We start from the raw sequence: 72,089 nt of genomic DNA, 5'->3' as shown, positions 1-72,089 counted from the left end.
TTGTTTTAATTGTTTAGTTAGTTAAGTGCTTAAGTGCTGTGTTTAAGTTTCTAGTCTTGTAAAACTAGAGAGAAACCCTTTTACTTTTATTACTTGCTTAGTTAAAATTAGTTATTAGATTAATTTCCGTTCCCAGAGTTCGATACCCTACTTATCCAACTATACCACTAAAAGATAGGTTCACTACCTTTGTGTGCTTAATTTATTAACCAAAAGTAGGATTAAAACTAGCTTATTTGACACACATCAAAGAGATTAATTAAATAAAGGGGTATAAACTGTCAAATGTATGATAGTTGAGTTTTGGGTTAAGGAAACCTAATGAACTTAAGGGGGAACGAAATTATGATGGGGATCCTGATGGGTTTTGGTCACAAGAACATCCTATGTGCTCATACAAACCCTAATGCTTGGATCTAGGTTTCTCTATTGTACATGCAAGTTATCCAAGACTATAAACCCTAGATCTAGCATATGATAATCACTATAACATATAATTAGGGTTTAGATCATACCTTGATTGTTATGTAGCAATAACAATCTCAATTCCTCTTTGTATTGACTTTAGAAAGCTTAGAGTCACAAATGTCACTCCTTTAATGGTTCACAAACACCAAGAGCAAGAGGATGAAGAGGAGAGAGGATGGAGGCTGCCTTAAAACGTGTGAAACCCTAGAAGAAGTCTTAGCCACGTTTTTGGGTCATAAGGGATGTATATTTAGTTAGGCTATTAGGGTTATCTAACAAGGAAACCCTAATTTGGATGCTTAAGCCCTAAGCAACCCATAGATTCCTTTCCTTAAGGCCTTGGATGATTTCTTCTTCCTTGTATTGACTTTAGAAAGCTTAGAGTCACAAATGTCACTCCTCTAATGGTTCACAAACACCAAGAGCAAGAGGATGAAGAGGAGAGAGGATGGAGGCTGCCCTAAAACGTGTGAAACCCTAGAAGAAGTCTTAGCCACGTTTTTGGGTCATAAGGGATGTATATTTAGTTAGGCTATTAGGGTTATCTAACAAGGAAACCCTAATTTGGATGCTTAAGCCCTAAGCAACCCATAGATTCCTTTCCTTAAGGCCTTGGACGATTTCTTCTTGGGTTTTCCCATAGAGTTCGTCCACTCCTTAATATAAGGCAATCCATGGCCCAAATTGCAATTATCTTATAATTACAATTCTAGTCCCTTAAGTTTAATTAATCTCTTTTAGTCACAAAACTAATTACCAATTAATTATTGAATAATATTAATTAAACAATATGATTTTTCCTTTAATATATTATTCTCATAATATATTAATAAATCATATTTAATCCTTTCTCTCCATAATTCATCCTATCAAGTTGCTTTGGTGAAGGCAACCCAAAAGGACCATGCACCATCGGGTCAAGTACATATCAAAATAGTTATGGACTTAGACACTAATCCAACAGTCTCCCACTTGGATAAGTCTAATAACTATTATGCGTATGACTTCAGATCCTGATCTACAATCGTAGCTTTCCAAAGCCGCTGTCAACTCTGATCCTATCAGATACGCGTGTCCTTTAGATAAGGGATCATATATTCCTCCATTGTAGATATCGTATGAGACATGATTTCTAATCATTCTCTTTGTACTATTTCTCGAATTCCGATTGATGACGACTGACTAATTGAACAAATCAAATTAGCCCTAGCCCGGCCGAGCATTTACGTTTGTCATCACTAAATCATCGAGGGGCCTAAAGATATCGCTTTTATCCTTCTTTGGATAAAAGGAACGGATAAACTTTGATTCAATGCTTGCTTGCAATCACTCACCGAATTACACACAACAATATATTTTATAACACCAAGTTACTAGTGCGTTTACATATTATCAATGTGTAACCGATTTGCAAGATACAACTCACACATCTCGGTTTCAAGAATATAAGATGTTATCGTCTCACCAATCACTCGTGATGCAATTCATGGAGTGATCCAAGTGAGCGTGGGTTTAATCCAATGCTCAAATCATATTCTTAAGCACTCATGAACGTTGCGTAAAACATTTGCTTATGTCTAATACTCTTTTAGACATTCCACACATCAATTCATGACAGTCTTCATTCATACCTACTTCCAACATATGAACGACTGTGGCCCGTTTGAATTAATTGATTGTTCTTAACCAATTAAATTATTCAGGAAGTCAAAACATGCAAAGTGAAACACAAGAATAATACTAATCCCATATGGCCTCAACCCTTTGAGCATAAATAAAACACCTTTTATTTATCACCATATCGATTACTCATTATTTGTTGTTTCGGTTAATCAACTTCTTACTTGAATTACAACACTTGTCCCATGCTCCTAGCATGCACACATGTTTACCTGTGGTTCTTACTTTGTGAAATAGACCAAATCGAGCACATTTCCAATCATTCTCATTTCAGAACTCCAAATCCTTTTTCCATAAGTGAAAGAATATCAAATTCTTGCTACTTATAGAATATGCTAGATTCTAACATTTTATGCAATGATCCTTTCGTAATATCACTACACCAAAGTCACAAAGACTATTGCCAATGATATTACAAAGTCCTCTATCGGAGATTGTTACAAGCCAACTCCTTAGATATGATATCTCTCATTCAATGTACATTCCTTTGAACATCCTTTTGCATAAAAGTTTCTAATCTAGACATAGATTTTCAATATTCAATTCCCAATATGGACACATTTCCATATTTTGCATATGACAACTTATTTTTATTAGAATCTTATCTATTCGTAATAGTGTCGATATGGTCCATCCAATATGGAAACATTTCCATATTTTCCATATGACAACTCATTTTTAATAGAATCTTTTCTATTCATAACAATGTCGATATGGTCCACTCAATACCATGCTTCCAAACACTCACAAACAACCAATCCTCGTCGAACTTTGGATTGTCCTTTGATAGTTGTTTAATTATTTTAGTCAAAACCGATTCTAGTCCCTTTTCCCTCTAAATGTGCTAGACATTTGGAAAATTTTAGAATCGTCAAATATACAAACATTTGCAATCAATCCTATACCTGAAGCGTATGGGACACGATGCATAATGTCTTACATAAAGATTTGATACTTTATCAATCTTCTGCCATAATATTTTATTTTCTATGTTCTCAAAATTTGAAATGTGAAGAGGAATGCCGTAATCATAATCGAAGTTTTAAGAACACACTATGTACCTTTGACTAAATTTATTAACATTCCACAACCTAAGCCTTTAGATTTGAAATGAAGCATAATATTCTCTCCGTTAATTATAGCAAAACAACTTTACAACCCTTACGACTTTGCAAGGTATAACTCTTGTTTTGTATAATTAATATTGCCAACTTGCAATATGTGCCTTAATAATCATACAATCATAACATTTATGCTCCCACAATCATGATGATTATTAGAAACATAACACTTATGCTCCCACTAGCTTTGACATGTATTCAGAAACAGCTTAACTTTCAGAAAAACAACACCTATTGAATTTCTTAAGTCCATGTTTCTAATACTTAATGCTTTGATGATATTTTATCAAGGCTTCTTGAACTTATACACCCTTTTCTTAGATAGCTCATATGTGCGTCTAAACAATTAAGACTAATTGTCAAATCTTACAATTCAAATTATGGAGAGGGATACCGTAACCATAATTGAATTCGAGGATACAATTTCACAATTACTATCTTCTAAAAATCTTTCTTAGTGAAAGTATTTCCACACAATCATTTTCATGAAGGAGGAAATCTTACGACACTTAGATTTAAATGACGTATGTGTTCCTATCCATGTGAATTTGTCAAAACCAAAGTCTACGACAAATTCAAACTCACATGGACCGAACTTCCTTAATCTTGATTTCTTGCCTTATGGTAGTACAGCTGCCCACCATATCTTCCAAGTAGTTAAGCAACTCACCTTTTCCTATCAATGTACTTTTCATTGATCAAGGTCCTTTCCTTTTATACATTCAAATGAGAACTCATAGGACTCACATGCATAATTAACTCAACTGGAACAACATAGAAACAAAATAATGTCAACACGATAGGTTGTAAACCTCAACTCGTGTGCTAGTGATGATCAATAAGGTCTATTTTGATTTGTTCTTGAAACTTTTCAAGACCATTAAGACTCCTGCTGACTCCTTGACATATAAGATTCTCTTGTCAATAACCATTTCTTGACAAACAAATATTCAAGAGTTAGTGTAGCTTCTATCAAAACACTTCATAAATTGGTCCTAGTTGGTCTTTCTCTTATCCAAGACATCACAACCTACCAATTTCAAATGTGCAAGAATAAGAAAACCTTTTTCCATATTCTACATTTGATGAATGTTATAAACCTTCTTAATACTTGTCACTCATTGCCACAATCTTAACTTTAAGACTTGTTATTGGAACGAAGTATGATTGACTTCTTGATTTAACCATTTCTTCAATCCTCGATTCCTCTTCTTAGACATACAATTGTACTAAGACTCACTTAGAGGATCAATTGAGATATGGTTCTTAATCATTAAGACCTATCATAAAGCATAAAAGCTACTCTCCCTTCTTCTTAGAATGGAGAAACTTTTATCTTTCTGCCTACTTGATTCTTTTTATTTGTTTTTGCTATTGATTTAAACCTTTTTAACCGAATTACACTTAATCTTATAAGTATAATCATATTTACTAAACTTTTAGTAAATCATGACGAATATCTTGTTACTCTTATGGTGGATTTGATCAACACACAACTTTGTGTACTCGATTTCCTAGTCCTTCACTTGACACTTTGTCAATGAATTAGTCTAATTTCCAAATATGAAATTTCTCATTCATCGTGCAACCAAGTTGCATGATTCCAAGTTTCTGTCCAGTTGAACCTTGGGTGATGAGAAACTCTCCCTATTTGGTAAATTCTTGACTTTTCCATAAACACCATAAATAAGAATCATATCCATTTTGTTGTAGAAATATTCAAACATCATTTTTCATAACGATTTCATTGCAAGGAAGTAAACAAATAAATAAATAAGTCAAACCAAAATTTATTTTATTTATAAAAGCAGCGGAAAATCTTTGTCCTTACAATGCAAAATCCATTAAAAAACTATGTATTTAAAAAAGAAATTTTCTAACAACTCTATCATAACTGTCTAAGCTCAAAATCTAATCTTCAAGTCCATGCGATCAAGATCCATTTCTTGTGATTAGATTCATCTTGCTCTTTCACCAAGCTTCCTCTCTTTTCACCGATCCTGCAAAACATTCAAATGCAATCTTATCACATCATGTATTAAGAATCAATGAATAGGAACTTAACACAGTTAGATAGTGGATTTTACCTGAAGCACAAGCATACTCTTTGACTCTCCCATCTTCTGGACTCTTCAGGCTCTTTGGGCAGACTTGTATCCAATTCCCTTTCTCTTGGCAGCAAACGCAGGTCGGTTCTCTTAGAACGTCCTCGGAAGCATGGTCAATTGACTTTCCCAACAAATACGCTCCATTGCTTCGCCAAATCATTTCTGATTCAGCAGCAATGAGCATGTAAGTTAGGTCAATGAGGTTGTCGTCATGATCCATCATATAATACTTTCTTTTGAACTCATTATATGATTCAGGAAGTGACTGCAAAACCCAATTCACAGCCAACTCATCCGGGAATGACACACCCAACATTATCAACCTATCAATGTGTGATTTCATTCCTAGAACGTGGGCACACACGGATTTACAATCTTCATGTTTCATTTCCAATAGGGCTTTAGTGATATTGAACTTTTCAATTCTTCGATCTTGTGGGTTAGGGAGAACAATTGGAGGAGGTGGAGGAAGTGAATCATGATTTCTTGTTCCTCGATCAAATCGTGGAATACCATCTTCATGTGGAATGCTTGTTCCATGAGATTTGGGAAGACCATAGTTGTCGAACTTTGACATCTACAAAACGGGAGAAAACGAATTCAAGTTAGTTGATCGATTGAGTCCTTAGTAAATCACCCAAATGATATACTAAGGCTAGGACCCAACACAATATTCTACAACTCGGGAGAGGGATGCCGTAACCCAAATTGCAGAACATTTGAAGGTAAGTGAATGACGATTCACTAATTTCCACCATGAAAAACGAAAAAGAAATTTAAGTTTTAAATCTATGGAAACTCCTAGATCCTATGAGATTCATTGAACATTTCAATGGCATGTTTAAATCTCGATATGCCCGTCTAGTTTGTGACTAGGATGCCGAGGATCACAAAGCGGGTGTGAATAACCATGCAAACTACATGGTGCCCCCACATGTTACAGTCACCTATTCGATGTGCCAGTAAACCACACACGCTCCACCGAAATATGACAAACATTGAGTCACCCTTTGGTACCTTTGCTTAGAACCATTTAGTGTGCCGGTAAACCACACACGCTCCACTAACGTCTTCGCAAGGGCACAAAGTGTAATTTCATGGAATTGCATCAATTCACTTTAGCCTAAGTAACTAAGATTGGGAATTTGTAAAACATTTAGTTACTTTTGTAATTCATTATACTTATAATGGAAGGTTTCATCCTATCCTACCCGTTCGGCTAACGACCCTCCATTAGTCAAGAGTGCGGTGGGTAAGAGTGGATACCTATTCAATCGACATTTTATAGGCAATTTCCTTAAACACCCCTTATAGACCAGCTTCGTGAATGAAGTCTACTAACGGTAAGACTGACTTTTACTCATATATATATATATATATATATATATATATATATATATATATATATATATATATATATATAAAGTTATACTTTTAATGCTATATATAGTATAGGGTGTATTTTACACTTTCAAAATACTAGGTGGTCAAATTTAATAATTATACCTTTAATTCAATTAAATTTTAAACCAATTTTTTTTTGGATTTATTAAACCTCTTTTAATTATACACCTTAATTAATTAATAAAACCATAAGGGTGAGATTTGAACTTTTCAAAACAATACTAAGGTTTTAGAATTTAATATTCCTAAATTAAACTTTTAATCAACTTTTAAATTCCAAAACTTGAGGGTAAGTTTTGAAACATTTCAAAATATTAGGGTTTAGAATTTAAATATACATCAAAATTAAACTATTAATCAAAATTTAAATTCCAAAACTTGAGGGCAAGTTTTGAAACATTTCAAAACATTAGGGTTTCAACCATTTAAATTTCAAAACAACAAAACTTTTGAGGTCAAATTTAAACTATAAAACCTAAAGGGGAAAATGTGAAAATTTTCATATCACAAGGATCAAATAACAAATAATCTTAATTAACAATTAATCACATAATTATCCATATTTGATTTATTTAATGATTTCTTGCAAAACAATTTACCAATTTAATCAAAATAATTAATCAATTATCACATAAGGAAACAAATATTTTATTAATTGATAAATATCTTCAATTAGATCTAGAATATACTCATATATATATCTAAAAATCAGATTTATATTGATCTAATATGATAAGGCAAGTATCCTCAAGCAAAAACAGCAAGAAATCCCAATTTTCCCTCATTCTGACCAGCGGACTCGTCGAGTCAGGCATGGACTCGTCGAGTCAGCATGAACTTGACGAGTTCATCTGGAAACTCGGCGACTTTAGCAAGCAGAACCACAAAAAAACGAATGTTTTCAACATACAAGGCATCAATACAATAGAAACCAATCTAGGCTTTGATACCACTGATGGGTTTTGGACATAACAACATCTTATGTGCTCATACAAACCCTAATGCTTGGATCTAGGTTTCTCTATTGTACATGCAAGTTATCCAAGACTATAAACCCTAGATCTAGCATATGATAATCAATATAACATATAATTAGGGTTTAGATCATACCTTGATTGCTATGTAGCAATAACAATCTCAATTCCTCCTTGTATTGACTTTAGAAAGCTTAGAGTCACAAATGTCACTCCTCTAATGGTTCACAAACACCAAGAGCAAGAGGATGAAGAGGAGAGAGGATGGAGGCTGCCCTAAAACGTGTGAAACCCTAGAAGAAGTCTTAGCCACGTTTTTGGGTCATAAGGGATGTATATATAGTTAGGCTATTAGGGTTATCTAACAAGGAAACCCTAATTTGGATGCTTAAGCCCTAAGCAACCCATAGATTCCTTTCCTTAAGGCCTTGGACAATCTCTTCTTGGGTTTTCCCATAGAATTCGTCCACTCCTTAATATAAGGCAATCCATGGCCCAAATTGCAATTATCTTATAATTACAATTCTAGTCCCTTAAGTTTAATTAATCTCTTTTAGTCACTAAACTAATTACCAATTAATTATTGACTAATATTAATTAAACAATATGATTTCTCCTTTAATATATTATTCTCATAATATATTAATAAATCATATTTAATCCTTTCTCTCCATAATTCATCCTATCAAGTTGCTTTGGTGAAGGCAACCCAAAAGGACCATGCACCATCGGGTCAAGTACATATCAAAATAGTTATGGACTTAGACACTAATCCAACAGATCCATCATATTTTCGTCCAAGGCCTTATTCTAGTAGGTTCCTTGGGCTGCTTGGTGGCTAAACTGTCCATTAGGGTTTAGACTGAAACCCTAGTAGCCTGCAAGTATAAATAAGACCCCTAGGCTATGGAAATCGGCTACACTTGCTTCCAAGAGAACCTTAGGGCCGATTTCTAGCATCTCTGTCACACCCCCGAACCAGACGGCGGAAACGTCCGAGGGCTGTCGTGACTTAATTGAATACCATCACATTGAATATATATGAAACATAACATCATTCATCACCATGCATTGAGATAGTACAACTGGTAGAGTTTACACTGAGTACATTGTTTTAACATTACATTCCCAGAAATAAATTGTTCGATCATAGATAAACAAACTGCAGGCCATCACTGAATACATTTTCCCCTCGGTTTACTTGTTACCTGAGAATACAAGTATTTTGAAAAACGTCAACATATGAAATGTTGGTGAGTTCATAAGCGGTGTTTGAAAAGCAATGTTTTGTATTGTTTTGAAAACTACCAGAAAATCCGATATTTTCTGAAAAGAGTTTATGAAAAAGTTTGTGAAGATCCATAAGTATGCTTGTTTGTTTCTATAATTGTAAAAAGTGTTCATTAAACTTGGTGTACATTTCGAAACTGTATGCATTGAAATACCCTAGGAAAACCCGATGTTTTCCTATCACTTTGAATTCCGTGTAGTTGTTGTACCATCGCGGTATGTGAAGTCATTGATTCCAGGCAACGTTGGATTATTACGCATGGTTAATTGCTATAAACACGCGTTACACAAACGACCAGCTTATAACTATACTAACAATCCCGTAGGCGTCGTCCATACTATTCACGTAATCCAACCGCCCTGACTTCTTGTAGTCCCACTTCCGAAGAGAAAGAGGGCACGAAGACCTCAATAACTCTATTAGTCGGTTGGGGATAAAGTGAGTGCGAAGGGCCCTTGGCCCGACTCACATTTGAATTCCCGACTTTACTAGCAATACCAAAGGACCCTTGGGGACCAATAGTATAAAAGCCATTGAAAGTCCTTTTACGCTGTGTTGGATCATGTATGACCCAACAACTCGTAAGGTTGATGTCTTCGGGCCTAAAGATCAGGTCATTGGGCTAGCTAGGCCCAACAAACAAGATTTTACACTTTTGGGCCCAAAGATGGTGTATCGACGTCTGTGTACTCTCACGTGTGTATTGAATTCCCAAATTTTCCATGTATGAATCGGGTTGTCGTCGTGTTAGTAGTTTCGGATTTGTTATTGATTCGAGACCGAATCAATTCGTTTGATAACGATTTTTGGTGTTGTTGTGTATTGTAATTCGTCGGTAGTCGCAGTGTTAGTATTTGATCACAACGGATGTATTGAATTAACATTGAAAATTTTTCTGTCTACAACCCCTCTTTATTTTGTAAATTTACTTTTTCAACCCTTTGAATAAATTAATTTTCGGTTTAGTCCTTAAACCATTTTTCTTGGCATTTTAACATCAAAACTTACTGAAATTGATATTTTTCAGCACATTTTTAATTGAAAACAGTTTTAGTCCCTCAAAATACAATTTTCTTGGCTGTAACCTCTCTTTTTCGCAATTTTTACACTTTTGGCCCAAATTGGAAAATTTTTGCAACTTTGGTCCTTTTTAATTATGAAAAGCATTTTTAACCTTTGAAAAGGACTTAGAACACTAGTAGTCCACTGTTTTACAGAAAAACACAGTTTCAGCCCCTCAAATTGGAAAATTTCGCATATTGGGCCCTATTGGGCCGAAAATGTCATTTTTAGCCCATTAAGCTTGAAATTTATATTTTTAATCCTCCAAAAGAGTATATTTCCAGAAAATACATTATTGAAACTGTTTTGACTCATCTCACCCATCAGAATTTGTAATATGTCATTTTGGCCCCTTTAACTTTATATTTTAACATTTTGTGTCCAAAAAATGAGTTTTTTTTAGCCCAAAGAAGATGTTATTAAGCCACTTAGCTATTTTTCTTGGAATACTTTGTATGTAGTAATATAATTTATGCTAGTATCATTTAACATAAAGTATATCTCGATTTTTAGGGGTTTATGGTGTAACACCGAGATTTCCAAAAACAAAATTTTCATTTAAATACTCAATTTAATATTAAGAACACTTGTTTAAATCCTATTCACATTCGAATTACAAAACATGGTTTCATTTTCATTATAGTAGAAGACCAGGATCCTCCAAAATACAACTCTTTCTTCGGTGTGTACAATCGAACCGTTGCCATCCCGCGTTACTGTAAGAACCTGAAACCACATAACATAAACAACGTAAGCACGAAGCTTAGTGAGTTCCCCAATATACCTTACGCACATACGCCTTCCGGCCCGGACCTTTCGGTCCACATAACATCGCCTTCCGGCCCGGATCTTTCGATCCACAAAACATTGCCTTCCGGCCCGGATCTTTCGATCCACATAACATTGCCTTCCGGCCCGGATCTTTCGATCCACATAACATTGCCTTCCGGCCCGGATCTTTCGATCCACATAATATATATCGCCTTCCGGCCCATACACATGTATAACACATAATACAATTACTCTAACACATAAAGCACATATATCATATATCATACCTGACCTTTCTGTCACACAATACCTTGCCTTCCGGCCCATATATAAGCATGTATATCACGCGTAGCAGCTAACTTTCCATTTATAGCATATAAACATAACACATAACATACTCGACCTTCCGGTCACACAATCAAACCCTTCCGGGTGAAGTATAGTGAGAAGACTCACCTCGCGGACACTAGAAGATAGCAACTCCTAAAATCCCTTGCACTTGATCCTCCGAGCTACAAGCTCCCTGTAACATCATATATCCCTTATTTAATACTTCTATCTTCCAAGTTAACTGACCCTAAGAATCACACCAGTCAACTCTGGTCAACAGTCCAATGTCAGCTCGACTGGACTCGGCGAGTTCCCTGGCGACTCGGCGAGTCTGGTCGTCCTTCGATCCTCTGAGATTCCCCTTCTACTCGTCGAGTATCCTCTTTGACTCGACGAGTCACTCCTGGAAGAATCGCGGGGCCACCCCGACTCCACTCGCCGAGTCTGAAGAACAACTCGGCGAGTCCCAGTGAATCTTCAAGCTACTCGCCGAGTCTGATCATCCGACTCGGCGAGTCCACGCCATGCAGTCGATCCAACTGCTTCCTGAGATACGTTTTTCCCGAGATACACACTCATGGGACTTCTGGACCTCTAATCATCCTATTACTAGGGTAGAAACCTTTGTATAACAACATAATACTCCATCAAATCTCCAAATGGGTTTCATAAACCCTAAATTCGTGTACACATCAAAATAACAGGAATGATCCGAAACCTTACCTGAAAACATACTCTCTGTGTCCCCAAACCTCAGAACTCGACCCCCTTGCTCTTCCTTTGGCCAAAATCCTTCCTCTTCTTGCACCACAATTCCTTCAAAGTCAATAATGGCCTTCAAGTTTTGCTCCAAATGCCACAGTCGTCTAGGGTTCTCCACAATCGGCCAAAAGACGTGAAATGACGACATACAACCCTTAAATACGACCCAATACGAAACGGCTAGGGTTTCTGCTGAACAGCGTCGACTCGCCGAGTCCATACCTGGACTCGTCGAGTCCAGTCGCGAACCCGCGACCAAATCTGCGACCCTACTCGGCGAGTCTGGCTCCAACTCGCCGAGTCTCCCCTTTAAAACACCCCAAAATGCAATTTAACAATACTTGAGATTTTGGGCTGTTACAATTCTCCCCCACTAGAATTAGACTTCGCCCTCGAAGTCTCACTCTGAAAATAGTTCTGGATGCTGCTCCCGCATCACACGTTTCGGCTTCCCTAAACACTTCCGATATCTTCCGAGGTCGCTACTGAACCAATACCAGAGGTACCTCCTTGTTCCTCAGAACCTTGATCTTCCAATCTCCGACGGCCACTGGCCTCCCGACGTAACACAGGCTCGCATCCACCTAATCGTTCTCTAGTAGAACCACTGCTGACTCATCCGCTATACACCTATCCAACTGCGACACATACCAGTGTCATGGATCCGTCCCAGTTCCGTTGACAGCTCCAAACGATAGGCCACCCTTCCTACCTTCGCACCTTCACGAAAAGACCCAACACACCGGGGCCCCCCATTTACCCCTCTTCCTAAATCGAAGCACCCGACAGAAATACGAAGTCGCTGACCTGAATCACTTCCCTGTTAACTCTAAACGATCACTAACTCTCCTTAACCTGCTGAGTCTGCTCTGTCGACTGAAGCCCAAACTCTGTACTGTCCATCTCTCTCTGTAACCGAGAACCACCCAAGATGCAACTCTGCTCTTAAACCCCAACAATCACTCGACCAATAAGGGTTAGGAAGCCCTGAACCACCGGATCCCCGATCCAAAGCCCACTTTGTCCATCCCAGACCAACTGAGAGATCCATTCTCATTCCCAGAGTAACTCTCACAAATTCTCCTCTTGCCGTCATATACACATGCTGAACTAGCCCTAACACTCGTAGGTTGGAAGACCCGATACACTGATGATATCCTCGAACATCTCCCAAGATGAACCACTACATCCACCCTACACTCTGATCAGATTCACACTGAAAATTTAAAATTTTCTCTCTCCATGCATCCCTTCTGAGCCTCAACAGACATCCCAACCGGATGGGTTCCTACTCCACTGCCGCGAACACGATGCTCAAAACCATACTCGAAATACTCTAACCATAACTTTGCTCTGCAGCTTTCACTTTCGTGAACTTGCACCCCCTTCGGAGTTACATACCCTCCTCTTTTCCTTTTCCACGGAACTCTCTTGAACATAATGCCACTCCAACCGGTGCCACGGTGCTCGCCCCAAGCGACACCACCCTTTTTGCGTAACTGCTATTCACATACTCTGGTTCTCATTGCAGGGCTCTCAATCCCATGCACTCTCTCCACTCATCAAAATCACTGCCTCCGCTAAACAAGATCAACAACCCAGGGCCAGACCTTCCAATGCAATCACACTGCAACATACGTGATCCGCAAATCTCAAACTAATCCAGCAATACCAACAGAGTCTCCAGTATGACTGGACCGACTCTCATAACACATACTAGCCACTCGAGGCTATATCTCTGTGGGTCCGTACACCCAACTCTGCGAACCCTCAGGTTCTAACTCTGGGAACCTTCCGGTTCCAGCTCTAGAAACATGCACAACATAATCCCGTGGAATTAATGCAGTGCAACCATCACGTACCCCTAACGTACCAATACTCTGATCGCAAGCTTCCGTTTACTTACTCAAGCTCGATCCCGACCTCCTCTCTGGCCTCCACAATCAAATGCCCTAGGTCTGTATCTCGCCCCGCATACTCAACACTCGCTCTCGTCGGCCTATACTTTGCGCTGACAAACACTGCTGAATCCCAACAGCTAAGCACTCTTACATACTCATCGATCTCCCGGAGAATTTTACAATTCTCCCCCACTACAGCACTGACTAACTGCCACCGATCGTCATTAACGACCTTCCAGAACCATCCTGCACAAAGAGAACATTTACCCACTGACTGTTTCCCACAAGCGTAAGCAACCCTCAGCAAAACCCATCTCCTCCCTGATCAATCCGCTCAAAAGAGTCCGATCTTTCAATTTTCCACTCCACAACTGCAGATGCTACCCGTCATTCAACCCAGTGCCGTATCTCCACTATCAACCCTCACGAACGATGATCAACGGAATTCCCAAGCAATAACCCATAACCAAACCCACAACCTGCCAAAGGTCGAATATCGCATCGAAAACCGCACAAGGCTACCGGTACCAAAACACCAACTATAATCATGCCAAACCTGCGAAACAACGAATACCGCATTGAAATCCACACCAGACACCAGCACAAACAATACGCCACATTCAACACAAGCTACTCAAGACATCAAGAGAGCATCATACCCGCAGCTGCCTCCGGCACTGCTCCGTCTCCCTCTGCCGCAAGCCGATAAGCACGACCCTGAGCCCTTGGGCTCTGCTCCATCCTGTCTTCCTCCTGAACTCCTCACGGTGGCCGATGCTAGAGCCTGCACCGGTCCTGCAGGAAACTGTGGACGGTTGACCCTCAAATGTCCAACCTGCCGACACTGCTAACAAATCCTGAAATCCCGAGTTGGCACTGACTGCCGACAATCCCGTGCACCATGCCCCTCCTTTCCGCACTCGCGGCATGCACCATTGGGCCAACAAGCTCCGGTGCCATCTCTCTCACACTTCCCACAAGTGTGACCGCTCCGATCCCCCATTTCAACGTCTACGGTCCTGAACCGTCTCGGTGCCGACTGCGACTGCATCGGGGCCTGTCCCAGCTCACGCAACTGCAACTTAACCTCTAACTCACGCCACATGGCGGCCTTCTGCAACTCCAACAGGGTCTCGCACCTCCGCGCAGACACGAACTGTCTGATACCCCCTTGAGCTTACTCGAATATCGGGCATCTGAGCCTGCTCCGGAGCGAACTCAGGGCGAAACATCGCCCTCCCAGTAAACATCCTGGTGATCTCAGTCACCGACTCCAAATCCTGCTTCAGCTCAAGGAATTCCCGAGCCAATCTCTCCTTTTCATCTCGCGGAACATAGCGACTACTGAACATCCCTCTGAATTGATCCCATGAAACCGCAGCCCTCTGCGCATCGGAAAATGACCTCGTGGTCAACCTCCACCAATCCTTCGCCCCGAGCCTCAATAGGTTCAGAGCACACCCCACCCTCTGATCAGCAAAGCATAAACTCGTGGAGAAACACCCCTCCATGTCTGATAACCATCTCATAGCAACAATCGAGTCCTGAACTCCATCGAATGTGGGAGGCTTCGCATAATAGAAGTCCCGATACTGAAAACCCCGACTAGTCCCTTTCTTTGCCGTTGCTACAGCCGCTGTAACCGCCGCGGCAGCCGTCTCTGCGAAAGCCGCATATCGCTCATCAAACTACTTCAATCATAGTGGTCCCGATCGACCCAAACAATTCTGGCGACTCAACCCGCATCAATGCAGCAACCTCATCACGCCGGATCTCGCGAATCCTCGCATCCCGCTCGCTCGTGCTCGTCCGATCGATAACCGGATAACAAGATAGCCACAAGCATCATCCACTACGAACCATGGTACTCATCCCATGACATCCTTCCTCAACATGCTTCGGTGTATGGTACCTGAACCATAGCACCATTCCTCAACCTCCTCCAATGTATAGCACTCGAACCACAACATCTATCTCAATCTGTTCCGATGTATGGTGCCCTGACCATAACATCACTCTGTATCCGCTCCGATGTATGGTATCCGAACCATAACATCACCCCTCAATCTGTTCCTTAGGACCTTCAGAATGCCCCCTGTATCAAGTATGGGTCCTCTGCTTTCAGTAGTACGGGCCCATACTACCTGCCACATCTACCCATACTTTCCACACGGACCATTCCAGAGTTCCTAAGTAGCTGATAAACCTGCTCTTTCACCAATCTCATCGCGCGTGCTCGCTTTCCAGCGAAATCCTCTACTCTACCAGCGCACTCATCTGGCTAGGTTTACTCCCTAGTCCCTTCCGCTGTCCTCCCACTTCTTTGCTATCAGCTGCTGAAGAGTTCCCAATGATGCCAGCCCTCTACCTCCTGAGTATCGTCATACCCACTTGGTAGCTGACTCCCATCATCGATAACTCCACAAAGCACAAAGCAAGCAGCATTCGAGCATTGAAGCATACATAGGACTCCCCATCTGTGGTAGCTCCACCTTCTCGACTCACCCTCGGAAGTACCTCTGTACTCCGTAGCTTTACCCCTTGTGCGTTCTAACTAGATACTCTCACTCATCACATACACATAAAAGCATAACGCACATATAACAGCAAACCCTAGACTAAGGCATCACAAATCAGGCCACTCTAGTCCTATGATGTGAAGTACCTAGCCTGTCTCTAGCATGCAATAATGTCTCATAAAGTGCATAATAGATATTTCATAATACAAAAGTAAGGGTATTTTGGGAAATCACCGTTTGGCTCTGGCTGATTGTACACACTGCTCTTTCTTGCTTTCTCTTTGAACTCTTATTCACTTTTAGAAAACCATTTATTTGGAAAACTTTTTCTTACTTCCTCAGTTTGAGTCCAGATTTACCCGTAGGCGCGTCCGAATCCCTCAAACCAAGGCTCTGATACCAATTTGTAACACCGAGATTTCCAAAAACAAAATTTTCATTTAAATACTCAATTTAATATTAAGAACACTTGTTTAAATCCTATTCACATTCGAATTACAAAACATGGTTTCATTTTCATTATAGTAGAAGACCAGGATCCTCCAAAATACAACTCTTTCTTCGGTGTATACAATCGAACCGTTGCCATCCCGCGTTACTGTAAGAACCTGAAACCACATAACATAAACAACGTAAGCACGAAGCTTAGTGAGTTCCCCAATATACCTTATGCACATACGCCTTCCGGCCCGGACCTTTCGGTCCACATAACATCGCCTTCCGGCCCGGATCTTTCGATCCACAAAACATTGCCTTCCGGCCCGGATCTTTCGATCCACATAACATTGCCTTCCGGCCCGGATCTTTCGATCCACATAACATTGCCTTCCGGCCCGGATCTTTCGATCCACATAATATATATCGCCTTCCGGCCCATACACATGTATAACACATAATACAATTACTCTAACACATAAAGCACATATATCATATATCATACCTGACCTTTCTGTCACACAATACCTTGCCTTCCGGCCCATATATAAGCATGTATATCACGCGTAGCAGCTAACTTTCCATTTATAGCATATAAACATAACACATAACATACTCGACCTTCCGGTCACACAATCAAACCCTTCCGGGTGAAGTATAGTGAGAAGACTCACCTCGCGGACACTAGAAGATAGCAACTCCTAAAATCCCTTGCACTTGATCCTCCGAGCTACAAGCTCCCTGTAACATCATATATCCCTTATTTAATACTTCTATCTTCCAAGTTAACTGACCCTAAGAATCACACCAGTCAACTCTGGTCAACAGTCCAATGTCAGCTCGACTGGACTCGGCGAGTTCCCTGGCGACTCGGCGAGTCTGGTCGTCCTTCGATCCTCTGAGATTCCCCTTCTACTCGTCGAGTATCCTCTTTGACTCGACGAGTCACTCCTGGAAGAATCGCGGGGCCACCCCGACTCCACTCGCCGAGTCTGAAGAACAACTCGGCGAGTCCCAGTGAATCTTCAAGCTACTCGCCGAGTCTGATCATCCGACTCGGCGAGTCCACGCCATGCAGTCGATCCAACTGCTTCCTGAGATACGTTTTTCCCGAGATACACACTCATGGGACTTCTGGACCTCTAATCATCCTATTACTAGGGTAGAAACCTTTGTATAACAACATAATACTCCATCAAATCTCCAAATGGGTTTCATAAACCCTAAATTCGTGTACACATCAAAATAACAGGAATGATCCGAAACCTTACCTGAAAACATACTCTCTGTGTCCCCAAACCTCAGAACTCGACCCCCTTGCTCTTCCTTTGGCCAAAATCCTTCCTCTTCTTGCACCACAATTCCTTCAAAGTCAATAATGGCCTTCAAGTTTTGCTCCAAATGCCACAGTCGTCTAGGGTTCTCCACAATCGGCCAAAAGACGTGAAATGACGACATACAACCCTTAAATACGACCCAATACGAAACGGCTAGGGTTTCTGCTGAACAGCGTCGACTCGCCGAGTCCATACCTGGACTCGTCGAGTCCAGTCGCGAACCCGCGACCAAATCTGCGACCCTACTCGGCGAGTCTGGCTCCAACTCGCCGAGTCTCCCCTTTAAAACACCCCAAAATGCAATTTAACAATACTTGAGATTTTGGGCTGTTACAATTGGCTAGATCGAACATCATAATCACACAAAAACACACATATGAGCATAGAAATCATACAAGGCATACATATACATATAGATCTACACTTTCACTTGTATTCCCCCACCCCATAAAACTTATAAAACAGAGAAATAGGGAGTATGAAGCTCACCTTAGGGTGTGGTTTCGGTTTTTGGAGAAAAGATGGAAGAAATGAAGTGATTTTTGGCATTAGCACCCTTTTCTTGAAGATCTCGAGTTTGAGGGGTTCTAAGACACAAGTTTATGATTTCATGAGAGTTAAGAAGAGATTTTAGATAGATCAAGGAACCTAGATCATATAATTAAGTATAACCTTACCTTGGATGGTGATTTTTGTGGAAAATCTCCTTAAATGCCCTTGATTCTTCGAAATTTTGAGAAGAGAGGTGAAGGTGTTTTGGAGAGTGTTTGATATGTGAAAAGTGATGAAAGTGTGTGTGTGTGTGTGTGTGTGTGTGTGTTGGAATCGGCCGAGAATCAAGAAGGAGAGAAGAGAAAGGGTTGAGTTGACATTTCTAGATGCATGTTGGTCCATGCATGGAAGTATGGTGGACATAAATGAGGTGGCATGTATTAAGTCAACTCCTTTCTTCTTGGGTTTGGGCTTTGGGCCGAGAATTGGGAAGGAAGAAAGGATTTTTGGGCTTTATTGCCCCTAAGCCCATATAGGAGTTAAGTTGGATAATTTTTGGCCCCAAAAAATTATAATATGATTTTTACACTTTGTTGGGCTAGTTTAGGTTAGTTATGGTTCATCATGTTTAATTTATTTCATTCTAGGCCCAATATGGCCCAAAATGTTGAAATAAATGAATGTGGGTCCAATTAGAGCCCATTAAAAGGTTCTAAACCCATGATAGTCAAATTGGAAGCTTATTGGCCCCTTTGGGTCCAATAAGGAAGTCCTAGTCCAAAATGGACCTAAACAAGAACTTCTAGGGTTTCCAATTGCTTGTTGACTATTGGTAGTACTTGTATGATGTATTTGATTAAAGTTTTTGATGTCATATAATAAGCATCACACATGCTCTTAAGTTTTTGGTTCAACGTTTTACTTGAGTATAGTGATTACAAGACACAAAATTTCTAGTTGTGACATCATCCCCCCGTTAGAGGGAATTTCGTCCCGAAATTCTGTTTGAAAGCTAGATTTGAGAATGCTAGAATAGGTGAGGGTACTTTTGCTTCATTTGGTCTTCGCGTTCCTACGTGAATTCTGGCCCACGCTTTGCGTTCCACCGTACTTTCACGATCGGGATGCGACTTTGCTTAGTACGCTTCACCTCCCTGTCCATGATTTCAATTGGTTCTTCAACGAACAGGAGATTCTCGTTGATTTCGATCTCATCAAGGGGAATGACGAGTGTTTCATCTGATAGTCACTTCTTTAGATTAGAGACATGGAACACGGGGTGTACATTGTTTAGCTCTGTGGGTAGTTGCAGTCTGTATGCTACCGGACCTATTCGGGCGACGATTTCGAAAGGTCCAATGTATCGTGGGTTCAGTGTTCCCCGCTTCCCAAAACGAATAACTCCTTTCCAGGGCGAGACTTTTAACAGTACTCGATCTCCGACTTGAAATTCTAAGGGCTTTCGTCGTTTATCGGCATAACTCTTTTGTCGGTCGCGCGATGCTTGCAATCGAGCTCTGATTTGAATGATCTTTTCCGTGGTTTCACGAATGATCTCCGGTCCCGTTAGCGCCTGATCCGACATGAGTGCTTTTGCTAGCTGGGTGTCACCTACTTCAGCCCAACATAACGGTGTTCTACACTTACGCCCGTACAGTGCTTCGAAAGGAGCGACCTTAATGCTTGAATGATAACTGTTGTTATACGAGAATTCGACTAAAGGTAAATGGGTATCCCATGACTTCCCAAAGTCTATCACACATGCGCGAAGCATGTCTTCAAGTGTTTGAATGGTTCATTCACTTTGACCGTCCGTTTGTGGATGATACGCGGTGCTCATGTCGAGATGAGTTCCTAGTGCCTTATGGAGAGATTGCCAAAAACGCGAAGTGAATCTACTGTCCCTATCCGAGATAGTAGACGCTGGTACTCCGTGGAGTCTTACGATCTCTCGAATGTACAAACGTGTCAATCTTTCCATCTTGTAGGATTCCTTAGAGGTAGGAAATGGGCAGATTTCGTCAGTCGGTCGACTATTACCCATATGGTGTCCAGTCCGTCCGACGTCTTGGGTAGCTTGGTCACGAAATCCATAGAAATCCCCTCCCATTTCCACTCAGGGATTACCGGTTGCTGTAATAATCCTGAGGGTTTCTGGTACTCCACCTTTACCTTGGCGCACATAAGGCACTTACTAACATAGGTCGCAATTTCCGCCTTCATGTTAGGCCACCAATAGTGTTGTTTAATATCCAAATACATCTTGTCTGAACCGGGATGAATGGAGTATCGTGTCTTGTGGGCTTCCTTCATAACAACTTCTCTAAACCCTCCGAGTTTAGGGACCCAAATACGGTTCATGAAATAGTATACTCCATTCTCCTTTGCCTCTAGGTTCTTCTCCAATCCGCGCAGTGCTTCGCTTGCTCTATTTTCCGTCTTCATGGCCTCTGACTGGACTACTGCAATTTGAGTGGCCAGGTGAGATTGAATGGTTATTGAGAGAGTTTTCATACGACGATTAGAGTACTCCTTCCGACTTAATGCGTCAGCTACCACGTTGGCCTTGCCTGGGTGGTACTTGATCTCACACTCATAATCGTTTAGCAATTCAACCCATCTTCGTTGCCTCATGTTCAGCTCCTTCTGGTTCAAAATGTGTTGGAGACTCTTGTGATCCGTGAAGACGGTGCACTTCGTACCGTAAAGATAATGCCTCCAAATCTTTAGGGCAAAGACTATAGCTCCCAATTCTAGGTCATGGGTCGTATAGTTTACTTCGTGCGTCTTTAGTTGGCGGGATGCGTAGGCTATCACTCTCCCACGTTGCATGAGAACGCAACCTAAGCCCTGATTTGACGCGTCACAGTAGACTACAAAATCTTCCGTTCCTTCAGGTAGAGATAGTACAGGGGCGCTACAGAGAACTTGCTTTAAGGTTCGAAACGCAATCTCTTGTTTGTATGTCCATTTGAATGGTACGCCCTTTTGCGTAAGCGAGGTAAGTGGCTTGGCGATCTTAGAGAAGTTTTGAATGAATCTCCTATAGTAGCCTGCTAGACCCAAGAACTGACGGATTTCCGTGGGTGTTGTCGGGATTGCCCATTCTTCAACAACTTTGACTTTTGAGGGATCCACATGAATTCCATCTTGGCTAACTACATGACCTAGGAAGTTCACACTCTGGAGCCAGAACTCACACTTGGAAAGTTTTGCGTATAGCTTTTCCGATCGCAAAGTTTCTAGGATTTGTTGGAGATGTTGGCCATGCTCTTCTTTGCTTCGAGAATAGACGAGGATGTCATCGATAAAAACAATGACAAAGTTGTTGAGGAATGGTCGACAGATTCGATTCATTAGGTCCATAAATGCGACAGGAGCATTTGTTAGACCGAAGGGCATTACGACAAATTCATAATGTCCGTAGCGAGTTCGGAAAACGGTTTTTGGAATATCCTCTTCCCGGACTTTGAGTTGGTGGTATCCGGACCGTAGATCTATCTTAGAAAAATAACTAGCTCCTTGGAGCTGGTCAAATAGATCATCGATTCGTGGGTGTGGGTAGCGATTTTTAACAATGAGTTTATTTAACTCTCTGTAATCGATGCACATCCTAAAAGATCCGTCCTTCTTTTTGACAAAGAGGACTGGAGCTCCCCATGGCGAGTAACTAGGGCGGATGAATCCCTTGTCCAAGAGTTCGCTGAGTTGGCTGGATAATTCCTGCATCTCAGCAGGAGCTAACCGATAGGGTGATTTAGCGAGAGGAGTTGCTCCTGGAACGAGGTCGATTCGAAATTCCACTTGTCTCTCCGGGGGCACTCCTGGAAGATCCTCAGGAAACATGTCTGGAAATTCACATGCTATGGGAATGTCTTGAACATTAACCTCTTCCTTGGTTTTATCCACTATGTGAGCCAGGAACGCCAAATTGTCCTTTCGTAGATGTTTTTGTGCCTTGATGCACGAGATGAGGCGAAGGTTCAAGCTAGGTTTGTCTCCGTAAATTACTAGGGTTTCGTGATTTGGGAGGCGAAGACGAACGGCCTTCTCGTGACACATAATTTCAGGATGGTGGGGGCTTAGCCAGTCCATGCCGATGATCACATCGAAACTCCTAATTGATACTGGTATTAGGTCTATTCGAAAGACGTGTTGATTAAGGGTTAGGGTGCATCCGATGTAGATTTCCCTAGTGGATTCGGTTTTCCCACTGGCCATTTCCACCGTAAAGGTTTCATTTTGCTTTTGGGGCTGTTGTTTTAATAAATGTTTAAACTTATCGCTTACGAAACTTCGCTCCGCTTCGGTGTCAAATAAGATGCATGCATAAGTGTGGTTTAGGGGAAACGTACCGGTAACAACAGAGGGGTCCTGAATCGCCTCTCCCTGACCCATGGTCAACATCCTTCCGATTCTTCCGTTCCCTGAATTGTTGTTGTTAGGGCAGTCTCGGCGGAAATGCCCAGTCCTTCCACACCCATAGCAGGTGTGGCTAGGTCCTGCATTGCTACCGCCGGTGATGATGTTGTTGTTGTTGCGATGGTTGTTGTTGTTGTTTCCCTGATTTTGGTTCTGGGGAGGGTAAGTCATGCAGTACCTTGCAGTGTGTCCCCTTCGATTGCAACTGGTGCACTGAAACTCCTTGCATTCTCCATTGTGATGGAGACCGCACTTATTGCACTTGGGAAGATTACCGGAATAAGGTCTGGGAGCATTTGATGCAGCTGAGGTTGGAGCATGTGGTGTGGCTGGAACCGATGCAGTGGCAACATTAACCGCCACTATCTGCTGCTTTTTAGAGGTCTCGGGGCCCTGACGCCCCTTCCTCTTATTGTTCTTCCCCTTCTTGCCATCACCTTCCTTCTTTCCTTCAGCCTCCGCCGGCTTCTCACCCTTCTTGTTGTTATGGTCATACAACTTCTTTGCCAATCTTTTGGCACTGTCATATGTTTTGGGGTTTGCAGCTATCTCATTTCCTTGAATTGGTGATGTTAGTCCCCAGATGAATCGCTCAATCTTCTTTCCTTCCGAGGTGATCATACCCGGGCACAACAGAGGCAGTTCACTAAATCTCGATATGTAGGCATCGATATTCACATTCTGCACAGTGAGGTTCCACAACTCTTGCTCCATCTTCTGAATCTCACCTCGTGGGCAGTATTCAACCATCAGCATTTCTTTCATCTCCGCCCACGGCATAGAGTTGGCTACAGGAAGTGTCATGGCTTCCACATGTCCGTTCCACCAGGTGAGCGCTTGATCGAAAAAAGTACAGGCTGCGAACTTCACTTTCATCTGCTTAGGACAATCGCATATCTCGAATACCGATTCCACCTTCTCGATCCATCGCTTCAGAGTGATCACTCCTCCAGTGACGTTAAAAGTTCGTGGTTTGGCGTTTGTAAAGTCCTTGTAGGTACATGTTTTAGTAGGTCCTTGATTCATCCCGTTGTTCGAACTCCCTGCCCCTTGCCCGTTGCCTCCTCCGTTATTCCCCTGATGGAGTTGTGCCATAGCTGCGGTGACCGTAGCAGACACGACTGCCTGAAATGCTGTGGAGTCAACTTCGGGTGGGGTTGGTCCAGGGTTTCCGCGAGTAGGTCGGCGAGGCATCTTTCTGTCATGAAACGGAAAGATGTTGAGTGTTTGGGGTTTCTAGAAGGTTGTGACCCTATGGACTAGGTGTAATGTACGTACTAAAACATTCCTATCATTCACATACAATCATAGATTTCTCAACACATAGCAATTTGTATTATCATAACAAGGCAAGTAAAAGTTTACTAATATTATCCGCATTTGATATATGAAAAATTTGCTCGTAAGAGCATACATGAGTGACACTAGTCCGACAGCATAACGGCTCTATGAGTAGTGTAGTCACTTAAACATAGAGTCGGGGTACATAGCATAGTTCCTAATAACCTACTAAGATAAGTCTATCCCTAACCGCGATGAGCTGCGTCCGGAGGTGGTGCCGAGGATGTGGATGCTCCCTGAAGACGAGCCACCAATCGTTCTGCGTCCTGAAGTCGAGACTCCTACCTTACCTGCCTCATGTGAAACTCCTGAAGGACGTCACACGTCTCCTGTTCCGCACGCTCGACCCTAGTCCACAACTGGCGTACATGATCAGCAGTGTCCTGGGCAAGGTCGCCCGTGTTCCGTAACCGTCTCACCATGACTGGAAGGGCTCGATCAGCCGGTCCTCCGTCTCTCAGGTCAAAGAACTCGCGTGACATGCTGTACGGGGGTCGCTGTCCCTGCTGTCTGCTCCATCTCCAAAGATCAATACCCCAGGGAGGTGTAGGACCAGTGGGGCCCACACGGTAAGCAGGCACCCTGATCGGGTAAGGGGGGTTGATGACTTCGGACTCCGCGTCCGAATCACCCCCTTCACTGTCATCAGTTTCCTCCCCGAAGCTTCCTTCATCTTCCTCTGATTCGGCAGGCTCGCCCTCGACTCCTGCCTCCGGTTCCCCGTCAGGTTCCTCTTCGGGGTCTTCCTCAGGCTCTTCCTCAGGTTCTTCCTCAGGCTCCTCCTCAGGCTCCTCCTCCTCTAGCCATCCGTTGTTTCCCTGGTTAGGGAAGTAGGGATCCCCAGGATGATGAAAACCAGCCATGCTGTCTGCGAGAGTGTGTAAATGCGCTAACATTATTCCTAAGGTGCCACAACTATTGCTTAAGCTAAACAGGCGTTCTCTTTTTGGTAATATATGGGTATAGTTTTAGGTTCCCTAGATATCACGATTTCATCGGGACATGCATTAGTTATACCTTGGAGGGAATGTAGTTGATCAGGCTACATCCACCCCTTGATACTACTAAGAACAGTCCGGAATTAACCGGGATACTAGTATTATCATGTTTGGTTCGGCGTTATGTTCCTATTCCTAATGCAAGCAAGGGTGTTTTATTTACTTGTTTTGTTCAGAGTTATGTTAGTCCCTCTTTTAGGTTTATAGTTGCATATCAATGTGTGGCTAGATATGCTAGTTCACTATAAACAAAGCTCTGATACCAACCTGTCACACCCCCAAACCAAATGGCGGAAACGTCCGAGGGCTGTCGTGACTTAATTGAATACCATCACATTGAATATATATGAAACATAACATCATTCATCACCATGCATTGAGATAGTACAACTGGTAGAGTTTACACTGAGTACATTGTTTTAACATTACATTCCCAAAAATAAATTGTTCGATCATAGATAAACCAACTGCAGGCCATCACTGAATACATTTTCCCCTCGGTTTACTTGTTACCTGAGAATACGAGTATTTTGAAAAACGTCAACATATGAAATGTTGGTGAGTTCATAAGCGGTGTTTGAAAAGCAATGTTTTGCATTGTTTTGAAAACTACCAGAAAATCCGATATTTTCTGAAAAGAGTTTATGAAAAAGTTTGTGAAGATCCATAAGTATGCTTGTTTGTTTCTATAATTGTAAAAAGTGTTCATTAAACTTGGTGTACATTTCGAAACTGTATGCATTGAAATACCCTAGGAAAATCCGATGTTTTCCTATCACTTTGAATTCCGTGTAGTTGTTGTACCATCGCAGTATGTGAAGTCATTGATTCCAGGCGACGTTGGATTATTGCGCATGGTGAATTGCTATAAACACGCGTTACACAAACGACCAATTTACAACTATACTAACGATCCCGTAGGCGTCGTCCGTACTATTCACGTAATCCAACCGCCCTGACTTCTTGTAGTCCCACTTCCGAAGAGAAAGAGGGCACGAAGACCTCAATAACTCCATTAGTCGGTTGGGGATAAAGTAAGTGCGAAGGGCCCTTGGCCCGACTCGCATTTGAATTCCCGACTTTACTAGCAGTACCAAAGGACCCTTAGGGACCAATAGTATAAAAGCCATTGAAAGTCCTTTTATGCTGTGTTGGATCATGTAAGACCCAACAACTCGTAAGGTTGATGTCTTCGGGCCTAAAGATCAGGTCATTGGGCTAGCTAGGCCCAACAAACAAGATTTTACACTTTTGGGCCCAAAGATGGTGTATCGACGTCTGTGCACTCTCACGTGTGTATTGAATTCCCAAATTTTCCATGTATGAATCGGGTTGTCGTCGTGTTAGTAGTTTCGGATTTGTTATTGATTCGAGACCGAATCAATTCGTTTGATAACGATTTTTGGTGTTGCTGTGTATTGTAATTCGTCGGTAGTCACAGTGTCAGTATTTGATCACAACGGATGTATTGAATTAACATTGAAATTTTTCTGTCTACAACCCCTCTTTATTTTGTAAATTTACTTTTTCAACCCTTTGAATAAATTAATTTCCGGTTTAGTCCTTAAACCATTTTTCTTGGCATTTTAACATCAAAACTTACTGAAATTGATATTTTTCAGCACATTTTTAATTGAAAACAGTTTTAGTCCCTCAAAATACAATTTTCTCGGCTGTAACCTCTCTTTTTCGCAATTTTTACACTTTTGGCCCAAATTGGAAAATTTTTGCAACTTTGGTCCTTTTTAATTATGAAAAGCATTTTTAACCTTTGAAAAGGACTTAGAACACTAGTAGTCCACTGTTTTACAGAAAAACACAGTTTCAGCCCCTCAAATTGGAAAATTTCGCATATTGGGCCCTATTGGGCCGAAAATGTCATTTTTAGCCCATTAAGCTTGAAATTTATATTTTTAATCCTCCAAAAGAGTATATTTCCAGAAAATACATTATTGAAACTGTTTTGACTCATATCACCCATCAGAATTTGTAATATGTCATTTTGGCCCCTTTAACTTTATATTTTAACATTTTGTGTCCAAAAAATAAGTTTTTTTAGCCCAAAGAAGATGTTATTAAGCCACTTAGCTATTTTTCTTGGAATACTTTGTATGTAGTAATATAATTTATGCTAGTATCATTTAACATAAAGTATATCTCGATTTTTAGGGGTTTATGGCTAGATCCAACACCATAATCACACAAAAACACACATATGAGCATAGAAATCATACAAGGCATACATATACATATAGATATACACTTTCACTTGTATTCCCCCCCCCACAAAACTTATAAAACAGAAAAATAGGGAGTATGAAGCTCACCTTAGGGTGTGGTTTCGGTTTTTGGAGAAAAGATGGAAGAAATGAAGTGATTTTTGGCCTTAGCACCCTTTTCTTGAAGATCTCGAGTTTGAGGGGTTCTAAGACACAAGTTTATGATTTCATGAGAGTTAAGAAGAGATTTTAGATAGATCAAGGAACCTAGATCATAGAATTAAGTATAACCTTACCTTGGATGGTGATTTTTGTGGAAAATCTCCTTGAATGCCCTTGATTCTTCGAAATTTTGAGAAGAGAGGTGAAGGTGTTTTGGAGAGTGTTTGATATGTGAAAAGTGATGAAAGTGTGTGTATGTGTGTGTTGGAATCGGCCGAGAATCAAGAAGGAGAGAAGAGAAAGGGTTGAGTTGACATTTCTAGATGCATGTTGGTGCATGCATGGAAATATGATTTTTACACTTTGTTGGGCTAGTTTAGGTTAGTTATGGTTCATCATGTTTAATTTATTTCATTCTAGGCCCAATATGGCCCAAAATGTTGAAATAAATGAATGTGGGTCCAATTAGAGCCCATTAAAAGGTTCTTAACCCATGATAGTCAAATTGGAAGCTTATTGGCCGCTTTGGGTCCAATAAGGAAGTCCTAGTCCAAAATGGACCTAAACAAGAACTTCTAGGGTTTCCAATTGCTTGTTGACTATTTGTAGTACTTGTATGATGTATTTGATTGAAGTTTTTGATGTCATATAATAAGCATCACACATGCTCTTAAGTTTTTGGTTCAACGTTTTACTTGAGTATAGTGATTACAAGACACAAAATTTCTAGTTGTGACAATCTCTCACCCTCTCTCATATTACCTTCTTGCTTGTGGGGTTTGTGAACCATTAGAGGAGTTAGAATTGTGACTCTAAGCTCAAGATCAAGAAGATAACAAGGATTCAAGCCACTTGGAAGAGGTAAAACAGTTAGATCTGTTTTCTTTATGATAATTTCGAATTATATATGATAGATCTAGGTTTGTAAGTCTTGGATTCAAAGCATGTACAATAGAGAAACCTAGATCCAAGCATTAGGGTTTGTATGAGCACATATGATTATTCTTATGCATAAAACCCATCAGTGGTATCAGAGCCATGATTGGTGTCAATTGTATGTGATGCTTAACTGTTTGTTTGCTGAAAATTGTTTTTCTTGCTTCTGCCCGACTCAACTCGGCAAGTCAGTATCTAGACTCGATGAGTTGGCCCTACTCGGCGAGTTCAAAGCTGACTCGACGAGTTTGTGCGTCAGGCAGAGGATATTTCGAGATTTAGTTGCTGTTTTGTCTTGGATTTGATGCCTAAATTGTTTTTTGAAGTTAAAATCCGAATTTTATCTTAATTAAATGATTATCCTTGCCAAAACAATAGATAATTTCAAATCTTTTGAATATTAGTTGTTTATATGATAAATATGGATTATTTAAAATTAGTTGGTAATTATCTTATGACTAAAAATGGATTAGGTCAAATATAGATAATTATGAAATTAATTGTTTAATTTAAATTATTTGTTATTTGATCCTTCGTGTTTTGAAAAGTTCAAAATTTGCCCTCAAGTTTTGAAATTTGAATTTTGTGATTAAAAGTTTAATTTTGAATAATTTAAATTTCAAACCCTTAGAATTTTACAAGTTTAAAATTCAACCCTATACTATTATATATTATTTCAAGCTTAATATATATATATATATATATATATATATATATATATATATATATATATATATATATATATATATATATATATATATATGTATGTATGTATGTATAACTTAAAATGCTAGTCTTACCGTTAGTAGGCCTCATTCACGAAGCCAGTCTATAAGGTGGGTATAAGGTTGCTGCCTATAAAATGGCGCTTAATGGGTGTACACTCACACCCACCGCTTGCTTGACTAGTGGAGGGTCGTTAACCGAATGGGTAGGATAGGGCAACCACTCCTCATTAAAAGTATAATGTAAGATACAAAGTAACTACATGTTTTACAAATTCCCAATCCTAGTTACGTTAGGGTAAAATGTGAAAATGATGCTAATCCATGGAATTACACTTCGTACCCTTGTCAAACGTTGGTGGAGTGCGTGTGGTTAACCGGCACACTAATTTGGGGATGGCATTGGTTGCGAAGGGTGACTCGATGTTTGTCATAGATCAATGGAGCGTGTGTGGTTTACCGGCACATTGATTAGGTGATAGAGACATTGAGTGCACCATGTTGATTCGCATGGTTATTCACAACTTTTTTGCAATCCTCGGCATCGCAGTCGCAAATTTGAAGTGCATATCGAGATTTAAACATGCCATTGAAAAGTTCAATGAATCTCAAAGATCTAGGAGTTTTCAATACATTTAAAACCTAAATTTCTTTTTCGTTTTTCATGGTGAGAATTAGTGAATCGTCATTCACTTACCTTCAAATTATTTACTTTTAGAGTATGGCATCCCTTTCTAAGTTGTAAATAATGTTGTTGGATCGTAGCCCTAATTTCTCATTTGGGTGTTTAATTTGGGATTCATTTCTAATCAAACTTTGTTCCTTTCTTTTTTAGATGTCTGCAAATAACAACAACAACAACGCTTCTTGGTCATTCTCGTTGATGAACCTATGTCAGAAAGTGACATTTGATGGGTCAAACTTCAACGAGTGGATGGGGTATATTCTCATGATCACACACTACGAGGACAAAGAATATGTCCTCAATGAAAAGCTTGAAAAGATCATCCCAGATGTTGCTACTCCTGAAGAGCTGGCCGCCTTTGAGGCCCACGAGCATGATGCTACGAAAGTTCACTGCATCATGCTGGCCACCATGAACCTCGAACTCCAAAAGTCCTATAAGGACATGTATCCATATGAAATGCATCAGGATTTGGTGGACAGGTATCACCAGAGCGCGAGGCAAGAGCACTATGAGATCATTACTAACATGATCACCACTAAGATGGGGAGTGGAGAATCCCTAACCTCTCATTTGCAGAAAATGCAGAGGTATGTTAATCGTCTTCTCAAACTTAATGTTAAGTTTGATGAGGATTTGGCTATCGACATAATCCTCCACTCCTTGCCCTCTTGCTAAAACCAGTTTAGGATGACCTAACACATGAACAAGGAAGAGGTCTCCTTGAGCAAGCTCCAAGGACTCTTGAGGACTGCTGAGAGCAACCTCAAAGACAAATCCGTTGCACCATCCCCTGCTGTGGCTGCTCCTGTGATGGAAATAGGTCAAGGAAAGGGTAAAAAGAGGAAGGCTCCATGTAAGAGCCACCATAAGGGGAAGCCCCGTGATGGTTCATCCTCAAGTGGGACCAAAGCAGGCCCTGCTAAACCCTCCTCCGATCCCTAGGAAGCAGAGTGCTTCTATTTCCACCAAAAGGGCCACTGGAAACGAAGCTACCCTCAGTATTTGCAAGATATAAAGGATGGGAAGATTAAGCCCACCTTTGCAGGTATGTATTCTATTAAATCAAATAACTCATCATTTGCTACTTCATGGGTTCTTGATACAGGGTGTGGTTACCACATTTATTCTGATATGCAGGGCCTAAAAAGAAGAAGGGAGGTGGAATATGGAAAGATGAACCTGATTATGGGAAACAGAAGATCGTCGCCTGTAACCAAAGGCGATGTTTATTCTTTAGTGTTGAGTAATGGGTTAGGGATAGATTTAAACAATTGCTGTTATTCGCCAGATATGGCAAGAAACATTATTTCATTTCATGGGTTGTTTAGACAAGGTTTCGGATATTCTTTTGATAATAGTAATGGTTCTATTAATGTTTGTTTGAATGGTGCCTTTTATTTCAATGCATTGCCTTGTAATGGGATTTATGAATCTGTGATGGTTGTTGATAATTTAGGAAATAATGTTTTAAATATTGATTCATCTACTAGTCTAGACAAAGCATGCTTGTGGCATTGTCGCCTTGGCCGTGTCAACAAGAAACGCATAGCCTAACTCCAAAAGGATGGAGTGTTGGAGTCATTCGACCTTAGGGACGATGACATTTTTGAATCTTGTTTACTTGGGAAGATGACCAAGTCACCCTTTACTGCCACTTGTGAAAGGGGTGAGGGTCTATTGGATCTCATACACACCGATGTGTGTGGGCCCTTTAGATCCACCACAAGGGATGCTTACCGCTTCTACGTGACTTTTATAGATTATTATAGCAGATATGGATATATCTACTTAATCAAACAAAAGTCGGAAACCTTTGAAAAGTTTAAAGAGTTTAAGAATGAAGTGGAGAATCAGCTGGGTAGGAAAATCAAGATGCTTCAGTCATACCGAGGAGGAGAGTACCTAAGTCTTGAGTTTCACGACTATCTAAAAGAATGCATAATTGTTTTGCAATTGACGCCTTCGAGGACGCCACAATTGAGTGGTGTGGCTGAGAGACATAATCGGACCTTGTTGGACATGGTTCATTCTATGATGAGTCGGACTTCGTTACCGATAGCTTTCTGGGGGTATGCCTTAGAGACTTCCGCCCATATCCTTAACTTAGTTCCCACCAAGAAGGTTACAAAGACTCCTCACGAGATGCGGATAGGGAAAGCTCCCTCGTTGGCACATATTAAGGTTTGGTGTTGCGAGGCTTTCGTAAGACGAGAGAATCACGACAAGCTCGAACCTCGTAATGAGAAGTGTTATTTCATTGGCTATCCGCAGAAGTATTTTGGCTATCTTTTCTATAGACCGAGTGACAATGTTGTCTTCATTTCTAGAAGAGGAGTTTTCCGAGAAAGGGAATTGATAAGCCAAGAAGACAGTGGGAGGCAAATTGAACTTGAAGAGATTCAAGATCAAAGCGATGAAGGAAGCTCTGACATTGGCACTCAACCTGAGGAGGAAACTCCTGTTGAGCCTGTTGACGAGTCCTTACCTCTTTGAAGTTCCACTAGGGCTAGTGTTCCACCCCAGTTGTATGGATTTCATATTACTACTGAAGGGGATACATTTATTAGTGATGATACACTAGTAAATTTGGACGAACCTAGCAACTACAAGGAAGCCATGACAGGCCCGGAGTCTGCGAAATGGAAAGAGGCGATGGACAACGAGATTCAGTCCATGTACGACAACCAAGTTTGGAATTTGGTTGATAATGTACCGGGTCGCAAGACAGTCGGGTGTAAGTGGATCTTTAAGAAGAAGAAGGACATGGATGGGAAAGTGCATACTTATAAAGCGCGATTGGTTGCGAAGGGATTTACTCAACCTACCAGAGTTGACTATGACGAGTCCTTCTAACTAGTTGCGAAGGTAAAGTCTATTTGGGTAATGCTTGCAATAGCCGCGTTTCATGATTATGAAATATGGCAGATGGACGTGAAAACCACTTTCCTTAATGGAAAGTTGGCTGATGATGTTTACATGAATCAGCCAGAGGGTTTTGTCGATGCGAAGCATCCAAATAGAGTATGCAAGCTTGAGAAATCCATTTATGGATTAAAACAAGTGTCTCGCAGATGGAATCTTTGTTTTGACGAGAAAGTTAAAGAGTTTGGCTTTCTGCGAAGCGAAGATGAATCTTGTGTATATGTCAAAGCCAGTGGGAGTATAGTGAGCTTCTACGTATTGTATGTCGACGACATACTACTCATAGGAAACGATGTCCCAACCTTGCAGGAGCTCAAGTGCTGGCTTGGGAAATGTTTCGCTATGAAGGACCTCGGAGAGGCTGCTTATATTCTTGGAATAAGGATAGTAAGAAACAGAGAAAAGAGACTGATTGGACTCAGTCAGGATACATACTTGGATAAAATACTAAAGCGTTTTAGTATGGAAAATTCCAAGAAAGGGGAGTTGCCAATCCAAAGCAATACCAAGCTGAGTATGACTCAGAGCCCAAGTACAGAGGCAGAGATAACTGATATGAGCCAAGTACCTTACGCTTCCACAGTAGGCTCTATCATGTATGCTATGACTTCTACTCGCCTTGATGTGGCCTTCGATTTGAGCATGGTCAGCAGATATTAGGGGAATCCTGGTAGAGCCCATTGAATTGTAGTTAAGAATATTCTTAAGTACCTACGAAGGACCAAGGAATAGTTTCTAGTCCTCGGTGGGAGTGATGACTTAAGGGTACGAGGGTACAGTGACGCTAGTTTTCAGACGGATCGGGATAATTACCGATCGTAGTTGGGCTGGGTCTTTACCCTTAATGGAGGAGCAGTGACTTGGAAATGTTCCAAGAAGGAGACTGTAGCTGATTCTACATGCGAGTCAGAGTACATTGTGGCGAGCAAAGCGTCAAAGGAGGCTATATGGTTGAAGAAATTCATTGGAGACCTTGGAGTTATGCCATCCATAAATGAGCCGATGGAAATTTTTTGTGATAATGAAGGAGTGGTTGCCTTGACTAAGGAACCGAGAGATCATGGTAGATCTCGACATATCGACAAAAAATACCATTTTATCAGACATTGGGTAGAAGAGGGACACCTCGTTGTGAAGAGGGTATCATCAGAAGAAAACCCAGCAGATCCCCTTACGAAGGGACTGAGTAGGGTCAAACACTTGCAGCACGCTAGGAGCATTGGGCTAAAGGATGATATAAGTTTGAATTAGATAGGAAATGTGTAATAGATAGTTTGTACTTGACATTTGATAAGTAAATAAAGTTGTGTTATTTATGAGTAAAGCTACTATCTTGTGTTGTTTATTTATCTATTGTTTCAATTTTGCATGTTTTGACTTCCTGAATGATAGGATTATTCAAACAGTCCACAGTCGGTCATATTTTGGAAGTAGATATGAGTGAAGAATGTCATGAATAGTTTGTAGATTGTCTAAAAGGTTTTGGGCATATCAAAGGTTTGCTGCAAAGTTCATGAGTGCTTATGAATATGATTTGAGCATTGGAATAATCCCGTATTTGCTGGTATCACTTCGTGGTGTTTTTACCTTAAGTGATCGCAGAGCGATAATATCATATAGTCTTAAAACTTAGAGATATGGTTGTTGTTTGCTGGTTGGTTATGCATTGATGATGTGTAAACGCATTAGTAACTTGATGTTATAAAACACATTGTTGTGCATGATTCAATTAGTAAATAATGGATGCATATGAGTCGAAGTTGATCTATTCCTTTTATTCTATGAGAATAAAAGTGATATCTTGGCCACTTGATGATTTGGTTTGACTTATGTGCCGGGCCCGGTCAGAATGAAGTTGATGTGTTCAACTAAATTCTATGTTAAACAAATCAGAGATCAAGGAACAAATGCTGGACAATCAGCATTGTAAGCATGATACCTAGAACAGAGGATTATATGATCCCTTATCTAAAGGACAAGTTGATCAGAGTTGACAGCGAAGTATAAGAGCTACGATTGCTAATCGGATTCTGAAGTCATATGTGAGATATAGTTACTAGACTTATCCAAGTGGGAGACTTTTGGAATAGTGTCTAAGCCCGTAACTATATTTGGTATGTACTTGACCCGGTTGTGCAAGGTCCTTTTGGGTTGCCTTCTCCAAAGAAACTTGACAAGGCAATTTAAGGAGAAAGAGAGAATATTATGGTTTATTAATATATTGTAAGAATAATATATTGAAGGATAAATCATATTTATTTAATTAGTATTGGTCATAAATTAATTACGAATTAATTTGGTGACTAAAAGAGATTAATTAATTACGAATTAAGGAAACCTAATAGACTTAAGGGGGAACGAAATTATGACGGGGATCCATCATATTTTCGTCTAAGGCCTTATTCCAGAAGGTTCCTTGGGCTGCTTGGTGGCTAATCTGTCCATTAGGGTTTAGACTGAAACCCTAGTAGCCTGCAAGTATAAATAAGACCCCTAGGCTATGGAAATCGGCTACACTTGCTTCCAAGAGAACCTTAGGGCCAATTTCTAGCATCTCCTACCCTTTCTCATATTACCTTCTTACTTGTGGGGTTTGTGAACCATTAGAGGAGTTACAATTGTGACTCTAAGCTCAAGATCAAGAAGATAACAAGGATTCAAGCCACTTGGAAGAGGTAAAACACTTAGATCTGTTTTCTTTATGATAATTTCGAATTATATATGATAGATCTAGGTTTTTAAGTCTTGGATTCAAATCATGTACAATAGAGAAACCTAGATCCAAGCATTAGGGTTTGTATGAGCACATATGATTGTTCTTATGCATAAAACCCATCATGGCGGTGGCGAAAGATGGTTATATGTGGTGGAGATGGGTGAAGGCGATAAGTGGTGGTGGTGGTTAGTGGTGAGGGTGGTGATGGTGTATTGTGGTTTTTGTGGGTGATAGGTGGGGTGGTGGTGACAGGTGGTTGTAATGGGTGGTGGTGATGGTGGTGGTCGGTAGCTTTGGTGGGTGGTGGGTGGAGGTGATGGTGGCGGGTGGTAGTAGTTGGTGGTGATGGGTGGGGGTGGTGGTTGGTGGTATGGAGGGTGGTAGTGATATGTGGTGGTGGTGGTGATGGGTGGTGGTAATGACAGGTGGTGGTCCTAATGGTGGGTAGTGGGTGGGTGGGTGGTAGTTTTGGTAGGTGGTGGGTGATGGGTCGTGGTTAGTGGTAGTGGCGGGTGGTGGTGCTAATGGTGGGTAGTGGCTAGGTGGTAGTGATGAGTGGTAGAGGTGGGTGGGTGGTAGGTGGGGGTGATGGTGGTGGGTGGTGGTGGTCGGTAGTGGGTGGGTGGTAGTGATGGGTGGTGGAGGTGGATAGTGGTGGTGGTGGCGGGGGGGTGGTGATGGTGGTGGGTGGAGTTGGTGGTGGATGATGGTTGTGGTTGGTGATGACGGATGGTGGTGATGATGGTGGGTGGTGGTGGGTGGCGGTGACGGGTGATGGTGGTGGATGGTATTGTTTGGGTGGTGAGTAGTGTTAGTTAGTGTTTATTTTATTTTATTTTATTTTTATTTTTATTTTTTAAACTTATTTCTTGGTTTATATTAATATTATATGATGATTTTAATTTTAAAAAATTATGTGGTCAAAGTTTCTTCTCAACTTTTGTTGCAATAAGAAATGTTCACGATTGAACGCCCATATATATATATATATATATATATATATATATATATATATATATATATATATATATATATATATATATATATATATATATATATAGGTTGTATTGGTTTCACCGTACCATTCAAAACCAATATTAGGTCTATTAATAAAGAATTGTGTAGAAACTTTTTATACCGGATTGCCACTTTCTCTCTGATTCTCTCGACACTTGAACAATTTTAAATCGTTTCTAAGATTAGTTGACACGTGTAATTTTATTTCTTTTTAATATAAGCTCTAAGGTAGGTGATTTCATCACCTCCCGATGTTTTATACCGGAGATCTAAAAAGATTAAGGGTTTTCCTTGTAATTCCTTATGTCCTTGCATTTATTTTGATTTACTTACTGTTGTTTGATTGAAATCCACTTATTTTATTATTTGCTTGATTGTTAACCTGTTTTCGTTATCGAAATTGTCAATATACTTTGTGGTATCTTGGTACATTTTTTAGTATCTTAAGTTTTATTGCACTAATTTTCTTGTTGAATCACTTTAATGATATTTTTTTGTCCCAAATACACCTTATTCACATTACGAAATATTACACTTTAACCTAACACTTTTCTAAATGTTATTGTGTTCTACCTAGGATCTTGGGCACGACCAAGATCTTCGACATATTTCAAGATATTAAGCACCTTACCTTCACTTACGTTATTCCAAACATCACACCACACTTTCTAATATGACTACAAAATTAGTTTGGTAATTTTTGACCAAAATAATTTGGTGCCATTCGTGGGACAAGTGATGTTTTTACATTTTTCTCTTTAAAATTACTCAAAAAGCTTTTTTTTTCCTTTAGATTTTCAATCACTTACACATTTTTGCACCAAAGATGTATTCTTTACAAAAATTCACTTATAGAACTATTCCATCCATCACCATTGTTCAGAGCCTACCATACCTCCTTCTGTCACCTCACAAGGAATGAATGTTGAGATCCCTAGATTGACCTTTCCAACATCCACATTAGTTCAATATTCGGGAAGTGTATCCCAAGAAAAACCGGTTATAGTCTCAAACAATGAGATCATATCCATACTGACAAGAAGGGATCAACATATTACTGAGTAAAGTGAAACCAACGAGATGCTGTTTGAAAGGATGGAGAAATTAAGCTCGAATCTAAGAAGGCCTATGGAAACTACAACAACTCCGTCTTCAATATTGCAGCCAAGGATCGCGAATTTCGAGACCGGTGCATCTTCAGAACGCCCAGTTGGAGACTTCATGTAAAGACATGTGCCTATCTTTATAGATGGTGTGACTCCTAGCACGGGAGGTCTAGTCTCCCAAGATCTTGGAGGGATATTCAACATCCTGTCTAATACCTAAGATCCTGAGATAAGTCCAGTCATGGCGAAGTAACTCAACTAGTTAAGAAACATGATCTTAAGTGTACCAGGTGTCATCAAACCAATGTTAGAGGTTTCACCTGTTAACCACAAGATTTCAAGTTTTGCACCCTCGATATGCGACATTGAAGTTCCAAAGAGATTTTTGACGCCAAACATGAAGATGTCTGATGGAACTATGGATCCCGGGGAGCATGTCACCCGATACAACGAACGCATAGAGGTAGTCCCAATACCACAACATCTCAAGGAGGCTTTTCTATGTGTAACGCCCAAAAGTACTTAGTAAAAATTTCATTTTTCAACCACCAAAACCATTCATTCATTTGTTCAAAAGACAATCATAGTGTAATGTATTCTCAAACATCATAGTCAAAATCATAAATCAACAATGAAGAAATAAAACTCCAAGGGATGCAGTACAATTAAGCTGCACCCTTCTCTTTGGAACCAGAAGTAACTAAAACATTTAAACATAAAGATGTAAGCACAAGGCTTAGTTAGTTTCCCAATGTACCACACACCATACATAAAAATGGGCCCCACCCTAGGGGTATATTTCAACCTATGTGCATACTATGATCACACTATAGTCTTAAAGGTACTTCCCTTGCTACAACCCCACTATAGTCTCTCAATCCATGATCTTACATACAAGTGTTGTGATCCCACTACAATCTTTCATATAAATTATGTGGTCCCACTACTGTCTTTTATACAAATGTTATGGTCCCACTACAATCTTTAATGGAAAAGTCACAAAGACATTCTAACACACAATGATACCCCGTGTCCTACGTAGTATAGTGAGAAGACTGTAACGTCCTGATTTTCACAGATATATTTTCATTTTATTTATCCAAATTATAAGTGTTAGGAAGTAAAATAGATAAATAGCAAAACTAAAAGCACACAAGACACAATATTTACATGGGTCGGTCAAGGTGGCCTACGTCTACAAGCAAGAGGGGAGTATTCTTTATTTCAAAGCTCTCAAACAGAGGCTACAAGTACAATTACATATACACTCGTATAACACTCTAGAATTCAAGATACAAAATGACCTAGCATGCATACCTATTTATACTTGAGGGATCAAACCTAAAACCCTAATGGGCCAAGCCCATAGGCCCATAGGCCCATGAATGGTGTCAACCAATCCCAATCCATCATGCAGTATCTGCTAGAAGATTCTTTCATGCCATACAACTCATGAGTATCAGCAACACACATGATGGACCACCTTGACCATAGTTGAGCATCATGATGCATAGGTGGCACATCATGAACACTAATGGTCCAACATTCATCATGGTGGCACAAAATGGTGTATTTATTGAGAATGATCATCTTTTAAGCATATGTGGATTAACATCGCACAATAAAGGAAATAAGATAGTACATCATGTACCAAGATGGTCCATGGTGGTGCAAAATCTTCTCCAAGGCACAACATCTTATCTAGATGGCACGACTTATCCTCCTTGGTGCAACTTCCCTTCTTGATGATGCAAAATCATCTTTATGTCTTAACATCTCCTTGGCTCAACATCTTCACGTGGATCAATATCTCCTTGGCTTAGCATCACCTTGGTGCAACTTAATATAGGATGGGGCATCATGTTATCATTTGGCGCAACATCCCTAAGGATGACGCAACTTCTCTCTAAATGGCGCAACATGATGCTCTATGTTGCTCCAAGTTGCTTCAAGTGCTCGAAGTTGATCCAAGTCACTTCAAGTTGCTCCAAGCCACTCAAAGTTTCTCCAAACCACCTTTTAGAAGATCTGTTCCTTTATAAATTGATCCGTTCCATTGTCTGATGATCCATTCCTTTCTCAGAAGATCCGCTCAGTTGTCACATGATCCATGAACCCCAAGTGCTCCATTGAACTCAATTACTCCATGAGAATATTCCAAATGCTCATGTCACATTTAACAATCTCCACTTTGACTTGAGCATCCTCTGAACTCCACCTTGAACAAGAAATTCCTTTTTGATCTTGCCATCAAGACCCGAAGGGGCTTGCCTCATACGGACATCAACCAAGTCCAAGCGAAGCTTGAACTTCTCTATGGGCAACGACTTTGTTAAAATATTTGCTGGGATGACCTTGGTATCAATCTTCAATATTGAAAACTTGTCTTCTTCCAGAATATCTCGAATAAAATTCAGCCTAACATCATTGAGCTTTGTCTTCTCATGATACACTAGGTTCTTAGCAAGACTCAAAGCACTTTGATTGTCACAATACAAGACATGCTTCTCCACCTTTATACCAAGACTCTGAATAAGCCTATGCAACCATATCTCATCCTTTATTCCTTCTGTTATAGACATGTAATCAAATTCAGTTGTGGAGAAAGCAACAATATCTTGTAACATTACACATAAACCTGCTTACCACACTAACTGAATGAGCAAAATCAGGTCTGGTAACCATTGGATACATAAGACTTCCAACAATACTAGAGGAAGGAACCCTGGTTATGTACTTCCTTTCTTCATTAGCTGTAGGTACAGTATCCGAACCAAGTTTAATGTGAGCCGCCAAAGGAGTTCCAACTGGTTTGGACTGATCACATTTGAAAAAATGCATAAATTTCTCAATGTATTTTTTTTGAGAAATACATAACCTCCCTACTCTTTTATCCCTTTGAACCTCCATCCCCAGTATTTTCTTTACTGCTCCCAAATCCTGCATCTCAAACTCATTCTTTAGGGTCGCTTTCAAGTCATTTATTCCAGCCATATCCATGGTTGCGATAAGCATATCATCAATATATAGCAACAAATATATGTAGGAATCTCGTGACAATTCCTTTGAATAGAAACAATTGTTAAACTGGTTCCGAGTATGGCCATGCGAGATCATGAATGAAACAAATCTCTTGTACTGTTGTCTTAGAGATGACTTTTAGACCATATATAGATTTCTTCAGCAACATACACAATCCTTCTTAGAATCAAGGAACCCTTTTGGCTTAGACACATAAATCTTCTATTCTAAGTTCTCATGAAGAAATGCAGTTTTCACATCAAGTTGGTCAAGCTCCAGATCAAATGCACTCACCATGACCAAAAGAACCCGAATTGTCTTGTGTTTCACGACAAGTGAGAATACTTTGTGATAATCAATTAATTCTTTTTGAGAAATCCATTTTTTCACCAACCTTGCCTTGAACCTAGCTGGTTCAACTCATGGTATCCATTTCCTTCTTTTAAAGATCCATTTGCATCCTACTGGTTTTGATCCCTTTGGTAATGGAACTAGATCCCATGTTTCGTTCTTCTCTAAAGATTTAATTTCTTCATTCGTGGATATCAAACAGTCATTTGCTTCTTTACTCGCCATAACCTCTTTATATGATTAAGGCTACTCAGTATCAATGTATTCTCAAGTTGCTACAGGAAAAACATTATAGTCAAGTTCACTCAAATTCAAACATCCCACATATCTACCAGGTTGTTGAATAACCCTCTTGGATATACTCCTTGACATAGTTTCTTTCCCATCATCCCTTCTATCATCAACACCACTAGAAGAAGATCCCATGGATTGTTCTTGGGTTTCATATTATTTTGGCTATTCACTGCCGCCTTGCTCTTCGTTACTTGTCACAATTCTATCTGGAGTTCGAGAAGCAAACTCCACCTTCTAGCTAGCAACTGGATCTCTGTTCCCTGCTTGACTTGTATCACCTCTTCCTTGGTTACCCATGGTAGGTTCATCATTGGTTACATTTCTACTCATCATAAATTTAGAAGTTCTTCCTTTTTTTGTACACCACAATCGGTAACCATTTACTGCTGTTTCATATCCCAAAAATATGCACTTCATTGACCTTGGCTCAAGTTTACCATAATTTACATGAGCATATGCGGGGCATCCAAATATATGTAAACCAAAATAGTCAAAGGATTTCCTGAAGCATACCTCTTGACTAGTCTTCAAGTCTATTACAGTTGATGGTGATCCGTTCACCAGATAACAAGCAGTGTTAATTGCTTTCGCTCAGAATTTCTTGGATAAGTTAGCAAATATCCACATGCACCTTGCGTGCTGCATGATTGTTTGGTTCATCCATTCTGCCACTCCATTTTGTTGTGTTGTGTACCGTCTAGTGCAGTGCCTCACCATACCATCTGCCTTATAGAAATTATCAAATGGAGCAACGCAGAAATCCAAACAATTATCACTCCTCAGAGTCTTGATGTATTTTCTAGACCTTTCCTCAACTATGGTCTTCTACTCCTCAAACTTCCCAAAAACCTCAGCTTTGGTCTTCAAAAAGTACAACTAAACCTTCTATGAATAATCATCATTGAACATCACAAAGTATGCGCATCCTCCTTGAGATTTCACTGGTGCAGGATCCCATAAATCCGAGTGAACATATTCTAGGATTTCCTTTCTTGTGTGCTGACCGGTATTGAACTTCACTTTGCAATGCTTTTCCTTGACATAAGCTTCACAAAACTTTATCTTCCCGGTAGCCTTTCCACCAAGTAGTCCTTGTTTACTTAGATCTAACATTCCCTTCGCACTTATGTGTCCTAACCTACAACGCCACAACTTTGTCTAGTCATCACCTTCATTCAAGGATTGAGAGATAACCACCATTCCCATAACCATACTACCATCTAGGATATAAATTCCTCCACAATTTATCTTCCCTTTCATTGTAACTGGAGAACCTTTGGTGACTTCGACCCAGTCACCTTTACCAGCGTACCTCATCCCATTCTTAGCTAATGTTCAAAGAGAAATTAAATTCTTCCAAAGTTCCGGAACATACCAAAAATCTAAGTTCATGACCATGCCGTCGTGCATCTTGACCTGCACCGTGTCACTACCCTTGATACTACTCACCGAATCATCACCGATCTTAACTGTGCCATCCCACTCATTGAAGGATTTGAACCAGTCATGATTATATGTTATGTGATAAGATGATCTAGAATCCAAGAACCAAGCATCAGCAGAACTTAATGTACTTACAGTCAATACCTCGCCATCATGCCCTTCATAAAAACTTTCCTGAACTAGAGCAGTAGTGTTATTGCAACTTGATTCACTCTTGAAATTCCCATTCTTCAGCTGTGGATAGTTTTGCTTGATGTGCTCCTTATCCTTATAGTTATAACATTTCACATTCGATAAACCTTTAGACTTCGATTTTGAATGTGATCTCCCTATGTTTCCCCTTTTCCTCTCTTCTGTACTTCCTCTCCCTACGAACCAACCGAAACTGGACACCTATTCTCCAACTGAATCTTCTTTTCAGTTACTTGGACATCAGAGAATCCTTCACATCATTCACAGTGATTGTTGTCCTACCATAGAGCATGGTATCAACGATATTCTCATATGAGTTCGGAAGAGAACATAAGAGAATGAGCGCCTGATCTTCATCTTCAATCCTCACATCAACCCCTTGTAGATCCAAGTTGATGTGATTAAAGTATCCATATGATCTTTCAGTTGGGTACTTTCAGACATTTTGAGAGCGTACAACCTTTTTTTTGTCAAAATTTTTATCCTAGAGCCAAGAAGCAGTTGTTTGATTCACGACCTCTCTTGATACTTTATATGTCAAACTCAACAGAATGGCACTATGTGCATCCGTCAGAATGTCCAACTTCATTTCAACCGTCATGTTGTGACAACCCAATTTTTTTTTTGCTTTGGAAGCTCAGTCAGTCAACTCAACTGAGTGTCAGACTCATTGGTAATGATTTCTAGCCTTGTTAAAGGTCATTCTAAGGAGTTTTAGCCTAGTGCACTTAAGGAATAAGTGTTAGGAAGTACCTGCTAGAGACACTGTGCAACATTCAAGCCTTAATCCTCATCAAAAGGAGTTCACGACCACAACACTTGAGTTTACGACCATAAACTCAAGGTGGGACGTAAACTCCCTCCTTATAGTCTCATATCCTTCACTTTTCATTCATTATCTCACTTCCACCTCAAGAACACTTCATTTCTCTCTCAACTATCATCCCGATTTTCATCCTTGATCTTCAAAAGTCATAAGTGTTCTTTCCTTGATTTGTTGTTACACTTCATCTCCTAGTTACACTCTTTGATTTCATCCATGGAAATCAACTTTTCTTAGATCTTCAAGAAACACCAAGAACACATACTTGTGTTCTTGGACCAAAATCAACCATTTCAAGACTCTATATCGTAAGTACTCTCTTATTAGCTTGTTATCTAGTTGAAACACCTGATTAGAGCCTTGAAATCATCAAGAATGCAAGACCAAAAGAAGTTTACGGCCAAGCCATCTCCCATGGCTGTAAACCCCTATAAGGGTGACATTTTGGCCATAAACCCTCCTAGATGCAAAGCTTGTGACCTAGAACCCTTCCTTGATGAAAATAGGACCTTAAACCACTCTCAATTGCATAATGTGCATGAGTTTACGGCCGTAAACTCCTTGCCTGGCCGTAAACTCATCAAAAGCCTCCATTATGATGGTCTTTATCATCATTGTGTAGAGCAATGGTCCTTCAAGTTTCCCTAGCCTTCAAACACCCTCTTATGCATGTTTGACCATGAGTTTATAGCCGTAAACTCCCTTGGCCGTAAACCCATGGCCGTAAACTCATGATAGTGCCATTCCACTTTTCTTTGATGAATCACATGTGATTCCAACACTTGGACAAAGTGTTTCCTAGTCCTATGAGGTGTTTCTTTGCATTTGGTTGCTTCTAAACACTATATTTATGCCAATATATGCCATTATATTTCATTTAGGACTTGTTTAGTCTCGGGACTTCATTCGTGGAACTTCTCATCCTTACGCACATATTCGTTTGAATCACCCACATCAGGTGAGTTCATACTCCATAATGAATCTTTTAACTGTTTTAAATGCTTTTAGGGGGAGGGGGATACAAGTTGAACACAATGATAATTGTGTAAATGTTTTTTATAAACATCTTTCAAAAGATTTCTTATGTCTTTTATAAGTGATCAAAACATTTCAAAAACTCTTTTAAAGTTATGTTACTTTATAGTTTGACAAAACTCTGTTTTTAAAGTACAAGCATAACTTAGTAGTAAAATGAGTTGTTTCATTAACATTTCAAGTAGAATACTAGTAAACTATAAGGGGTATAGTTTAGAGGTTCATTTCATACTAGATACAAGAGCACATTATAAAGAGAAACAGGGAGGTAGATACAATACATCAGAGAGTCATACTATACACTGTACATGATAACAGAAGGAACATACTATGATACTATGACAGAACGAACTTACTAAGATGCTATAGCATACAACAACTACATGATCTAATTATACCAATGAATCACTAACTCATTGTTCTAAACAAAAGGTGATAGTTATATTGGGTATACATGATCACATAACCTTAATGTGGATTACACGGCCTAGCAATTGGTTTGCGGAAGTCGCGTTTGGTTCCCAGAATCTCTTGACAGGGAGCGCGTATAGTATGGGTACTAGTCTTCACATTATGACCTTAATAAAACAGAAATGTTTTAAGGTAATCAGTACGTCAGGATGTCAATTCAAAAGACAACTGGGTACTTACATTTTCCCATTACTTTCATATTGTGACAGTTCCAATTGAAAGTTTATGCAAACTATTTTTGAGTTAACATAGTTATAAACTAGGGAAAACTTACATTTTACAAATGAGAAACAGAACAGTCGAATCTAGTACATTCAGTAGAAATGGACTATAATGCTAACCTTATGATTCCTTAATGTATACATCAAGGGATATATACTAATAGGATCCGACAAGTAACAGGATGTGTGCTTTCCGCTTCATTTCCTGTTCCTTGTTTGGTTGTGGGCTTAGAGCGGATTCACCCGACCTATTATCCATTCGATCTAAGTAATATATATGTTTCGTATACATTAAGTCATCATAAGGGGTACCAGGTATGGGTCAGGTCATAGGACACTAATTCAATGCACATTTTTCTAGTAGAAAACATACTTTTCAAATAGAACATTTGGTAGACAAAACTAGAAACTTACCAGTAAAGGGTTTAATCCATTTTATTAAACCAGTATAACTTAAAGGACCTTAGGCGATTAACTCTATAATACCTTATTTTATACATCAAGGCTATATATAATTAATACCCGATAGGTAGTTGGATGTGTGCTTTCCGCCTTACTTCCCGTTCCTTGTTTGGTTGTGGGCTTAGGGCAGATTCACACAATTAACTATCTACTTGATATTAGATTATATATAACTAGTATAAACTAAGTGATTATAGAGGTAACCACTGTGGTTACCTCTATAATCACTTAGTTTATACTAGTTATATATAATCTAATATCAAGTAGATAGTTAATTTGTGGTTACCATTTTTATTATAAGAAATAAGGGTTTTCTTAAAGAATCTTTTCATCAAATACAAAGGAACTATTACAATTCACTCCGTGAGTACCAAGTGATTACACCAGGGTTATGTACAACGATGATCTAACAAACAATGTGATGTGTGCCTTCCGCTTCATTCGCTGTTCCTTGTTTGGTTGTGGGCTTAGGGCAGATACACAAAAACGTTTGTTTGTTTACTCTAAGTTCTATATAACTTGTATCCATTTAGTATTCATAGAAAGGATTATAGAGTCATTTTACTTATCTTGTATCAAAATAGGAAATATAGGATTTTCTGGAGGAACAGGAAAACTTTTCTAAACAAACTTACAATTTACTACAACTTACTGAACTTTCTACGACTTACTTACATCACTAAAATCTTATGAACTCACCATCTTAATTGCTGATCAACTCTTTCAAAATAACTTGTATTCTTAGGAAACTAGTGGACAGGTACTCGCACTGGGAATTCAAAAGATGGAGCAGTATAGCTTCAAGTCTTGTTTTGATTACTATGATGCGTGTTTCGTGATACTAAACATGACGTCCTCCATCCCAGAACGTTTCCGCCGTTCCGGTTTTGGGGTGTGACACATGTCCTTTGGTAATTTTGCCTCTCCTTCCAGTACCGTTGCACATCCTTGTTGAACCAGAAGAGCCCTCATCTTTACCTTCCACAAAGTAAAGTCATTTTAAACATTAAACTTCTCCAAATAAAACTTGTGAGTATACATCTTCAATTATAGGAATACAAACCTCTGCTCTGATACCACTTGTGAAGATCGCTACTAGCCCAACCATGCTCAACATTGAAGAACAATGAGGTTCCATTTTCTAAAATAAATTGCTGATAGAAGAGATTAGCCATTGCTTTATATGATAGCATCTGGTTTCTTATTTTACCAATGTGGGATTGGGTTTGCACCCTAACAATAAGTTTTATACATGTTATATTACATATTTAATTATAAAAGTGAGTTAGTCTTAAATATCATTTATTGCCTTTGATGCAAGTACAGTCATGAGGGAGACTTTCCTTCGTCTGATGAATGGTGTGCAAAGCAGTTATTCAACAACTGTAAGCCGAGGCTTAGTTAATTCCCCCAAAATACTATGTACCATAACATATGGAGAATGCATACATGTATTGGCCTTAAACTCATAGCTGGTTTGAACCTTGGCCATCAGCCTATAGCTGGCCCGCCCTATATAGCGTTCAACATGTGGCTAGTTTTCTTTCCCTTGGCCTTTAACATAAAGCTAGTCTACCCGAGTCTATTGACCTTTAGCACAAGGCTGGTTTTCCCTCAACTCCATATATATATATATATATATATATATATATATATATATATATATATATATATATATATATATATATATATATATATATATATATATATATATATGTATCAACATGTAGCAACATTCCACATAAGTGGAAACTAACTATCATAGTCTAATCGCCTAAGTGCATACTACAGGGTATCTACATCCTAACTGTTTGGTCAGAAATCAACTGTATAGATATTAAACAATTTGTATGAGAGGCCGTAGTGTTGTTGGTAAAGTGATTATCAAAGCTACAAAAATATTGCACAAGTGGTTTATAAGGAAAGTCCTTGATCCTTGCTAGGATCTCTGACACAAAACCTTGGTAGGTGATAATGATCGCCTGCCTTGTTTGATTGTATTGATTGAATGATTGATTATAGAAATGGAAGTAAATAAACGAGTACAAGTATTACAGTGAGTCTAGGTGTATGTAGTGTGCTAAATACATGTGTATTTATAGCCTATTTTAAGTAACAATAAGTTTGATATTCCCGGGATCCTCTCGAATAAAAATAAACACATTGGTTTGTGTTGGTATCCATGAGTCTTTTGCCTGATTGAAATGTTTCTTCATTGAGAAGGAGTCTTATGTTGACTAATTCTGCACATGTGAGAAAATGAATAGAAATATACTCATTTGAAATGTTAGGGAATAATAGTAATAATAATGATGAGGATCCAGAGATATGTTCGGGATCCTAAAAGTTCTTGAATATTCGGGATCCTGAATACGGTTGAGGATCTTGACACTAACAATTGACACCAAATTATACCTGCAAAATATTTAAGTTAATTTTTGGATATTTAAAGGTATAATTTAATTAAAAAAGAAGAGTAAGGATTTTGAAGTTTTAATGGATAGGTAAATTTGAATTCCAATGGATAGAATTGTAGCCGTTGATATAGGCATAATTATCTTTAAAGTCATCCTTCTTCCCTTCTGTGATTCTCACATAAATAGGGCATTCAGTTTCTTGACTTTGCCTTACTTTTTCAGCTCCCTCCCATGCATTATTGAATATCTTCAAAGGTACTCTCCATGTTCCTTTTCTCCTTAATTTTCTTTGTATTTGGTTAAGGGAAAAGATATTTTTTAAGAAATAAGGATAGATAGAACTTTAAAACAGTTAGAATCCTTAGAAAGATAAACCATTAATTAAAATATAGAAAATAGTTTTTAAGAAACAAGGATAGATAGAACCTGATGATCCTTAGTTTTTTTTTAATCTTGAAACTTGTGTAGGGAAGGATCCCTCTCATGATAATCCAAATTAGAAATTTGCTAGGGAAAATCCTTATTTATGTTTTGCTGGAAAAATCTAATTTTAGGAAATATTGAGGTGCTGAACTTAAATATTTTTTAAGTTCTTGGAAGGCGTTTTTGTGCTCCTCGCTCCATTCAAACTTCTTGTTTTTCTTTAGGATGTTGTAGAAAGGTTTACATCTCTTTGAGGATCTTGAAATGAACCTGTTTAGAGCCATTACTCTTCCAGTCAGGATTTGGATATATTTGATCGTAGTTGAGGATCTTAGATTAGTTATGGCTTTGATTTGTTTAGGGTTGGTTTCTATCCCTCTCTTGGTGACCATATATCTTGAAGAGATGATTGAATCGAGTATTGAAACAAAATCAGAGTATCAAATGATTTAGAACATAAAATCTAAATATAATCTGTTTGGCACGTTGTATTGCTTGATCAATTGAACATAAGAGGGAAAGAGAAAATGATTACAATAAGTGAAAACATTCTTAACCTCTAAAAGTATCCTTCCTATATTTATAGGAAAAACTGAAAGCACAAAAAGTATAAGGACATTCGATATCTAAGCTTCGATACTAAAGAGGTCCTTAAAATAAAATACAAGCAAACTTTCGACATTACAGACAAGCAAAGATAATTTCGACATCTCACAAACTTCGAACCTCAACATTCTCCCCCTTTTGTGAGAAGTGTCGAATCTAAGTTGTAAACATCTGAGCCTCTTGATGTAACACCCTTCTGATCTCCGAATACCAATTCACAATCTTCCAAATTTCTACCTTTTCCTTGTCATTATTCTTTGCACTGTTATTCATTCGAATCAAGAGATTTATGTAGTGTGAAGAAGTATACTTTTTAATGTCACGTACTTGAAACAAAAACTTCGTAACATTGCCTTTCTTGTTCTTTCCAACAAAAACAATCCCTAGGGGTTTCAGACAGATCTCCCCATCTACATAATCTTTCAGCATAGCTTGATTTTTTATAAATGATTTGGGAATAGAAACTTGTTTTCCCAATGTTGTAGAAAGCTCAATATTTGTCAAAGCCAAATCCCCATAATATCCATAAATAAAAACTCTTAGATGTGCGAAACCAATCATAAAATCATTTTTTTTGGTTATTTGCAATTTCGACACATTAACTGACTTCATAATATTTGCAACTATCAACAAATCATACACATTCATCAACGGAAAGTCAACAACCGCGAAGTCAAAAGTGACATTATTTGCTCGGATTGCATAGAATCGATAATTCTGCAACATACCCTCGAACAAAATGTCTTTGGTTATGTTAAGAACTCGAACTATTTTGACTGATGACCAGATATCCTCTTCACCTATCCCCAGAACCGCATGAAAATGAAACTTCAAGCGTTTGAACTCTAGTTTATCCTTGTACTGATTTGCAAGCTCGAATTGTTCATCAAGAAACATCATATGGTTTATTGGGAAGTCCAACTGATTGAACTCAGCGTTCTCAGTGTCATAACTTTTTTTGGGACTTTTATTGAATGAATGCATCTCACCAGAAACAACAGTGGCTTCGATATATTCATAATTGAAATATTTTGCAGGGTCACCTTTGTTTAGACCTTGTGGATCATTGGCTCTCTATCGAAGTATACTTTATATCTGCCTTTGTTTCTCCAATTCTTGTTCAATGGCAACTTTATTTTCTTCAGTTGTAGGCTCATGAAGTACACCCTTTCCTTTGTTTTGCATCTGTTCTGTGGTAGTAGTAGGAGGAGCACTTTCAAGACTTCGATAATCTCTCATGTTTTCCTTTTTCCCAGTCATGTGACGAGACCAACCACTATCGATATACCATTTATCATCATATTGCTCATCACACAAAACCTGCAATCAGTTGAAAAATTTAGGTCCCTAAGGCTTTTTGGGTCCTTTGTGATTAGAACAAAATGCTTGATGTAATGCAGATGCTATTATCCAATTTCAAACTTTTGACTTGACACTATCAATTAGTCCAATTCATTATTTAAGGGTATCGAAATGTATCATTCGAATGTTTAAAGTTAACATTAACATTCTCCTCACACTTCTTAGTTTGAGTTTCACTAACTTTTTCTTTCGAAATTTCTCTCCATTTTTAAACAGAAGGATTCAAATCTTTTAATGAAGAACTTCCATTGGATGATTCATTTAAATATTTCTCACATGCATCCTTAATCTGTTCTTGAGAGAATTTTCCTGATTGGAAACGCTTTCCCTTTCCTTCCAACCAATGATTGATATTCTTCACATCCGTTTTTCCCTTGGGAAATGAAGTTTTAACTGTTTGTTTCGAAAGTGGATTTGGAAACTTTGGTTGTTTTGGCTTGCAAGGTTCATTTCTTCTCCTTTGGACGTTCAACTTTTGATAGTTACTTGTGGGCATTCTTGTTGAAACAGGAGGTGTGTAGCTATTTTGAAATCGATTTTGATACCCAATTTTATGTTTTGACAAAACTATATCAGGGTTCGAAAATTGATTTTGATGTGGAACTCGATGATAATCCATTTTATCATTTGGCTTAAAACCATTTCTTTTGAAATTATTTTATGAAAACCTTTGATTTTGTGAGTTTTGAACAAAATTATTTGTTTTATTATTTTTCACATAACCATCATGATATGAGTTTGGAACATGAGATGTTTGTTTTAATTTCGAAACTTATTCTTTGGTTTTGGAATAATATTTTTGAACTTGTGTATGTTTTGAAGGCTTTCTCTTTTCAAGAAAAGATTGATTTTGTGACATTGGCTTACCACATTTAGACTTTCTCTTTTCAGTTATTTTGGATGAAAAACTTTGTTGCTTCTTGTTGGACACAAAAATTTCCAAATAAGCCTGATTTCGAGCTTTGTTCAATGAAATTCCATTTTCTTGAGAAATCTTTTGAATATTTTCTTTGAAACTTCGACCTTTTTCAATTGATTGTTCATTTTTTTTTCTTTTGTTTGTTTTTCAACATTTGACTTTTCTGTTTTAACCACCCATGTTCGACTTGGATTTTATCGTTGAAAAGTATATGAATTTTTGGTGAGATTATTCTCAGCTGTGCTCTGATTTGAGAAATACCCTTTTTTCGAATCTTTCTTGTTGTCCTCTTCAACAGTTTTGTTTATTTCATGTTTAACACTTTCTCCATTTCCTGTTGTCACAAAGACTTGATTTGGAAAGACGACATCATCAGTGCATGTAAATGTTGGGTAAACTACAAAGTTTGGTTCTAGATAGTGGGAACCTTATTCTTTCATGATTTTGTCGAATTTATCTATCTCTTCATAAACCTAATCTCCAACAATTTGAGGAATGGTTGTTTTTTTTGAAACAGAAGGAGTATTGGATGTATCTTCATCATCATCACTTTCGAAGTGGAGGGTTGGTTTTTGTCAACTTTATCATTCGAATCATGATATACTTCTTTACCCTTAGCTAATGTTTTGACATTAATGACAAATAACTGAGAACAATCGACAACTTCCTTTTCTTCAATTTCACTGATATTGTCATCTTCGATACCAACAAAATTATTTTGGGAATCAGATGTCGAATTCTCAGTATTTTTCAAAATCTTAATTTGTTCATTTTAAGTCAAATTCTTATTAATAATATCAACAAGATCATTAGCATTCAGATGTTCATCTATCTTTACTATTGCATATGGGTATCTATTATTAGGAACCTTGTCCATGTCAGAAATAGTCATTTCACAGTCATAATAAGTAGCATCTACTTTCTATCTTTCGAAAGACAAAAATGGTCTAAGCTTCCTATGTTGTTCCTTACTTATGTTGGATGAATGATGCAATTCAGTCAATTTATGATATAATCTTTTTGCTGTATTACAATATATGTTTCTTTGTTTAAATTTTTTTATTGTCAGTACTAAGACCATCTCTATTACACATGATATTTTTGATTTGTAATTCTAGATGATCTATTTTAGCTCTACTCGCCTCCAACTTCCTTTGAGTTTCTAGTAACTGGGTACTAGATTTCTTAGCATCATTGCTAGCAGAAATAACCAGATTATTAACACAAGTAATAGGATCATCAAATTCAGTTAACACATAATTATAAGCACTTGAAGGAATATTAAAGGATTGAAGTAGAGAACGTAACTTTGATGTCATTGGTGCTTTGTCTGCAGATGTCAAAACAAAGCAACAAGCAGTGATCTTCTCTTCTTCATCCTCCTCATACCTTTCAAACATGGCTCCATGCATCAGATTTCTTATATCTTCGTTATCCGAGCCCGAATACCATACTTGGTATGTTCCATCATCTTCATTCTTTCCTCTTGCTACCAACGAAAATCCCTTCGACCTTGCCCTCACTTCTTCCAGTCTTTCAGAATAGTATGCCTCATCCTTGACCCTGTTCTTCTTCTCTTTTTCTTTCTTCCTCAACATGCAGTCATCCACCAAGTGATTAGCCCCATTGCAATAGTGACAATCCACTCCTGAATCACCCTTAAGCTTTTTCTCTTGTTTCGATTCCTCTCCTCTCACTTCTTTCTTGTCAAACGTTTTCTCTTCACTCACTTTACCAACAAAACTTCCTTTACCTTCCCCAGATTTTGACTTCACAGTAAAATGCTTTTTGTAAAACTTCTTTACTCCCTGTTTGAGTAAAAATCTATAGCCTCGTTATCAGAGTTGACAATAATTCCTTCATCCTCAGAACTTACCTTCTTATTAAGTTCCTTCTCAGCTTCTCTTCCCAATACCTTCGAAACAAGTGCTAAAGGACCACCCAGATTGATCCTTGACTCTTATGCTATCTCATTCACTTCACCTTCGTGAGCTTTTAGCACATTGTAAAGATCATTTAGAGAATAAAAATCAAAGGTTTGTTATATCTTCACCATCAAACTCACATTCCTCCATTCCTTTCGAAGACCCATTATGAAAGTGAGATTGTATTCCTTAGTCATCCTTATGATGCCATACTTAGTAAACTTGTAGATTAGCTCATTAAGAAGATCACAGAACAACTCAATCAACTCTCCATCTTTTTTCTTGAACTCTATTAATTCAATCAGACACTGCTTGACTAAACTGATTTTGCAGCTACGAACGTAATTGTACACCATAGGAGGAAGGTCTCCATGGAGTTCTCTCATACACCTTTTCTCATTTTTTAGCACCCTTGCAGTTTGATCATTGACATTTGCATTCGTTGCAGAAGTTCCAACACTTTGAACAAAAGGAAGAGGATGAACATCATCGGTAATGCAGTTCCACATCTCTTCATCAATTCAATTCAAGTAATCCTCCATATGATCCGCCCATTGATCGTAGTATTCCAGAATTAGCATAGGAATCTTAGTTGAAGATCATAGCAAATGAGAGAAAGAAGTCATTGCATTCATATTGAAGTTCACCATGGATGTACGGAAAATTTCAGAGAAAAGCTTGAGAAATATGAAGATAACTAGATGAACCAAACAAAAAATAAATCATAAACACTCGATTAGACAATCAAAATGCAGAATCAAATCAAAACTGAAGATCTATGGAAAATTTCAGAATCAAAAGTGCGAAAACTTTTGAATCTGGAACGAGATTCAAAAAGCTTTTGAAACAAATGAAAATCATATAAAAAAAAATTATGATTCCTGCTCTGATACTAATTCAAGAGACGATTGAATCAAGTATTGAAGCAAAATCAAAGTATGAAATGATTTAGAACACATAATCTAAAGATAATCTGTTTGGCACGTTGGATTGCTTAATCAGTTGAATACAAGAGGGAAAAAGAAAATGATTAGTGATGAGAATAAAACTCAGATCGATTAGATCTTTCACAGGTAAAAGATAAAGATCAAACAAAAACAAACACAATAATATGATGAACACAGAATAGAATCAACGTTGTGCTTATGATTCAAATATAGTCACGCCTCAGCAAAGCTCGATGAAGAACTTCCACTGTACAGGCGATCTAGGGTTTACAAAAACTCTATGATAAAAATAATAAAAGCGTTAACTACAAATACTGCATGCATGCAACTTAAAAACTAAACCCTAGAACAAAACATGCACGGTTGGACAGGCCCAAACTGGAAAACAAAACTAGCCTAAAGACCAAGCCCATGACGCAGCACTATAAGCCCCACAATCTCCCCATTTGCGTCAAATGAGGCGAGAGATAACTTTCTTTGAGTTGGCTTCACCGTCTTGACCACTTTAAACAGCCGATGGATAATAGCAAGAAGAGTCTGCCGAAATTGAATATACCATCTCAGCATATCAGTAAACATCTTCTTGTCGGCAGTAGTGTTCTGATCACACCTCTGAATAATCTCCAATATGTGCTCCAGGAAAGAAGTTGAGAAGAGGTGTTTGTCAACAAGAGCGAACAAGCATTTCTGTCCTTCGCGTCTGATGAACATGACAGTGTGGTACTTTGAATCAATCTTGCCCTTGACCATTGTATTAACATTGCTTACTCTGCCCATAGTTTTGATCGTGGTTACCTTGTGAATGGCAGAGGCAATTTCCTGGTCCATCTTTGCTACGTCGTGAATGTAGCATACAAGCATTCGCTTGACATGGTCAATGGCCGATTGATACTCCTGTGGATTTGATATTAAGATATTGTTGAGGAGTATCTGGTCATGGGGATTGAGGTTCAGTAGATCAGCAAGGGTGAAGCTATGAGCCGAGCCTTCAGAGCCTCGAGTCACCTTGAATTTCACATTAACAAAATTCCCTGTTGAGAAGGGCTTTAGAACCTTGACAGTCGTAATTTTCTTTGAACTCCAGGTCAAGTACTAGGGTTGAGAGAACTCTAGGTAGAACTCCAACAGATCCCTATCAACCTTCGGGTCGAGTTGAAGCAATGAAAGACAAAATCCTTTCGCGTGATCGGTATGTCAAACTGTGCATCCTTGGAGTTATCAAGCCAGGACGACATCACAGGCTCAAGCCAAAGTGTGCTTGGCTCATCAATGGCACACCTTTGAAGAGAATCAAGAGTCCATTTAGGAAAAATGGAATTCTTCTTTTCTAGGAGCTCCTTTTCCTTTTGCTTTTGCTGAAGCTCAGCCTGTTGTTTCTTGAACCTTTCTTCAAGCTCTTTATCCGACGATTTTGTCTTCTGAAAAGGCTTAGCAGGATTTTCAGCATAGACATCATCTTCATTATTAGTGTCATCCTCCCCAATTTTCTTCTTCTTCTTGTCTCTATTACTGACCGAAGCTTCATTACCCTTCGGTTCAGTAGATGGTTTCGGTGCAGGAGGAGGTTGAGTTTTTGTTGCCTTCTCTCTCCCTTGTTTCGGCTGGACACCAGTCACCGGAACACCCTCAATACGACTAAGGATGTCCAAGGCTAACCTGAGTTTGTCAGCCAAGTGCCGTCGGATAGTAATGGTGATGATGGGATCATGGGATTCAAGGAGATGAAATAAAATAGAGTGGACATCGCCAGCAGAGCTTCGTATAACCTCTCTCTCAGATTTGACATCATTGAGCTCAGCAGTGGCAGTGCAAAGCTTGAGATTCTGCATCTTCAGCTGAGAGGTTCTTGTGTCAAGTTCCTCCATGATACGATTCTCTACAGCCAACTCTGCCTCCAGTTGGGTCAAGCGATCATTAACATTAGCATGCATAGTTTCATTGGCAACTTCGATTGCTTGGCGTGCAGCTTCAAGGTTGGACCGTTTAGTTTGAAGAGAACATTGAAGATTATCCACCGAAGCATTAACAGTTTGAGAATTCTTCTGAGCTGCCGCCGGCAAAGAGTCTAAAAATAAGTGAGCCTCAGAAATTAGTTGATCGACTTTTGCAGTCACTTCTTTGCACTCCTTGGTGGAAGCCTCAACAGCGAGGGAGGCTTTCTGGCATTAGGAAGTGGAGGGGTCTATAGCCTTAGCTACAACAGTAAGGGAGGCATTATGTTCTTCGACAACAGAGGAGAACAATGCCTTGAGATCAGCATCTGAGTAAGCCCTAAAGGAAGAGGAGGAAAGCAGTTGATCGATTTTGTCGTTGACTGCCTTGAGATGACGCTTGGTAACAGGCTCATCATCATCTTCATCTCTCTGTACACGGTAAGGACTCAAATAGGTGGAATCAAGTTCCAAGTCCTCACCGCCTAGAACTGGGGTGGTGTCAGTAGAAGGTGTAGGAGATAATGGTTTAGTAGTTGTAGGAGATTCGGTTGTAACGGGTGGGGTGGGAGTTGTAGAATGAGCCCCTGTAGTAGTGGTAGTGTCTGTGAATATTGGAGTAGGAATGGGAATAGTAGTGGATGATTGAGAGGTGGGGTTAGGAAATATTGGAGGGATGCATACTGGGATAGTAACAGGTGGAGGAGAAGGAGGTTGGGAGCGAACTGGAATTTCTGGAGTAGGGGAGCGAGGTGGTGTATCACCACGACTCGAAGCCTCGTCATCAGAGCTTTCGCTCTCAGATTTTGAAGGAGGAGCAAATTTATGGTTGGGAGGAACATACTCTGAGTTTGAATCACTTGAAGATTGGAGTATGAGTCTCCGAGCGGGCTTTCTCTGCTTCTTCGGTTGAGGTTGTGACTGAGCAGCTTTATCTGACTTTCGCTTCTTAGGGGTTTGCCCCTTGGTTGGTTTGGTAACCTGCGTCTTCTTCTGAGTGTCAGCTTTCTTTCCCCTCTTCGCTGGCTTGTCAGCCTCTTCAATGAAGTGAACCATGGCTGGTGTAAGCTCCCTTGGACCCGAGGAAGGAATCTTCCTGTATTGTTGCAAGACATTACTTGCTGCAGACACACAGGCAAGCATGGTGCCAGGAATGGATCCTATGAAAGAGAGCTTAGTGGGATCTGTAACAATAATCTTGGTTGTGTGAAAAGTGGCGATGGAGGAGAGAAGAGAGTCCGCCATGATTGGAACGTGAAGACGATCCATTGTCCACTTAGTGATGACAGACCAATATCTCCCACAGGAGATCTCTAAGTGTCTTGACGAAGAGACCAAGCTTTGAACCAATTATTGCCAGATAATGGTTCCATAATCCAAATCTATCCTATGATATAGACCATAAAGAACAATCATAAATGACTTGCTTGCTCCATATGAGCCGGCGCTTCGCTCAGAGAGTCCTTTGAATAGCAGAGTGAACAGGCCATTCCATTGAGGAGGAAGGAAGGACTTCTTGAACTTGGTTATGGTGGTTAGGGTTTCAGTGTACCCCATTTGATAGAACATTGAGAAGAGCTGACCAGTAGTGATCGAGTCAGGGTTAACCAAGTTTGTTTCTTGAGAGAGACCAATTAGGGCACAGAAGCGGTGCTTGGAGATAGAAGTCTTCTCGTTGTGTATTTCAAAGTGAATCCTTTCAGCAACTTTGTTGTAATAGGCAGTGGAGTAGATGAGTGAGAGGCAGGACATGGGAATGACTTCAACTTTGGTTAGAGCGTCGACGAGAGGCGAGTATTTGAGACACTCGATGACATAGAGCATGTAGGGTTCATAGATGAAGGGAGTAAGATCGATGATTAGGTTTTGTTGAGGTTTGATGGTGAGAAGGGTTTGGTGAACAGAGGTATCATGAACTGAAGAAGAGTCAGTCATTGTTGAAGCTTGGAGAAGATGATGAACAGTAAGATAAAATGCCTTTGTTCTTTGAGAGATTTTTGTGAGTGATAAAAGGGTAAAGATTAGCGTGCCAAGACCTTTTATACATACAGGAAGAGAGAGAAAAATCCGGCTGATATCTTGGATCATTTCAAAAAGAGTGCCTGACTTGACGGATGTAAAGTTGTCATACCCAATGATGACACAGGAAAGAGAAATGACATTTCCTTTTTGCACGCCATTCCATAAAATGTGCTTTTTCAAATCGTCGAAACGATTGGATAGCTGCTGAGTCACCCTTAACTTTATCACAATCGTCACCCCATATTCCACATGAACTGCCATTGCTTATTAACTTTATCGAGCATTGAAATACTTGATGAAACGAAGATAGAACAAGTAAATCACCATTAACAGAAGTAGATTTTGGAAAATTAAAAATTTTCATGCAAGGAGTGTAAAAGATAAAGAAATAAAGCAAACTTTTTGGGATAACTTGTGATGTCTAAAAAAAACATAAAACAGTTGATTCTGGGCACGAATCTCTTCCTTCAAAGTCAAGATAGACTTTAAAGAGCTTGTTTGGTTTCCCATTAAATAACGATCAAGTACTTATTAAGAAGTATTGAAAGACATCTTTTAAATTAAAGCTTCGAACGGGTGGCTTTCGCTTCAAATCATGATTTCGATACTTGATATAAGACCGAAACTGAACGAAGTACTTGTGAGATCAATGTGATTTGTTGAACAAGTAGGTAGGAAAGATATGTATTGACTGTTGGATATGAGAGAAATCTCAAAAAAATTTAACTGGATCCTTGTGGAAGAAAAATTCTTGGTAATAGAAATTTTCAGAAGAATCACTCTTAATAAAAGCAGATGTCTTTTAAAATTTGGAACATAGTGATCATCCACGTCAATTCAGTAATGGTGTTGAATGGTGGGTTTGACTTAGTACATAGTGGCATGAAACTAAGATCATTAACACAGATTTTGTATAACCATAAACCTCAGTGGTAAATGCTGAGAGTCTCAAGGGTTATTGATGCAGGCCCTAGTGTGGAGGATCGGGTCCTTGCGTTCCTAGAGGCCCATGATCGTGTGACTAAAGGGGCTTCACGAAAATGGCCATAACTTTGGCTACGAATCTCCGTTTTGGGCCTACGACCAGTCAAATCGAAGCTTGGAGCAAGGAGCACGTCTAGATAAGTCCTCGAAGGGGACTTACCCATTTTTGAGTCCATAAATCGCTTTCTAAATGGAGTTATGAGCAATTTTTGTTATTTTTCCTTAATTTTTGGGTTTTGTTTTTGGGTTTGTATTTGGCCCATGGACTTTTAGGGTTTCATTTTAATTTCTGCTTCTTATTTAACTGTTTTTGATGTAATTTGGATGGTCAATCATCAATTTTATGAACTTTCGATTTTCTCCCAAATTCTGTGTGTTAACCCAGATTTTGAAGCCAATCCCACGGTATTCGTAGAATCAACGTGGTTTTGAAGAGATTGTCCTGGCTATTCTTTTAGAATCAACAGGTTCATTCTTGGTTATCTTTGTGTTGTTTTTTTTGCGCTGCATCAGTTATGTTGGTGAAATGAAGTATAATGGAGAAAAATGATGGAGGTGGTATTAGAGACAAATGTACCTCTGCTATAAAAGAAGGACTAAGCAGAAAACTCTAAGCTCAATGTGAGTAGAGTAAGTTAGCTCATGATTAGAGTGAATATTGTAGCCTAGCTTGGGAAAACATGATTTGTATATATCATGTTATTAAGGCTTCACTGAAAATCTTTCGAGGCTTTAGTCAACATGCAGCAGCATGCTTCTAGGGACGTATAGAATGTGTGTGGAAAAGAAATCATACCTTCTGGATCTTCATCATTGAAAATAACACTTAAAAAATATATATTAAAACGAAAAATACTTTTGCATTTTGTAAAAAATATTTAATTGCACAAAAAGGAAAAATATTTTTGAATTTTATGAATATAAAAAGAAGTATTAAAAAAATTGTACATGGTTATACAATCAAAATGCCTTGAGAAGAAAAAGAAGCGAACAAGTTCAGAAGAATCGAACCCAAAATAGACCGAACGTTCGGTTCATTTCGGTTCTTGGTCGAGCTTCACCTGAAATAGACCGAACGCTCGGTTTATTTCGATTCGCTCTATTTCGCTTCTTACCTTTATTGAAGCGAAGGCGATTTTGGTACTGATTTTGCTTCCATCATTCCTAGGCCTTGTAAAATCTTGTTGAAGGTAGCTTCAGGTAAAGCCTTAGTGAATATATCTGCCAGTTGATCAGTTGTCCTTACAAAGTGAATTTCCACATTGCCATCTTCCACGTGATCCTTGATAAAGTGATACCTCAATGCTATATGTTTGGTCTTTGAGTGTTGCACTGGGTTATGATAAATCCTAATTGCACTTTCAGAGTCGCAATATAGTGAGATTTTCTTCATGTTCAGCCCGTAATCTCTTAGTTGACTTTGTATCCATACAACTCGAGATGTGCATGATGCTACAGCGATGTATTCAGCTTCTGCAGTAGAGAGAGAAACACAAGTTTGTTTCTTCGATTGCCAAATAACCAATTTACCATCTAGAAATTGGCATCCTCCAGTAGTGCTTTTACAATCTAACCCATAGCCACCTAGGTCAGTGTCTGAGAACGCTTGAACAAAAAATCCTGAGTTGGCTGGATACCAAAGACTGAGAGAGGAGGTTCGCTTAAGATAGCGAAAGATGTTTTTCACGGCTTGCAAATGAGGTTCTCATGGTTAGCTTGGAATCTGGCACAGTAACAGACTGAAAACATGATGTCGGGTCTACTAGCTGTGAGATACATTAGAGACCCAATCATTTGACGGTAGAGCGTCATGTCAGCGGCTGGCTTCTCCAATGAGAGTGTAAGCTTTGTCCCAATAGCCATTGGAACTTTAACTTTGGAGTCCCCTGTCATACAAAATTTAGCCAATAATGTCTTGATGTATGCGTCCTGATTAATAAAAAAGCCTTCGGGTCCCTGTCAAATGTTTAAGCCAAGGAAAAAGTTAATTGGACCCATTGAGCTCATCTCAAATTTAGTTTCCATCAACTTCCTGAATTCAGTTGTTAAGTTGGGATTCGCGGAGCCAAAGATGATGTCAACAACATAAATTTGGACTATCATAAGGTGGTTACCCTCTCTCTTTCGAAAAAAGGTTGGGTCAACCGAACCCTGTTTGAATTTAGTCATTTTTAAGAACCGAGTTAGAGTTTCAAACCATGCCCTGGGAGCCTGTTTTAGGCCATATACTGCTTTATCAAGTATGTAGCGGTGATCTGGATACTTCTCGTTCACGAAGCCTGGCGGTTGCTCAACGTACACAGTTTCTTCAAGTTCTCCGTTGAGAAAGGCACACTTGACGTCCATCTGATAGACTTCAAAAATTTTGTGTGCAGCGTAGGCGAGAAAGATACGAACGGATTCTAATCTTGCAATGTGAGCGAAGGTTTCTTCATAGTCGATACCTTCTTCCTGACAGTATCCTTTCACAACCAACTGAGCTTTGTTACGAATCACGTTCCCTTCCTTATCCATCTTTTTTCTAAATACCCATTTGAGACCTACAACTGAAGCATCCTTTGGAGTTGGAATGAGACGCCATACTTTATTTCTTTCAAATTCATTCAACTCATCTTGCATGGCTTGCACCCAGTCAGAGTGATCAAGTGCTGAATTAACAGTCTTCGGTTCAACTTTGGAAACAAAGGAGTTGAACATACAAAACTCCACTTGAGAAAAGAGTGCAACTTGTTTCGCTTTGATCTAAGATCGAGTTAACACCTTTTCAGAAGATTCCCCAATAATTTGACTTTGAGGATGATCTTTTGTCCATTTAATTAGCGGCGGATAATTTGGATCACAAGAGGGATCCAATTCTACATTGATTTCTTCTTCCAATTCTGATAGCATGCCATCATTATTGACATTGGTGTTCTCCCCCTTGAAGGATGACGCTGGTTCAGAATCTGGATTAGTATCTTCTCCTTCTATTGGATTCTCAGAGGAGCTTGATGATTGTGACGACAAATTCTCCCCTTGGAATGATGAACCTTGATCGTGTTATAGTAACGGACCCTCCCCCTAGAAATTAGGATGATCATTTGAAGGTTCACTTCCGTCTGGCCTCTCGATTGCTTTAGGTGTATCATCAGCCATCTTTTGAGCAGCATCATCGATGATTTGACCTTAGACTATCAACCTTGTTGTCTTTCGCAGTTGATTCAGAATTAATTGCTGTTTGAGGCTCATCAAAAAGAAGCATATATTGCTTAAAAAGATTTGAAATAGAGGTTGTAACTTGACAAGTCTTTGGAAAGATTTCCTGTATGGCACCTTTGATTGTCTTCATCTTCTTAACGTAACTATCGTCAAAAGTGACATAGTATGTTTCTTCAATCTTCTTAGAGCACTTGTTTAGAACTCTATATGCCTAAGAATTTAGGGAGTAACCTAAGAATATTCCTTCATCTGCCTTAGCATCAAACTTATTTCGATTCTCTTTAGAGTTGAAGATGAAGCATCTTGAACCAAACACATGGAAGAATTTCACATTCAGTTTGCGATTGTTGAAGATTTCGTAGGGAGTCATAGAGAATCGTTTGTTCAGATATGATCTGTTCTGTGTGTAACAAGCAGCAGCGATTGCATCAGCCCAGAAATATAAAGGAAATGATGCGAAGCATAACATCGTTCGAGCTTCTTCACACAAAGACCGGTTTCGCCTTTCAACAATTCCGTTCTGCTGTGGAGTATAGGGGGCTAAGAAATTATGTGTCGTTCCTTTTTCAGCAAGAAACTCTTCGAAATATTTGTTCTTGAATTCCAATCCGTTGTCGCTTCTTACATTACGAACAACGTTCCTCAATTAAATTTCTATCTGTTTTATGAAGAGCTTGAGCTTTGGAGTGGCCTCAGATTTTTGCTTCAAGAAGAATACCCAAGTGAATCGAGAGAAATCATCCACTATGACCAGAATATACTTGTTACCACCAATGCTTTCAATGGAAGAAGGACTACACAGATCGATGTGCAATAGCTCCAATGGTTCTATTACCTTTGTATTGATAATGGAGGGATGACTTTGTATACATTGCTTTCCCATTTCACAGGCTGCACATAGGGGATCTTTATTAAATTTAAGAACTGGAAGACCTCAAACATGATCTCCTAAAACCAGCTTGTTGATATCCTTGAAATTAAGATGAGAGAGTCTTCGATGTCATAACCAGCTTTCATCTGAGTGAGCCATCGTGAGTAAACAGACTGCTGACTTACCTCGAATTGGGTTGAGGTTTAAAGGGTACATTTCCCCCTTTCGCTTTGATTTCAGCAGAATGTTATTTGACTTCTTCTTTACCATTTCTGAGCCTTCGTCATCAAACGATACCTTCAATCCAGTGCCAACTACCAGCTGTGATACGCTGATAAGGTTGTGTTGGAGCCCTTCAACATAAGCTACCTTTCTTATCGAGAAATCGCCATTAGTGATCATTCCATAGCCTTTGATAGTACCAAATGAGTTGTTGCCGTACTTCACAATACCACCATCCTTGAGAGACCGAAACTCCCTCAGTCTTCCTTCCTTCCTGTCATGTGACGTGAGCAGCCACTGTCAATATACCATTCTTCGTCAAACTGCTCGTCACTAATTACCTGCAAAATATTAAGCAGATTTAGGAACCCAATGTTTCTTTGGTCCTTGTGAGCCTTTTACAGGACAGGGAATAGTAAGAGAGATATCAACCAAATAAGTACGTTTAACTAAAGTTGTTTCATCTTTTCTTTTTATAGTGAAAACTTTAATTTTGGTTGGTTTGGGTTCATTGGACGTAGGTTTTGAGATTTTGACGTCAACATTCTTTCTTGTCTCTTTTGGACTTTTGTCATCCTCTGGATAGAGCTTTCCTTTTCCCTTTAAATATTTTGAGGAATAAGAATTAGAATTAGAAGTGTTGGGTTTAGAAGTGACATTGGGTCTTCTGTTCGTCTGATTGAACTTGTATGGTTGCAGACCGAAACTGCTCTTTCGGTTGCTATTAGGCTGAGGAACGAAACTGCTCTTTCGGTTGGTATTGGGTTGAGGACCGAAACTCTCCTTTTGGTTGATATTAGGTTGAGGACCGAAACCGCTCTTTCGGTTTGTATTGGGTTGAGGACCGAACTCTCCTTTCGGTTCCCTTCAGTCAGGGGACCAAAATAACCATTTCGGTTCCTTTTAGTCGAGGAATCGAAACTACCCTTTCGGTTCTTTGATTCCTCTTGAGACTTATGCTTCCTTTCGTTCCTCACATAGTAAGGATTTTGTGATCTCCAAAACTGTTTTCTTTCTGAGAGATTTTTCTTGTATCTTAGATTTCGTTGGTGTTTTCGATCAACCACCTATTTTAGATTTTTGTGGATGTTAGCCTTTTTCTTTGAAGCACGAGCCCAGTTTTCGCTCTTTGTTGAAGAAGTTTCACTGGTAGGTTGCACCGATTCGCCCAATGATGATGTTTTGGTTCCACTTGTGCTTGGCACATCATATCTTGTAGGCTCATTTAGTGGTTCTGGCACGTATCTACCTTTTACTCTCTATGAGGTCTTCTGAGATAGGCCTTTCGTCTCATCAGCGTTGTCTATTGGTGCAGACCAGAAGAACTTGTCACATCCGGCTGCATTATCTTCTTCCACTATAGATGTCAATTATGCGGTTTGTTGTGGAGTGACACCTGGAGCCGTATAGACTTGATTTGGAGTGGTTTAAACCTTTTGATACGCAACAATTTTTGCTTTGAGAATTTTGGTCTTGTCTGTTGATGAGCGAGCGAACTTAATATAATTTTAAGAAATAAGATTTTTGCGAGTTTCAGGTTCGCTTTTGACAAATTCTGAACAGTCCACCAGATCCTCTACAGAGATTTCACTCAGATCATCACCCTCATTAAGTTCAGATGCATTTTCAACATCAATTTTGTTTTCTGAACTTAATTTGGCATCTAATGAGTCAAATTTTTGTATAGTTTCGGTTCTAAACTTCAATTTATCATTCTCATCTAACAGATTTTTAAGCATGTCCTTGTGGTCTTTGGACTTTATGTAGGATTCAATTTTTTCAAGACCGATTTTATATGCAGGAGAGACCTCGTCAGAAGATACAACGCTTTCACAGTTGTAGGCTTCAGCATCGATTTCATCCTCCTTTAACTCAAGGAAGGGTAAAATCATGCGATGTATCTTCTTTCCTATTTCACAATCAACATGCAACTGAGTGATATTAAAATAAAGTCTTTTAGCAATCAAACAAAACACATTTCGTTGTTTTAAAAGTTTAAGATTGTCTTGTTGCAAATAAATCGATTCATCCTTAGACCTAATCAACTCTTTCTCCTTCTGCTCAATCCAGATCCTCCTTTCATCACTCTTCGACGATATCCTGCTAATTTGATCAGTCAGGTTAGAATTTGTGACACGGTTTTGGGTGAGACTGCTACTTATACTTGAAAATTTAGATTTTAAGCTATTCAATTCCTTTTCATAGTTAGTAACAGGTATATTTAGAGATGCAAGAATATTTTGTACCTTCTTGATCAACTCATCACATTCGTTGATCTGTGCACTAACAGGTTTAGCAGCAAAACACCTGTCCTCTCGCTCCTTCTCGCCTTCTATCCCACCATCGTTTGTATATCCTCTCATTTGAGACACACCTTCGGTCACCATTAAGCACCTTCCTGCAATAATTTCTTCTTTCACCAGCATCGCCTTCCCATGAGTGGGTTTTCTGACTTCTTCATCCTCTGAATCCATGGACCATACTTCCACACCACCGATTTCATCACGGTTGTCGGTATCCTGTACAATCAAGGCATTCATAGTTTTATTTTTAGTAGCTGACTTTCTTTTCTTGATTTCCTCCAGTCGTCTGAAGAGGCTCGCTTCCTCATCATCATCATCTGTCTTTTCTGCCGTCTTTTTCAGCATACAGTCTTTGGCGAAGTGATTCTTGCCTCCACAGTAATGGCAATCAAATCCTGAGTCTCCACCAATTTTCACTTCTTTATTGGAATCTTCTGATTTCAACCCTACCATCGGTTCCTCCTTAAGCTTTTCAGTGCTGTAACTTCCCAGTTTCGGTTCTTATTGGCTGGGAAGTTTCTTTTATTGAACTTTCTAGGATTAGACACCATCAGGGCATACTCTTCACCAGTTAGATCGTAATCGGCAAGTTCCATTTCCTCTTCTTCTTCAACAAAGCTTTTTCCTTTAGAAACGAGGGCTAACAAACCCAAACTAGAAACCATATTCGTTTCCTTAGACAGTGCACTTTCATGGGATTTCAAAATTCCCACCAGTTTAGCCAGAGAGTACGATTTGAACTATTCATGTGCTTTGACAGTGGATACAACAACCATCCATTCAGATCTTAGACCGTTCATGAAAGTAACCTTCGGTTCAATAATCTTCCTTTCGATCCCATGCTTTATCATCTTACTTAAGAGATGATTAAAGCGATCAAAAGATTGAACTAGTTTCTCTTCGGTTTTCTGCTTGAAATCATCAAATTCACAAAAGCCAAAGAGTTTGAATCGAATGTTCCAAATCTTCATCAGTGGAATACAATTCTTTTAACTTGTCCCATATGTCTTTAGCAGTAGCACAAGAACTCACCAAACGGAATGTATCTGACTGCAAAGCAAACCTAATCATCCTCAAGGCCTTGATGTTGCATTGAAACTTTTCCTTCTCGTCTTGAGGAATATCCTTTACATCATTCACAAGCTGATTGTACTGCTTCTGAGTTTTGACAATCTTTGAGGTGCTTGAGTGAGCGAATGGGACAATAGTGTTAGCTTCCCAGATTAAGTACCCATTATCCTCCGATTCAATCACATAATCTTCAAAGTGATGCATCCAAACTTCATAATCTTGAGTATACAAGATTGGAATCCTTGTCGTAGAACCAATGCTGTTGGAGATGTTGATTGGATTGGTTTGAGAATCATCCATTGTCATCGCAATGACGTTTGATCGATTACCTGTTTAAGATCAGACTTGTAATTTATCGTTAGAGTCAGATCGACGATTAATGAAATACGTCAATATGGAATGACGGCTCAATTAATATCAATCAATGCAGAATAAAACCCTAATAACTTCTTCGACAGAAGAGATGTGTATGAATTACACAGTCTCCTGCTTTGATACCAATTGATGAGAATAAGACTCAGTTCGATTAGATCTTTCATAGGTAAAAGATAAAGACCAAACAAAAACAAATACAATAATATGATGAACACATAATAGAATCAACGTTGTGCTTATGATTCAAGTATAGTCACGCCGCCTCAGCAGATCTCGATGAAGAACTTCCACTGTAGAGGCGATCTAGGGTTTACAAAAACTTTATGAGAAAATAATAAAAGCGTTAACTACAAAGACTGCATGCATGCAGCTTAAATACTAAACCCTAAAACAAAACATGCACGGTTGGACAGGCCCAAACCGGAAAACAAAACTGGGCTAAGGACCAAGCCATGACGCAACACTATAAGCCCAACAATTACAATTAGTGAAAACATTCTTAACCTCTAAAAGTATCCTTCCCATATTTATAGGGAAAATTGAAAGCACAAAAAGTATAAGGACATTCGACATCTAAGATTCGATACTAAAGAAGTCCTTAAAATAAAATACAAGCACTCTTTCGACATTACAAACAAACAAAGATAATTTCGACATCTCACAAACTTCGAACCTCAACATATCTAAGAAAGTTTCCTACCTTCATTCCAAAGTGGCATTTGGAGGGGTTCAATTTCATATTGTATTCGTCTAAAATTTAGAAGGCTCCTTGAAGATCCTCGAGGTGATCTTCAACTCTCTTAGACTTAACCACCATGTCGTCAATGTATACTTCCATGGTGTCCCCCAGTTTTTCCTTGAACATTTGATTCACTAGCCACTGGTATGTTGCCTCTGTATTTTTAAGACCGAAAGGCCTGTCAGTATAGCAATAAATACCACTAGGGGTTATGAAGGTAGTATCCTCTTGATCATATGACTCTATCTATATTTATTAGAATCCTATTGAAGTGTCCATGAATGTTAGTAGCTCATGTCTTGCCGTGACATCTATCATTGAGTCTATCCGTGGTAAAAGGAAATGATCATTAGGGCATACGTTATTGAGATCCATGTAATCTATACACACGCTCCATTAACCATTATTCTTAGGACCACCACTACCTTGGCTAGCGATCTTGGGAACTTCACCTTTTTAATCATCCATGCTCTGAGAAGTTTTTCAACTTCTTCTTGAATGATTTGATTCTACTTGGGAGAAAATTTCCTTCTTTTTTGGTGTATAGGAATGAAAGAAGGATCCATGTTGAGTTTATCAGTAGTAATTTTCTTATCTATACCTCTCATATCTTCATGCTTCCAAGCGAAGGTCTTGTTTCAGGATCCTCGAGGTTTAGGGGCACCTCTTGTCACACCCCCAAACCAAGGATGGCGGAAACGTTCGAGGGTGGATGACTTCATGTATAGTATCACAACAACGAGTATAATAGTGCTAAAAGTAAATACAACCATCATAAATATAATTGGAAAAGTTACACCAAAGTATGTGTTTACATGTTTCAAAATCAATTACATTATGATGAAAAAATAAATTGTTTGACGATTTAACGTCCCATCCTCAAGGCGCTGATGTTTTCCTGTTTCACTGATTTCCTGAGAATACAAGTAGTTTTGAAAAAGTGTCAACATTTAAGTTGGTGAGTTCATAAGAGTTTTGTTTTAGAATGAAACTTTTTCCTTGTAAAAGTAACAAAGTATGTTTCTAGAAAATCCAATATTTTCCTTATTATGTATGAATGAATGCTTCTATGTTATGAGATAATAAATCTTAGAAAGACCCATAGATTCCTTCTATAATCACTCAGTGTATATAAATTATATAAAAATTAAGTTACATAAACCGTTGAATATAATGGGTTTGCCCTAGGTCCACAACCAAACAAGGAACAGGAGATAAGGCGGCCCCACCAATTCTAAGTCGATTGTGACTAGATTCTCATATAACTCTAGCATATATACTTAGCAATTATAGCTGAAGTCTAACAATTCTAGATGAAATATAGTTTTAATATCATGAAAACTATTTCATGTGAACCTGGTACTTTGTATTTGTACCCGTTTTTGTATGAAAACCTGGTACTTTGTATTTGTACCTTTTTTGTATAAAACCGGTACTTTGTATTTGTACCCCTTTTTGTATAAAGCCGGTACTTTGTATTTGTACCCCTTTTCATATGAAAACCTGGTACTTTGTATTTGAACCTCTTTTTGTATACAACCAGTACTTTGTATTTGTACCCCTTTTCGTATAAAACCGATACTTTGTATTTGTACCCCTTTTCGTATGAAAACCTTTTGTAATGTAAATGAACATAAACTATACCTATTGTAGTTTATCAAGATGTTTTAAATGTATAAGCAACCTAACTATACCTATTATAGTTTAGTATGTTCGTTTGTGGTGTATAAGAACCCTTTCTTATGTAAGTCGAATGTATAGCAAAATATAACTATGTTTATCTTGCTTTGTTTTGTACTAATGGTAATGATGGAGGATTCTTACAATTCAATGTGTATTTTCTGTTATATAATTATACCACAACAAGAAACACATGCAAAATATGAGGTGATCAAAGATTTAACACTTTGCTCAACATGTTACAAAGTGTGTTGAAAGTTATAAGCTGTTAACTAGTTATTAACTTTTCTACACTGTTTTAGAAAGATCATAGAAAAATTATACGAAGTCGATAACTAAATCCATAAATTCTGAGAGTTCCTAAAATGTGTCTAGTTTCTTCATATTTTTTTCATGATTTTTGATGACCTTCAACTTGTGTGAAAAAGTACATAATCACAGACTGGTCCGGATTGATGTTTGAAATGATAGGCAGTTTTGTAAAAATCACCATAAATTGTAGAAAAATCTTATGGAGATGTTCAAGTAGTCATTTTAAAGCTAAGAACTTGAACTATTTTCACCTAAAACAGTTTTGAAAACTAAAATGTTTAAGTTGTCCAAAACAGTCCGTGAATGGAGTCCAACTTTTCTAATGAAAGCTGTTAGAAAAGTTTAGTTATGTTCTTGGTGTTTTAACTTGTATTCCCCATTAAAAACTTAAGAAAACATGAAAATGTAGGGTTATGAACTAACCTTATGTGATTTCAGTAGATGAATGTTGGAGTAGGGAAATGTTCAACTGAAGAACACTTGAAGATGCCTTGAAGATTTTTGAGAATCTAACACCAAAATGATGGAATTTGTGTAAGCAATCTATGATTGGAGTAGAATGGGGTGTAATAATCGTATGGAGGATGTTAATACTTAACAAAAGTAGAAGAAAAGCTTGGAGAATGGCCTTGAATCTCGAATTTTAGAGAGAGAAAATGAGAGAAAATGAAGTTTGTTCTTGATGGAAGAATGAGAGGAAATGAAAGAAATGTGAGGAGAGAGGAGGGTTTTCTAACCCTTGACCAAGTGTGTGGATGAAAAATGGTGGGAAAAGTACCATTAAATGACTAGGTATGGGCTGATGGTGAATAGTGACATGGAGTGGGTATCGGAGTGGTTGCTTGTGTCATAGAATAAAGAAAAGTCAACACTCAACCTTTGTACCTCACCCACTCTTCATGGATAAGGTTTTATCCCCCAAAACGTGATTAATTAATAAACATGGGGCCTTATATGTTAAAATAAAGTTTTGGTTGAAAATCCCGCGTTAAAACAATTAAAAACGGGCCTAAAACGCAAAACTAGTCGAAAACAGGGTGAAAAAGAGCTTCCTGTGAGGCCTCTCGGTCCTAGGCCGAGGTTCGGTCCGAAGGGACCTTCGGCTCCTGAGAGGGTTCGGTCGCTTCTGATGCCTTCGCTTCTAACAAGTTCGCTTCTGATGCCTTCGCTTCTGACAAGTTCGCTTCTGACGAGTTCGCTTCTGATGCCTTCGCTTCTAATGCCTTCGCTTCTGACAAGTTCGGTTCCTAAGAGGAGTTTCGGGTCCTTAAGAGGGTTCGGCTCATTAAGAGGGGTTTCGGGTCCTTAAGTCTATTTTATCCGTTTTTACCTCGTTTTAAGCGGTTTTTGACCTGGTTAAGGGCCGAGATGGCCCGAAAGACTACAAAAAGTTTAAGGAACTTTTGAGAGAGATTTCACATTCTTGGAGAGATTTCTCATATAAAGAGGGATTTGGGAGATATTTGACATACGTGGAGAGATTTGGGAGAGATTTCACATAATTGGAGAGATTTCTCATATGGAGAGAGATTTGGGAGAGATTCCTCATTCTTGGAGAGATT

Source organism: Lactuca sativa, chromosome 4, assembly GCF_002870075.4.
Source record: "Lactuca sativa cultivar Salinas chromosome 4, Lsat_Salinas_v11, whole genome shotgun sequence".
NCBI classification, from domain to species: Eukaryota; Viridiplantae; Streptophyta; class Magnoliopsida; order Asterales; family Asteraceae; genus Lactuca; species Lactuca sativa.
Note: the sequence above shows the minus strand (reverse complement) of the source record.